The sequence below is a fragment of the Otolemur garnettii genome, unplaced genomic scaffold (genome assembly GCF_000181295.1).
Source record: "Otolemur garnettii isolate 467f Iridium unplaced genomic scaffold, OtoGar3 scaffold00247, whole genome shotgun sequence".
NCBI lineage: Eukaryota > Metazoa > Chordata > Mammalia > Primates > Galagidae > Otolemur > Otolemur garnettii.
Window position 1 is genome coordinate 836,709 of NW_003852642.1, and position 65,621 is coordinate 902,329.

The 65,621-nt window shown below is 35.1% G+C and overlaps 7 protein-coding genes and 1 non-coding gene across 8 annotated transcripts; all 8 read left to right on the forward strand.

Annotated features, from left to right (window-relative positions):
- Positions 1-4,300: 4,300 nt before the first annotated feature.
- Positions 4,301-5,245, forward strand: LOC100941221 (olfactory receptor 5D13-like). Its single transcript, XM_003802447.1, has one exon. The coding sequence runs from the start codon at positions 4,301-4,303 to the stop codon at positions 5,243-5,245; it is 945 nt and encodes a 314-aa protein (XP_003802495.1).
- An 11,390-nt stretch (positions 5,246-16,635) lies between these two features.
- Positions 16,636-17,574, forward strand: LOC100947743 (olfactory receptor 5D18-like). The gene has a single exon (XM_003802391.1). The coding sequence runs from the start codon at positions 16,636-16,638 to the stop codon at positions 17,572-17,574; it is 939 nt and encodes a 312-aa protein (XP_003802439.1).
- A 7,020-nt stretch (positions 17,575-24,594) lies between these two features.
- Positions 24,595-25,533, forward strand: LOC100948068 (olfactory receptor 5D18-like). The gene has a single exon (XM_003802392.1). The coding sequence runs from the start codon at positions 24,595-24,597 to the stop codon at positions 25,531-25,533; it is 939 nt and encodes a 312-aa protein (XP_003802440.1).
- Positions 25,534-34,574: 9,041 nt separating this feature from the next.
- On the forward strand, positions 34,575-35,519 carry LOC100941532 (olfactory receptor 5D13-like). Its single transcript, XM_003802448.1, has one exon. It carries the CDS (start codon positions 34,575-34,577, stop codon positions 35,517-35,519), a length of 945 nt encoding a protein of 314 aa, XP_003802496.1.
- Positions 35,520-38,193: 2,674 nt separating this feature from the next.
- On the forward strand, positions 38,194-38,336 carry LOC111722407. The gene has a single exon (XR_002771219.1). It is a non-coding gene; the product is annotated as a U4 spliceosomal RNA (small nuclear RNA).
- A 3,499-nt stretch (positions 38,337-41,835) lies between these two features.
- LOC100948386 (olfactory receptor 5D14) lies at positions 41,836-42,780 on the forward strand. The gene has a single exon (XM_003802393.1). It carries the CDS (start codon positions 41,836-41,838, stop codon positions 42,778-42,780), a length of 945 nt encoding a protein of 314 aa, XP_003802441.1.
- An 8,404-nt stretch (positions 42,781-51,184) lies between these two features.
- LOC100948698 (olfactory receptor 5D18) lies at positions 51,185-52,141 on the forward strand. Its single transcript, XM_003802394.3, has one exon. It carries the CDS (start codon positions 51,185-51,187, stop codon positions 52,133-52,135), a length of 951 nt encoding a protein of 316 aa, XP_003802442.2. The 3' UTR covers positions 52,136-52,141.
- Positions 52,142-57,467: 5,326 nt separating this feature from the next.
- On the forward strand, positions 57,468-58,415 carry LOC100941841 (olfactory receptor 5L1-like). Its single transcript, XM_003802449.1, has one exon. The coding sequence runs from the start codon at positions 57,468-57,470 to the stop codon at positions 58,413-58,415; it is 948 nt and encodes a 315-aa protein (XP_003802497.1).
- Positions 58,416-65,621: the final 7,206 nt, after the last annotated feature.

A 65,621-nucleotide genomic window follows, 5' to 3' on the forward strand; every position in this document is an offset into this window, starting at 1 on the left:
ACAAATGTCAAAACATACCATGCTCATGGCTGGGAAGAATCAACATTGTTAAAATGTCCATACTACCCAAAGCAATATATAATTTTAATGCAATCCCTTTTAAAGCTCCACTGTTATATTTTAAAGATCTTGAAAAAATAATACTCCATTTTATATGGAATCAGAAAAAACCTTGAATAGCTAAGACATTACTCAGGAATAAAAACAAAGAAGGAAGAATCATGCTACCAGACCTCAGACAAAAATATATTTCATGGCTTAATTGTATTAATAGAAGCATGGAAGTGTGGCCTGGGAATATTTGAGGAAAGCTAAAATATTTTCAAAGACTGTGAATCAGTGATTTCAAAGGCAGTGATCATTATTTTATGTTAAATTATAAAGCCAGAGTATACTTTCTATTTATACACTGCAAGACACAATATACATGCTATCTACACACAAAAACTACAATGAACATTAGTAACAGTTAGGTATTAATTATTTCATTTTCACTGATTTCTAATTTTCTTTGTGTTTTACTGTAGTTACCATTATTTTCTAAGTGATTTAATATATTTTCTGGGACCCACATGTCAAAATAAATTACTAAAATAAACTTAAATAGGCATTATCTCCAGTAATTTAGAGAAATTACGTTCCACATTAAATCTAATTTCTTAGTTTGTGTTCTAAAAATAACCAATATGGTAATGTTCTCTTGGGTCTGAATCCCCCAAGGTGATGGAGGTATACATACACCCTACGTTTCATTCCTAGAGGTTAGGATCTGCTTCCCAACTTTTGTCAGCTTTTCTCTTTCTTCTTCTCCTGCTTCCTGTCCTTGAGTTCCTCATCCTAGCAAGAAAGAAATATATTCTTGGAACATACATTGAAATTTATTGTGGACTATTGATCTATTTACAAACTTTAATATCAATGCCTAAATTTTAGTGGGAACTTTCTTCAAGATTACTAATAAATAAGACAGTAACTTCAGGTGAGTTGGTTTCAGATGGGTGCTGTATCTTATCTTGTATGATCTTTCTCTCATTTGGAAGACATTGATGTTCTGCCACCTAGGAAGTAGCAAACTCTCCATTAGACTAAAGGTAAAACCTACTGTATCTATCTTCCCACAAGTTCAATTTTGTTGAGCTCTGATCTTTGTCTTTCTCTGGGGTATCAACCTGATTTTTGTTTTCAAGGTGTACCAACCACGTGCCAGCATAGTATAGTCTCACTGAAAAAAGTTAAGAAATATTATAAAATCTGATAATCTCTCCAAGTCACATACAAAGAAAAGAGTAATAAGCATAATTTAATAGTGAACAGAATACAGTGTGACATTTTCCTTTTATCATAATAGTACCTATAACTGTACCTTGAATATGGAAGATGTAGCTGGAGTGAAAAAAGAAACACTGCTACCCTGTGACAGTGGTTTTCATCCAAGGATTTATGTATTGCAAATTTTGCCACAGTGTATAGGAAAAGGGGCTATTCCTTACAAAATATAATTAAAATAAAATAAGCCAAAAAAATAAATGAGCATGCATTGTTTATTATAAACTGAGAACTTTGGTGTGAATAAAGTAGGTTGAACACAGGGGAGTAGCTAGGGCTTTAGGGAAAACCAGGTACAGAAATTTACCTTCGCTAAATTAATCATAGAAAACAACTGAATTTTTCTAATCCAAGATTGGCATAAACCCCACAAAACTTGAGGGATGAAGAATCAGTGACCTCCCAGTGCAGGACAGGAGCACTGCAGGGAAGTTGGTTGTGTCTCTGTTCCCATTATCTACTGGGGTACTGACAGCAGTTTGGTAAATCTTCCTCAGACACAAACCTGGGATGAGAAACAGAGCAGCAGAAGGAATAAGATGATTATGAGACAGCACAGCAAAGGGGAAACAAAGTCCATTTACTGATTGGTAGTTCTCAGTGAATTTGGAGTCAGGGAGAGCCAAAGAGATCAGGAGAAAGAGCTGAAGTAAACTTTGACGTTTTCATCTTTACCCACATGTCTATCACTGCCCACTTTGGCCCTTGATGTGTTTGTAGATGTTTTATGATTTTTGTTGAAAAACAAATTAATTAGTCATATAACTAGAAGTTAAAAGGAGCGAGTATGGGTGGCCTACATTTCTTGCACTCCACAATTGTCAGACTCTGAGCTGAGTATGTTAGCATAATTTCTCTACATAATTCTTGTATACCTATGATATAAGTATTATCCTATCAGTATTATTCTCATCTTATTGATAAAGAATTGGGAGCTAAGAAAGTTTGAGTGATTCATAAAAATTTACATGGCAAGTAACAGAGGCTGAAATCGAAATTCCACCTATGTTTCTGCAGCCCGTGCTTTCTTCATTCTGCTGGTTCGTCATCAGCACTTTGTCTTCCCTTTCCTTTTAAAGGTAATGCATTTTTTTTTTTTGAATGTTGGAAAGATTATTTGATCTTTGAATTTGATAATAAATGTGTCAAGATGTATTTGCCTCAATTGGTCAGGCAAAAAATGGTTTCTTTGTTTATGTGATTCATATCCAAATACTTTTATTACCCTGACATGACGAAGATGTGGTAATTCAGGGTTTGACTTGTTTTGATAATAATTTTTAAATAAATAATTATATAGACGTGTGTTTATGTGCTGCTGTGAATTTTGAAAATTCAAAGTAATGTTTTCACATATAGTATATATTCGGTGACTTAAAACAGGATAATCATGGATGTAGGTTCACTCAAAATCTTCTTCAATACTCAGGGTGGCAATGTTCTCCCTGAAATGTTGAGGGTCATGGAATACCCACTGTTAATTACTACAATATTCTTCAACTTATTGTCAAGAAAAATAGAAGGATTAGGCAAAAGAACATGTTACTTTTCAATTCAGAGATATGATGTATATTTAATAATACAATATACTAGTGAAGTCTCTTGGTTAAAAAATAATAATAAAGGAAATGAGTAGCTAATTAAAATGGCATTAAGGTGAGTATGATAAGAGATTCAGTGAAACTAAGTGAGAAAACAGTTACGTTAGAAAAGAAAACACACTAGTAAAGGAATGTGTCAAAAGTATACCTTCATCGATTCATAAGGTGTTACATTATTTTAGAAAAAAAAGCACTATTGCGCTATGTGGATAGAATCAACAGAAAAGTTGCAAATACACAAGGCTATATTCTCTTTTATTTCCAAAAATATTTTTCAAACTCAAGAGTTCCTTGGATGACTCATGAAACCTGCCTTCCCTCTGATCCTCATCCTGAACATCCGGCATGCAGCTTTGGCAGTGTCACCTCCTCTAAAGTTTCAGCTCTTGGATCCTTTGTAATTTTAATGCTAAATTTATATTCATTTCTGCATTAAAAAGCGGAGACCTTCAGAATAATGGAAACTGAGAACATTTTCCAGAACACTGAAGAATTCTTTTCTTTTCTTTTTTTTATTATTATTATTTTTTTATTCAGTCATAGAATTATTTTCTATCAATTGCTAAGGAAACTACAGTGGTCCTCCCTTCTCTGCGGTTTTACTTCTTGTATTTTCATAGTGATCCATGGTCAACTGTGGTTGGAAGACATTAAGGGGGAATTTCTAGAAGTTAATAATTTCTAAGTTTTAAATTATGCATGACTGTGAGTAGTGTGATAGAATCTCCTGCCATCCTCACTATGAATGTAAAGCATCCCTTTATCCAGCTTCCCCAGTGTGTCTACACCATCTGCCCCTTGGTCACGTAGAAGCCATCTCCTTCATCGGATCAGGCTGAATCAGAGTGCCTGTGTTCAAGTGACCCTTAGTTTATTTACCAATGTTCCTAAAGTACAAAATAGTGATGTTAACATGCAATTTAAGTATTCTATTTTTTTATTAGTTATTTATTGTTAATCTCTCACTGTGCCTAATTTATAAAACTTTCTAATGAGAAAAAATGTAATATATGCAGAGTACATATTACTATCTGGGAATTTGAAACACAACCCCAGTGGATAAGGGGGGGTATGCTATCCTCCAACTTCTGTCACTCAAGATCAACTTCAAAACCCAGCCTATCTGTAATAATAGGTCTAACCCCAAACAAATTTCCTAACTTATATATGCCTTAGCTTGCATATTTAATTTATCTTGTTGCTTGATTATTTAAATGAATGTGCTTTAATATCTAATTTTAATATATGAGTAATAGATTTAGATTAATATATTTTAAGGTATGATATGTCTGGCATAGGGTAAGTATTGTGAAAATATATGAGACAATTATTGTTTTCATTATCATTATTTCAGATTTTCTTCAAAAGCAATCATGTTCTTAGCAGAAGGAAATCAGAGTTCTGGAGCCACCTTCATCCTCTTGGGCTTCTCAGAATACACAGACCTCCAGGTGCCCCTGTTCCTGGTGTTCCTGACCATCTACATAGTCACTGTGCTGGGGAACCTGGGTATGATCATGATCATCAGGGTTAATCCCAAACTCCACACCCCCATGTACTATTTTCTCAGCCACCTGTCCTTTGTTGACTTCTGTTATTCCAGCACAGTGACACCCAAACTGCTGGAAAACTTGGTTGTGGAAGACAGGACCATCTCCTTCATGGGATGCATCATGCAGTTCTCCTTTGCTTCCATATTTGTGGTGGCGGAAACCTTCATGTTGGCTGTGATGGCCTATGACCGGTTTGTGGCAGTTTGTAACCCTCTGCTCTACACAGTGGTCATGTCCCCAAAGCTCTGTGCATCCTTAGTGGCAGGGCCCTACACGTGGGGAATAATCTGTTCCCTCATACTCACCTGTTTTCTCTTGACATTATCCTTCTGTGGCTCTAACATCATCAATAACTTCCTCTGTGAGCACTCTGTCATCGTCTCTGTCTCCTGCTCTGACCCTTCCATCAGCCAAGTACTATGTTTTGTCATTGCCATGTTTGATGAGGTCAGTAGCCTGGGAATCATCCTCACAACTTACATTCTCATCTTTGTCACTATCCTGAGAATGCCTTCTGCTGGTGGGCGCCAAAAAGTTTTCTCCACCTGTGCCTCCCACTTGACTGCCATCACCATTTTCCATGGGACTGTCCTGTTCCTTTACTGTGTCCCAAATTCTAAGAACTCCTGGCTCATTGTCAAAGTGGGTTCTGTGTTTTATACAGTCATCATCCCCATGCTGAATCCTTTGATTTACAGCCTGAGGAACCAAGATGTGAAACAGAGTGTCAGGAAGTTGATAAATTATGCAATGGAATCTTGTTGAGCACTCATATACCCCAAAGGAATCACATTTATTATGTTGAGGTGTGTTCGGTGGTTCAGTATAGAGGCTGATTCAAATTAGTGGTCAATTCATCAGTCAAAATTTTTAATATGTTGTTACAAACCATTTATTTGATTGTCTGATTTTTTTTCACTACAGTGTTTAGAAAATTAACTTTGACATTATATGTTGTAACACAAATGTTAAAAGTGGGATGAATACTGTCTCTGAAATGATTTTTGACTACCCAGAACCACAGAAGTGACCTTTTTTGAAAATAAAATCTTTGTAGATGTAATTGAATGAAGATTAAGATGAGATAATAGTGGATTAAGGTGAGCCCTAAATCCAGTGAGCATACCTTTACATGAGACAGTAAGTACAGACACAGATATTCAGGGAGAAGACAGCTCTTGTGAGTATGGGAAAAAAAAAATGGCCATTTGTTGACACAAACTGGAAGCAAGGAAGCATTCTCATCTAGTTCCTTCTGAGGTAGCATAGTCTTTCCAGAAACTTGATGTCAAATTCTGATCTCAAGAACTGTAAGAAATGAAAGACATTCATTAGAATCCACCAGATTGTAGTAATTTTTGTTATAGCCCTAAGAAAGTTATGTGACAAGAAAATGTCAGATGATAAAACCTTAATCTCTCAATTTGCATGTGTATTTTGGCAGGGCAAGTTATTTTTATTTTTATTAAGTCATAAACACATAGATCGTGTGTACATTTATGCCTTTATGGGGTACAATGTGCTTATTTTATATACAATTAGGAATTCTTACATAAAACTGTTTATATAGCCTTCACCTTATTTGCTTAATTATTATATTAAGACACTTATACTCTATATTTAATAGTTTTGACTTGTACCATTGCAATACGAACCATAGGAATCATCCCACCATTTCTCCTCCTTCCATCAAATCTTCCCCCTCTCATCCACCTTCTCTTCCCTCCATAATCTTGGGCTATAGTTGTGGCTTATCTTTCTTGTGAAAGTGTGAGTGATTATAAATTGGTTTCATAAAAATACTGAGTACATTGGATACTTTTTCTTCCATTCTTAAGGTACTTTACTGAGAAGAATATGTTCCAGTTCCATCCATGTAAACATAAAAAAGGTAAAGTCTCCATCTTTTTTAAGGCTGCATAATAGTCCATGGTGTACATATACCACAATTTATTAATCCATTCATGGGTTGATGGAAACTTGGGCTTCTTCCATAACTTGGCAATTATGAATTGAGCTGCAATGAACAATCTGGTGCAAATACCATTGTTGTAAAGTGATTTTTTGGTCTTCTGGATATACACCTAGTAGAGGAATTGTTGGGTCATTTTTAAAAAAACATTCTTCTATTTAATTTTAGCAATGAGAATGTCAGAGTTGCTGAAGAAAGGTAAAAAGCCATAGTTGTCTGGGAGTGTACATTAGAACAAGTAATGGCAGGCTGTCTCTAAGAGCCTAACAAGTTCTTTATTCCTTTCTCTACAGCAAACTTCTATATTTTTGTGCTAGTCTAGGAAGTGATGTTAACATGACTCTGAATATCAAGTAAAAATCGTGATTTCATGTGATATTCCTGAAAGATTACGTAGAGAGCAAAAAGTAAAAATATTTATCTCATAATCTTAATTAATCTCACAAATCTCAGAAATTGATGTGTCAAACTTGATTTTCTAAATTGTATTTCCTAACACCATGGAGAATGACATATTTCAGAAACAGTTTGTAAAATTCTTATTTCTCTTTTTAAGGTTTATAATTAGTTGATTTCACTTTTTACTTGTATGTAATGATCCCCCCCCTCCCTTTCAGGAGGCTTAGTTGTAACTCTTTTGATTCAAATATTTTCTAAATTGATTATTCATGTGCTTGGCTTAAACCAGTGAATGAGTCAGGGAAAAAAACCAGAATGTTTCTCTATTTATATCTTGCACATTATGATTTTGTCGTACAAGCACATGCACTGTGTAGGCACCTCATATTGGTGCTTTGCACCACCTCTGATTAAATATTAATTATTTTCCCAGAGTTATCATGGTCATGTCAAATAAAGCTTAACTTTACATTATAAAGTTTTATTACTACACCTTGTCTTATATATATGAATAGAGAGACAATTATACAGTGTAAAAGAAACATGCATTGCATTCTTATTTTTTCTTAGTTGTAAACCAGCATCACAAATAACTTTACCATAATTCAGCAATATACTGTACCACACATTTTTCAGATAATGTGACTCAAAGTTTGTTCACCTTGGAAAATGAAATGAAAATTTACAATTATAATACGACCAGGAACAGTGTGTCTGTGTATGTGTGTGTGTGTATTGTTATGTCGTGCTAGTAAGGATGCAAAATATAGACTGTCTCTATCTACAGATTTATAAAAAATTAAACATTATCAAATATTATCATTCAGAATGAATTTAGTACATGCTATCTGGTGCATTGGCTTATATAGAGACAAAGGATGAGTTCTCTGATTTTTGGTTCATTAACAAATGAGGAAAACAGGTGGTAAGGGACAGCACAGAAAAAAAATTACAAAAATGTTTATTCATTTATTTTTAACTGCCCAAAGTGTCTTACTACATCATTTGCATTTCCATCTGATTAAAGATAATAAAAATCAATGATTTTCAAAACTTGGTATCTATGCAAATCAATTATTCAATGTGGGAAGTAAAGTTACTGAGAGTATGATGTTATCCAAACATGGAAAAGGCTCTTCTGATTTGTTGATGCATATGACAATGATTGTTTTGCCCTTAAAGTTATTTGAACTGTGTGTCCTTGAAGTACTTTGTCCTCATTTGGAGATAGAAGTCGATGTGGTTTGTGATAAATAGAGGAAGGATTCTACTCTGACCCTTCGATCTCTGGGTTGTGTGAATTCTATGAATAGAAGTCCTTGGACTCAGACCAGTCAGCTCATGTTGGAAGGACAGTGAACAAAGACAATTAAATGTATTGTGTGGATGCAATACCTGCAGAGGTTCAAAGAGCCAGTCTAGAAATGACTAACAGGACCCATGTAACACTGGAACTTCTGTCTGTTTGACTCTGATCTAGTTTCCTTCCCTTTATTACTTTTGAGGCTAATAGTTTGAGGGGAGGTAGATATTAATTTTGTCCTCCAGAAAGGACAACAACTAAATGAATTTTGATATATTTGAGTTGCATGTGAATATTGCTACTGAAAAGATAGTATGCCTGAGATTTTTAAGTCTTAGTATTATTACAAGTTTTATTTAGATTAGATCATACAGAATAAATATAAATAAACATTTAATCAGCAAACACCAAGGAACCAAATTCAAAATTTCTGACTTACATTTACATGAATTAATGGCTAAACAAACACAAATATTGGCTGAAAAAATACACTAAAAATTAAGGCAAAATCTATTTGGATGGTAAATCCTAAAGAATTTTAAATAAATTGTAAGATTATTGTTAAAACGGTATCATGTTAGAACAAATAGTTATACAGGAAAAATGTAAAATTAGTTTTCTAACGAATTTCACCCACCCAAAGAAAATTCCAAAAGCAAGTTTAAAATTTAGATTACTAGGATACACAAAACTTCTTTGCAGAAACAACAGGAATCAAAATGACAAGTGATAATCTGGGAAAAGTCTCTACTTATATCACATATAGTAAAGGAGAAAATGAAAATTCTACCGAAAAAGAAACTAGAATCAATCTCTATAACAGGATGTTATTTAACATACACAGAAGTGTTATTCAACCTGACTCATAATAATAGAAACACAAATGAAAACATCTCTGAGTTATCATTTCTCACTCGCCAGAATGGCAGAAATCTAAAAGTTCATTACCTATTTTGTGAATGAAACCATAAGCAAAAAGGCATTTTTATACATTTGGAGCAGGAATGTAACTTGTTGCAATACCTGTAGGAGGATATTTCAAATACTAGTGAAATTACATACGGATGTATTATCCTTCAAAGTACCCATAGTTCTAGATATATAAAGATAGAGAGGCAAAGAGTATAAATACTTTATTTAATATCATTATTAATAATAGCACCAAACATGATAAAATTCAATATAAAAGTAGTTGGATGAACTGCAGTCACAATGAAGACGAATATGAATTCAAAAAAAGAAAGGGGAAGGTTCTTGTAGAATGCGATGGTGTGACCCCAAAATATCTTCTACGTAAGGAAGACCAGATTTTATAAAGACTTATATAATATTTACTGCATGACAAAATGTGTGAACAAAGAAAGATTAAAACAAAAAGTAATAAAGAAAGATATGGAATAAAATCTACTAAAATACATAATATTGATAAATATTTAAGTATTATTGAAAGCTAGTTTGTCAGTATATAGGACAAAAAGTAATAGCTCTGAAGGAAGAAAACATAAATAAAACCTTTGCATCTTTTTGATCCTAAAACAAATACTACTAAAAGTTATAACATAGTAGCCATGAACATTCTTATTCCCCAAATTTTCTTTAAAAGGAAACCTTTTTTTGCCCTAATAAAACTCCTTGGCTAAACGGCTGATGTGAAGTCTAACGTAGAAAATCTGCAAGATGAGTGTTTGGCAGTTTTATTTTCCAGAAAGTAAGAATGCTATCAACAGCCAGGTCAAATCATCTCAAGGAAATGCAGAAAGAAATTTGAAATGGCTGATACTGACTATGGTCAATTTCAATTTTAACATAAAAATGAAAATTGACTAGAACTGATTTAAAGGTATTCTATATGTTTAAGTTTAGAAGCTAAGAAGAAAAAATAGTTAATCTTCAGTTATTATTAAGGTTTACTAGGGAACCAACTCACTACTCTGAAAATTGGTAATTAAAGAAAACAAATACATGTTCTATTTTCTTTCATAAATTGTATTTCATTGTGATGTTGATTTGCATTTCTCTAATGATTAGAGACATTGAGCAATTTTTTTCATGAGTGAAAAAAACATTTATTGAAAACATTTCTGTTCTTCTTTTACCCACCTTTGAAAGGGGTTGTTTGGCTGTTTCTTGCTGATCTGCTTGAAATCTTCATAGATTCTGGTTTTCAGGCCTTTATCAGATGCTCAGCATGTGGATATTCTCTACCCTCTGGGGGAAAATTTGTTCTTTGGATTTTGTTCTCATCTGTTCTTTGGATTATGTCCTTAGCTATGCAGAGGCTTTTAATTTGATCAGATCCTGTTTATTTATCTTTGTCTTTGCTGTGGTTGCTTTTGGAATTGTATTCGTGAATGTTTTTTGCCTAGGCTGTTACATATAAGAGTTTTCCCAACATTTTGTTCTAGGATTCTTATAGTTTCCTGCTGTAGGTTTAAGTCTTTTATCCACTGTGGATCAATTTTTGAGAGTGGTGAGGGGTGAGGCTGCTGCTCCAGTCTTTTACACATGGGTGTCCAGTTTTCCCAGCACCACCAATCAAATGGGGATTATTTAACCCAGTGTGTGTGTTTCATTCTGTTTTGTCAAAAAACAGATGGGAATATGAGGATGATTTCATTTCTGGGTTCTCTGTGCCACTACTCTGCTGTTTTGGCTACTAGAGCCTTGTAGTATAGCTTGAAAGTCTGGTAAAGTGATGCATCCTGCTTTGTTCTTACTATATAGAACAAGTTTGTACTGGCTAGCCTTAAACACCCACATCCAAAAGACAGAAAGATCAGAAAGCAATGATCTAATGAATCATCTCAATGAAGTGGAAAAGGAAAGAAAACCAATCCCAAACCCATCAGAAAACAAGGAAATAACTAAGATCAGAGCGGAGCTTCATTTTGTTCTAATTGAAGTTTTTGTTCTAAATGAAGTTTAGAACAAAATCACCATCCAGAAGAAAGTGGACAAATTCTTGGAAACACACAACCTCCCAAGGCTCAATCAGGAAGAAATAGAACTGCTGAACAGACCAGAATCAATCACCAAAATTGAAGCAGCTATAAAAACTCTTTGAAACTGAAAAAAAGTCCCTGACCAGACTGTTTTACACCCTCATTTTAATAAACCTACAATGATAAACTTGCACCTATGCTGCAGGAATTATTCTATAACATTAAGAAGGAAGAAAACCTCTCCTATCCATTTTATGAATCCAATATCACTTGATACCAAAGTCAGGAAAGCACATAACTAAAAAAGAAAACTGCAGACCAACATCCCTTATTTAGGGATGAAAAACTCCAGGTGAAAGAACTCTAAGTAAAATTTAAGAAAACTGAATTCAGTAGCACATCAAAAGAATAATTCAACATAACCAAGTAGGTTTCATCCTGGAGATAGGTACAAGGATAATTCAACATATACAAATCCATAAATGTAATTCACCACATAAATGGATGCAAAAGCAAAGACCATATGATCCTTTCAATTGCCACAGCAAAAGCATTTGATAAAAATCATCACCCTTTCATGATAAGAGCACTCAATACAAATGGTATAGATAGGAAATTCCTCAAAATTATAAAAGCTATATATGACTGGCCTCCGGCCACTATCATATTTAATGGGGAAAAATTAAAATCATTCCCCACTTAAGACTAGAACCAGAAAATGTTGCCCACTTTCACTGCTTTGATTCAACACCGTAATGGAAGTTCTCACCAGAGCAATCAGGCGAGAAAAGGAAATCAAGGCGGTCACAGTGGGGAAAGAAGAGATAAAACCATAGCTCTTTGTTGACAACAGGATCTTATTTTTGGACAACCGTAAAACAACCGACAACCAAAACAAAAATGTTTCAACTGAGAGGTAGCCTTTAAATAAATTCAGCAACGTCTCAGGTTACAAAATATTGATTTTGTACAATCAATCAGTAGCATTCATATACACCAACAACATCAAGCAGAGAATCAAATCAAAGATGCAATAACTTTCAGAATAGCAACAAAGACAATAAAGTACCTTGGAATATACTTAACAAAAGAGGTGAAAGACCTCTATAGGGAAAACTATAACACACTGAGGAAAGAACTTACATAGGATGTGGACACCTGGAAAAACAAACAATGCTCATGGATGGGTAGAACCAACATTTTTATTTATTTATTTTATCATTATTCCTTTTATTTTTTTTATTAAATCTTAGCTTTGTACATAAATGCAATTATGGGTACAATGTGATGGTTTTATATGCCATTGGATTTATTTTCATCAAACTAGTTAACATAGCCTTCACCGCATTTTCTTAGCTATTGTGTTAACACATTTATATTCTATACTTAGTAAATTTAACATGTACTCTTGTGAAATGCACTGTAGTTGTATTATTATTATTTTTGAGACAGAGTCTCTTTTTTTTTAATTAGAACTTCAGTAGAGTGCTGTAGCATCATAGCTCATAGCAACCTCATACTCTGGGGCTCAAGTGATTTTCTTGCCTCAGTCTCCCAAGTAGCTGGGACTACAGGTGCCCAACAAAATGTGGGGATCTCATTCTTGCTCAGGTTGATCTCACACTCCTGAGCTCAAACAATCCTTCCTCTTCAACCTCTCAGTGTGCTAGGATTATAGGCATAAGCCACCATGCTGGCCTAGAATCAACATTTTTAAAATGGCCATACTACCCAACGTGATTTACAGATTCAATGCACTCAATTCCCATTAAAATATCAAGGCCATTATTTTCTTTTGTTGTTTTGTATCATTTTGAATGCCTATTTTGAAATTTTTATTTTGATTGACAAATGACGATTTTAAATAGTCATTTTTTGCCAAAAAGTCCAGATTTTTCTTTTGTGAAATATCTTCTCTCTGCACTCTAATTTATCATAGTTTTATTAGCTTTGGATTTATTCCCAGTTACATCTTTCAGTAAATAATTATAGTATATTTTCTTTGTTCTAGTTATTTATCTAACTAGCTTGGAACATGTCAGTGATCAAAACAATGAAAAAATACCTGCTTTCCCTAGAAATTTTATTCTATCACGAGGGAAAAAATTATATACAATACATGGAAAAAATAAAGGTTCAAAATATGTTTTAAGCATATTAAATCCTTTGAAGTTGGGTAGTAGGATAACTCATGCAGTGCAAATATGTGCTTAATGAAGGTTTCACTGGATCTGAGCAAAAACAAAGAAAAATAATAACAAACAGATGAAATACTACTAGAAAAGGCCATAAGGAATGAGGAGTGTACTCTTTTGTTGCTGTTTAATTAAGAACGAGGAGCTAAACATAGTTGGAAGAGTCAGCAGGTAAAAGGAATCATAAATAGCACAGAGATTTAACAAAGCCTACATCATTTACCAAGTTTAATGCTAACCTTGTTGCTTTAACTCTCAATGAATCATGATTATTTAAAAACTCGATTTTCATACTTTACCAGTCTGGCCAGAGTCTGTGATATGGAGGGAGGAAGTGATACCCAGAAAATTATTATCTCTATCATTCAATCTTTATTTGAAAATGATACATCTTATAATTACGTTACATGTTATTATTTATAGGAAGTTATAGGAGTAATCATTAGACTAAATAAGGTAACCTTAAAACATATATTTTCAAGGTGACTTTTACATGTAACTGTTTTATGTGAAAGGCCCCTAATGATGAGATTTTTTTCTCTAGATTTTATAGTATTTTAGAATTACATCAGAAAAACGCAATTATTTTTAATTGCTTAAGACCTCAGGAGAATGGGGCAATAGACAGTCTCTAGAGTCCACGTCTTCCAGGTTGTAACTACAGATAAAAGGAAGCAGGTATCGCTGCCAAGTTGGAGAGGTCCTACCTTTGCCATAAGCAGGTTAGTTTTAAGATTCTAAAGACAGACTGATATTAATTTCAATCTAGACAACAACTTGGGTAAAGGAAAACTTACCGTTTAGAACAAAACAGTTCTTAAAAATTATATGTGAAGATGCAAGGAACAGGAAGTGTCCTCTTTCTGTAAAGCTTTGTCCTGGAGAGCTAGGCTCAGCTAAACTCCCTCAGAACAGCTCCATGGAAAACTGGTACCTGGAGTAGAAAATAGAAAAGTTCTGAGAATTTGGAAATTTTATTGCTTTTCTTTTATGGATTTTTGGAGGAATAGTCAAGGTGGAAAGGATAAGAATTTAAATGAAATAAACTTAGTTTGAATAGACTCTCTAGTGAATAAAAATTAATGGGACCAGTTTTAATTACAATTATAAATAAGAAAGATACATGACCCCTAAAAACAAAACTAATACCCAAATTTAGAGAAAAAGAAGCAATGAGGAAGAAAATTTCAACTATCACATTTTCCGGATTCAAAGACATGGAAATATTTGTCTGTGATTTTATAGTAGCGTTTAGGACACAAGAACCATCACATTACATGTAGCAATAGTTTAAACTAAATTTTTAAGCGTCTTAGATAAATGAAATGTGCCATAAAAGTATGATTATTAGAATATATGGCTTTGTAATGGATTGTTTGTGATAGCGTCTTTAAGACTCACATTCTTGAATATAGGAACTTAGAGCCATTATGTTTGTCAAACTTGCATGGGGTCTTACAAGTTTATTCATGGGGAATCCAAAACTATTTCCATGTGAACAAATTTAATCTTATCTGAATTGACAGCAAAAGAGATTCCTTGTATGGTAGTACCTGAGAGGTTTGGGGTCTGATTTGGGAAATACAATAATTATTTTTTACTGACTGTTTTCTCATGAAATGTCTCCATAATTCAGTATTACCTTAAGTATTTAATATTTGTCTTTCACAGGTAACATATGAACAGAATCTCACACACACACACACACACACACACACATATATATATATATATATAGAGAGAGAGAGAGAGAAGGGGGCGAGGGAGAGAGAAGAGAGAGAAGAAAGAAAGAGAAGTTTTTAATCATAGTTTTTACAGTAATTAGTTATTTTAGGGTGGGAAAATTCCCCTAAATCATGTTCAATCTTGATGTCTCTTTCTTGTGTATATCTGTGACATGTAACTGTCAATGTCTCATAGCTTTGGACTCCCCAGTTTGACCACTCATTGAAAGCATAATTATTAATAAAGTAAACATGTTAGTATCTAGATGTAGAACATGGATCAAGTTTTAGTGTAGTTAAGTGGATAAATGCCTATGATCATGAGGATCAGAGCTCTAGTCACAGAAGCATACATTGGTCATTATCTGTGTGGCACTCAGAAAGTCAAGTTTCTTTCTGCTTCTGTTTCATTATCTCTAGAACAAAGAAATAAACTAGATTATCTTTGTAATCTGGTCTACTTTTATTTACTTCTCAGGTAATAAGAATGATTAATAATTAAAATTCTCAGAATTGGGGACAATACTTTCTGTGAAAAATAGTCACAATGTATTTTGATATCTGATTTACTGGGTCAGTCAAACAAAAAGTAGGTTAAAATGCTCCATGGAATTTACAATGAAGGCACAAACATTGAGAGTTGATTTTTAAACGTGTGTGAACATATGAAGTATAAATCACTTTGCTTAGAATTTTTTGCTTTTTATTTGCTGATTATAGGGCTGACATAATCAGTCATCATGTTATGTGGGACTTATTTCTATGAACTTATAATGTTCAAGGAGAGCTCGAATTACCATGTGAAGATGTGATTTAAAGTAACCATAAATGCTTTACCGTTATTCTTCTCATAAATTTTAAAAATTGCACCTGATAAACTAGTCTTTGACTGAACAATTGTATCTATTGTATCTATTAAATATATATATATATTATATATTCAATATATTTTTTATTTATATATATATGCATATATATTATTATTATTGGGAATTCATTGAGGGTTCAAATAAGCAGGTTACATTGATTGCCTTTGTTAGGTAAAGTTCCTCTTATAGTTGTGTCCCGCTCCCAAAAGCTATATTACACACTATGACCCCCACTCTCTTCCCTCCTTCCCTGTCTCTGATCTCCCCTACCCCACCATGTACTACATCATTAATTGTCCTCATATCAGAATTGAATACATAGGTTTCTTGCTTCTCCATTTTTGTGATGCTTTACTAAGAATAACGTGTTCAATTTCTATCCAGGTTGATACAAATGACGCAAAGTCTCCTTTTTTATGCTGAATAGTACATACTTTTAAAAATTATCTTGATGCTGGGCCATGCCTGTGGCTGGCTCAAAGGAGTAGGGCACCGGCCCCATGTGCCAGAGGGGGTGGGTTCAAACCTGGCCCCGGCCCCAAACTGCAAAAGAAAAAAAAAAAATTATCATGATGCTTTAAAGTCTTACATATTTAGAATATATTAGGTAATAAGCTCATAGATTCAGAGAGAGAGATTTTGCCTCATCCTCCAAGCTTGATAAAGATAGTCAACTATGGTTCCTATTTCCTCACTTCCTTTAATTTTGTTTTTAAATTTCAGGATTTTTAGGTTCTGATAAACAAAAGTCATGTCACTGACAGATAGAAATGAAAGTACGGCTACATTTACACTCTTGGGATTCTCAGATTACCCGAAACTGCAAATTCCACTCTTCTTGATGTTTCTTGCCATCTACAGTGTCACTGTGGTAGGAAATCTTGGGATGATTGTGATCATCAAAATTAACCCCAAACTGCACACCCCCATGTACTTTTTCCTCAGCCACCTCTCCTTTGTGGATTTCTGCTATTCCTCCATCATTGCTCCCAAAACCCTGGTGAACCTAATTGTAGAAGACAGAACTATTACTTTTTTAGGATGTATAGTTCAATTTTTTTTCTTTTGTACCTTTGTGGTAACTGAAACCTTTTTACTAGCTGTGATGGCCTATGATCGCTTTGTGGCCATTTGCAATCCTCTGCTCTACACGGTGGCCATGTCCCAGAAACTCTGTGCCTTGCTGGTGCTTGGTACATACACATGGGGAGTAGTGTGTTCCTTGATGCACACATGCTCTACTTTAACATTATCTTTTCGAGGTTTCAATATAATCAATCACTTCTTCTGTGAGTTATCCTCTCTGATTTCCCTCTCTCATTCTGGTTCTTATCTCACTCAGTTGCTTCTTTTGATTTTTGCCACTTTTAATGTAGTCAGCACATTGCTCATCATTCTCATGTCATATGTGTTCATCGGTGTCACCATCCTCAAGATGAGTTCAGCCAGTGGGCGCCGTAAAGCGTTCTCCACCTGTGCCTCCCACCTGACCGCCATCACCATCTTCCACGGCACCCTTCTCTTCCTCTATAGCATGCCAAACTCCAAAAACTCCATGCACACTGTCAAAGTGGCCTCCGTGTTTTACACAGTGGTGATTCCCATGTTGAACCCTCTGATCTACAGTTTGAGAAATAAAGATGTCAAGGATACAATTAGCAAGATAATGGATACAAAAATCTTTTCTTAAGAATATTATTTTAGTGGGATATTCCCTTGACATTTGAATAAAATGTGTCATTATGTATTTTAAAGATACTTGTTAATTAATTGAAGTTTGTGTTGAACAGTAAGCAAAATGAAAATATAATTTGGTTTAAAGAGAGTATGGTTGGCTCTATCCCTTACTTTCTAGAAAAGATATACAATCTCCTGTGAATTTCAGAACACATTGAGTACGACTCTTAGTGGTGGATCACTCGGTTCATGTGTTGATGCAGAATGCAGCTAGCCACAAGAATGAATGTGAATTGCAAAATATACAATCTCTCTAAGCTTTAGCATTCACCTGTCAAACTGGCATGGCATAAATCTGTTCATACTCTACAAAGAGGAAAATATCATATACGTATCATGTGCAGCAATTTTTGTAACTTAGAAAATATTACTTCATTCATCTTTCATATAAGTTATTAGAGTAGACTAGGCTTTTAATAAAAGTGTGAATTTTTCTTATAAAAACAAAAGCAGTTATGGTAAGACATTGTAACTTGGTCCTAAGCATGCAAAATCCAATGTTTATAATAGAGAAATAAAGAAATGACCATTGGGGCAGTGCCTATGGCTCAAAGGAGTAGGGCACCAGCCCCATATACCGCAGGTGGTGGGTTCAAACCCAACCCTGGCCAAAAAAAAAAAAAAAAAAAAGTGACCATTGAACAAGGCAGAAATAATAACATTGAAGGTTTGAGAGAAGAAAATGTTCAAATCTCTTTAGGCTTATAGGAAGCATGTGTTCATAAAGTAGGTGTTGTTTGAACTCTGTCTACATAAAGAGAATGGGCAGAGATTTAGAATATACGTTCTAGTAAGAAAAGAGTTTTCTTTCGAAGAAAGAGTATGTAGAAAATGAATTCCTTGCCTAAGCTATTACATATAAGAGTTTTTAATTTTCACCTAGGTTTCTTATAGTTTCCTGTTTTAGGTTTAAGTCCATCATGATTTAATTTTTGAGAGTGGTGAGAGGGGAGGATCATGTTTCAGTCTTTTACATGTGGCTATCCACTTTTCCCAGGCACCATTAATTGAACAGGGAACTTTTTCCCCAGTGTATGTTTTTACATGTTTTATCAAAATCAGATAGGAATATAAGTATGATTTCAACATGGTCTCTGTTTGTACACATAGGTGTATGTCTGTTTTTGTGCTAGTACTATTCCTGGAATTTTTTTCTTTAGTAGATCTTTGGTCTTGAGGATTCAAAGAATGAACCCATGGACCATAGATCTGTGGTAAGACAGAATTTATAAGCCAGAAAGGAATACAAGAGTGAAAATCACCAGAGTTTCTGACAGAGGGAAAGACCTGAATTAGAAGACTCCACGTGGGTTCTTTGTCTTTGGGTATATATAGTCTAACAAATGAGTGGATGTAGTCCCTTCCACTTGGGGCAAAATGTCAAGGTATTCCCTTCATGAAATTTCCCAGGCCTTGGAAACTTACATGAAATTTCTTAGGCCTAGAAGATGGGGGGTCTTCTTCAGTCCTGAATGGGGAAACCCTGTATCAGTACCATTCAGTTCTGGCTGTTGTAGCTTTGTAGTATAGTTTGACATCTGGTAAAGTGATGTTTCCTGCTTCTTTCTTATTACTTAAGTTTTCATTTGCTAGCCTTAAATACCACATGCAAACAACAAAAAGATCAAAAATCAACAGTTTAATAAATCATCTCAAGGAAGTAGAAAGACATGAGCAAATCCATCAGAAAAAAAAAGAAATAACAATGATCAGAGCAGAACTAAATGAAATTGAGAACAAAGTAATTATCCAAAAGAATAATAAATGAAAAAGTTGGTTCTTCAAAAAGATCAACAAAATTGACAAGCCTTTTGCTAGATTAACTAGAAACACTAACGAAATTAATAAGCTCAATTAAAAATGAAAAAGGAGAAGTCATAATTGATATTATGAAAATATATGTACAAAACATTTAAGAATGCTATAAAAATGGCCATGCCATAAACTCAGAAATGTGTAGAAAATTGATAGAATCCTGGAAACATACAATCTCCCAAGACTCAATCAGGAAAAAATAGAACTCATGAACAGACCAGTATCAAACACTCAAACTGAAGCAGCAATAAAAATTCTTCCAACTGAATATGTCCTGAATGAGAGGATTTTATACCCTAATTTTACTAAATCTACAACAAGGACCTAAATCTCCAACTTGGACCTGTATTATAGAAATTATTCCAGAATATTGAGAATAATATTGAGAAGAAAGGAATCCTCCATAACTTCTGTTATGATGCTCATATGACCTTGATACCAAAGCCAGAAAAGGACACAACAAAAAAGATAAACCTACAATATCCATTATGAATATAGGCACAAAAATTCTAAACAAAATTTTAGAATACTGAATTCAACACTACATCAAAAAAGAAATCATTGTGACCAAGTGTGTTTCATCCCAGAAATGCAAAGATGGTTCAATATAATCAACTCTAAGAATGTAATTCACCACAGAAAGGCATGCAAAAATGAAGATCACATGATCCTCTCAATTGTCACAAAAAAAGCATTTGACAAAATTCAGTACCATTCATGATAACAACACTCAACAATATCAGTATAAATGGAATATTCCTCAAAATTTTAAAGGTTATATATGACAAATCTACAGCCAACATCATAGTGAATTAGGAATAACTGAAAGCATTTCCACTTATAACTAGAACCAGAAAAGGTTCCCCACTTTCACCACTTTTATTCAACATGGTGCTGGAATGTCTCACCAGAGCAATAAAGCAAGAGAAGGAAATCAGAATGGTCCAAATGAGGAAAGAAGAGATCAAATTATTTCTCTTTGCTGATGAAACTGATACAGGACAAGTGGCGTCCCAGCCAGCTCAGTGGGGGTGGGGAGGGTTAGGGGGGTGGACTGGCTGCCTCCGCCTTGGCAGTGTTGATTTGGTGGCAATAAGCACAGGAACCGGCAGCCTGGAGGGTAGACAGGAAGGTCCCCGCAGGAGGCTTCACTAGCAGGAGGGGCCAGACAACTGCTGGGGAGACACCAGCTCCTTAGGTTTCTTTCCCCTTGTGCTTGCAGCTGACCAGGGAGTACCCATTTCCTAGGCAGGGAGTGAAAGGGATTATAGCTATTCATTCACAAACCAGACATGACCCAGACACAACCCAGACATGCTGTCCCAGACCACTAAATGTAACTACAGAGGGCCCCATTTGATTATACCCCTAGCCCAGAGTCAGACAGACAGACAGATAGAGATAGAGAGTGAGAGCTTTTCTCTTCTGACTTGGGTATTCTCTCCCTGCCAGGAGCTTTGGTGTTTTTGTATTCTTTTCTGTAAATAAATCCTGTCTTACCATTGATCTATGGTCTGCAAATTCATTCTTTGAATCATTGGGACCAAGAACCTACTGAAGATTAAATTCCATTATCAAAATGATCTTATATATAGAAAACCCCAACAATTGAAAAAAAAAAGATTCCTGAAATTAATAAATTCAGCAATGTCTCAGGTTACAAAATCAATGTACATAGATCAGTAGGTCTTTCATATAGGTCAACAATAATCAAGATGAGAATCAAATCAAAAGGCCCTTAACCTTACACAGTAGAAACAAACATTATTAAATGCCTAGGAATATATTAAATAAAGGTGACAAAAGTCCTCTATGGAGAAAATTATGAAACACTGAGGACAAAAGTTGAAGAGTTTGTAAACATATGGAAAAATATACAATGCTCATGGATTGGTAGAATCAACATTGTAAAATGTCTGTACCACCCAAGTGATTCACAGATTCGATGTGATTCCTATTAAAACAGGAATGTCATTTTTGATCTATTTTTGAATGCCTATTATTAAGTTTTTATTTTGAACGACAAGTGACAATTTTAAATAGTCATTTTTTGTAAAAAAAAAAAAAAATCCAGAGTTTTCTTTCGAAATTATCTTCTCTCTGCACTATAATTTATTATAGTTCTAATAGGTTTGAGTTTATTCCCAGTTTTATCTTGCAATAGATAATTATAGTTCCCTTACTATGTGCTCATTTCCTTTGTGTTCATTGGAACAGATCAGTGAACAAAACAATTAAAAAATCCTGCTTTCCTGGAATAATACATAATTTATAAAACATGCAAAAATAAGGATTTAAAAATGTTTTTAGCATATTAAATACTTTAAAGTTGGGTAGTAGGGTAACCTCTACAGTATAAGAGTGTGCTTATAAAGGTTTCACTTTAAAGCTGAATCTGAGAAAAAACTTAAGTTAATAATAGTAGTTAATAGTAAGAAGGCAATGTCCTAGGAGAAAATGCTGTAAGCAGTGAGGCTTGTCTTTTTTTTCTCTTTTCTTTCTTTCTTATAAAAAGGGAGAGAGCAGGGGAAACGAATGATAAATAGCAGAGATATTAAACAAAGCCTATCATTTCCCCAATTGAACATTTAGTTCGCAAATATTTTGCTTTAACTCTCAGTGGAACATGATGAACTGAAAACTTGACCTTCACATTTTATCAGGATGGCCAGAGCGTGTGATATGGAGGAAGAGGGTAAAGCCCAGCTAATAATCATTACTCAATCATTATTTGAAAATGATTCATTTTATAATTGCAGTATGTGTTATAATTGTAGGAGTGATTACAGGGCAGGAGAAGGTAATCTTAAAATGTAAATATTGAAGGTGACTTTTAAATATAAAAGTGGTTTTATATGAAATGCTCCTAATGCTGCTATGTGCTTTTTTTTTCCTCCAGGTTTCTGTTATATAAGCATTACATCAGATGAATGGAACTAATGTAAACTGCTTAAGAAGACCTCAAGAGAATGAGACGATAGAAAAGTCTCAAGGGTTCATATCTCCAACACTATAACTACAGATAAAAGAATGGTATCAATTCTAAGTTGGACACATACTACCGCTGCCATCAACAGGTTTGTTTTAAGATTCTAAAAATAGATCAATATTTATTTGAACTTAGACAACAACTTGGGCGAAAGAAAACTTACTCTTTAGAATAAACAGTTCTTCAAAATTATATGCAAGGAATGTTAAGTGCAATCTTTCTGGAAAGCTTTTTCCTGGAGGGAATGATTCTGCTAAATTCTTGAACCACAGTCCTTTGGAAATCTGGTACCTAGAGAGGGGAACAGAAGAGCTCTGAGAATTTTGGAAATTTGTATTACTTTTATTTATTTATTTATTTTAATTTTTGGAGGAATAGTCAAGGCAGAATGGCCAGTATTCAAGTGAAATAAACAGAGTTCAAACAGACTGTCTAGTGAATAAAAATAAAAATGACTAGTTTTATTAAGACAAAAACCAGGAAATATATGTGACCCCCTAAGAGTAAAATTAACAACAAAAGTGAGAGAAAATAGCAACTAAAAGGATACAGATTTCAATCAAGTATCGTATTTCCTGTACTCAAAGATACAGAGATATTTGTCTGTAATTCACTAGCCGCATTTGGGAAATAAGAGACAACACATTATATGTTAACATTAGTTTAAAATACATTTTTGAGTTTCTTAGATAAATGAAATGTGGCATGAAAATTTGAAAATTAGAAAGTATGGCTCTGTAATGGATTGTTTTTTGAAATTGTCCTTAAGGATGAAATTCTTGAGTATAGGACCTGGGACTGATTGAGTGTCCCAAAGGTGCATGGGATCGGACAACTTCAGTGGCAGGACATCTGAAACCTGTTTCCTGAGTTACATGAATAGAGTTAATCTTATCTTAAATGACAGCAAAAGAGATCCCATGTAAGGTACTAAATCAGAATTGTTAGGCCTGAAATAGGAAATAATAAATAAAATAATAATTATTTTATTACTAACAGTTTTCTCATGAAATGACTTCAGAGTTTAGTACTATTTCAAATTTTTAATCCTTCTCTTTCACAGGTAATATATGAATAGAGTGACTATACAACGTGCCTTGAAGAGAGATTGAGAGGTAGAAATACACACAGAGAGACAGAGAGACATTGGAAAGGGAAGTTTCTAAGTCAGAGTTTATAGAATAATTAGTTATGTTGGTTTGAGAAAATTTCCCTAAATCCTGTTATATATCTATGGCATGCAGCTATCACTACCTCATAGGTTTAGACTCTCTAGTTTGGTCACAGACTGAAAGTATAATTATTAATAAAAGAACAATGTGGGCATGTAAACATAGACATGATCGTACTATTTAGGTGCTGATAAGTGAATATGCATGCCTAAGAGCAGGAGGATCAGAACTCTTGTCACAGATGTGTACATTGGTCTTTATCTGCATGGCACTGGGAAATTTATGGTACCCTAGCCTCTGTTTTGTTATCTTTAGAACAAAGAAGCTAGAATACCTTTATAATTTGTCCTAATATTATCTATTTCTCAAGTAATAATCAGAGTCATAACATTCTCTGAGTTAAGGAGAATCCTTTCAGAGAAAAATTATCATGACATATTTTGATATACGATTTACTGGGTCAGACAGATAAAAATAGGTAAAATTGCTCTATGGAATTAACTGGGAAGGCACAAATATTAAGTATTAACACTAAATGTGTGTGGACCTAGGAAATAAAAATCACTTTGTTTAGAAATTTTGGGGTTTTGTTTCTGACTACAGGGCTAACATAATCGGTCACCACGTTATGTTAGACTGATCTTCGTGAATTTGCAATGTTCAAAGAGATCTCAAAATCATCTGTGAAGATTCGATTTAAAGTAAATATAAGTGCCTTACTCTTACTTTCTTTGAACCATAAATATTAAAAGCTATACCTGAGAAAATAGAGTTTAACTTATTAATTGTATTTTTATCAAGAAAATATTTTTAAAATGATGATTTAACATTTCATATATTTGGTATATTTTGGATAATAAAACCTATATCTGAAAGAGATATTTTGCCTCATCTTCAAACTTGGTAAGGGCAGGCAACCAAAGCTCCTATTTCCTCACTACCCTTAATTTTTTTTTATTTTCTTTTTAGTTCAAGGAGATTCTGTTAAACAAAAGCCATGTTACTGTCATGTAAAAATAAAAGTGAAGCTACATTTACACTCTTGGGATTCTCAGATTACCCGAAACTGCAAATCCCACTCTTCTTGATTTTTCTGGCTGTCTACAGTGTCACTGTGGTCGGGAATCTTGGAATGATTGTGATCATAAAAGTTAACCCCAAACTGCACACCCCCATGTACTTTTTCCTCAGCCACCTCTCCTTTGTGGATTTCTGCTACTCCTCCATCATTGCTCCCAAGACACTGGTGAACCTGATTGTAGAAGACAGAACTATTTCTTTTATAGGATGCATGGTCCAATTCTTTCTCTTTTGTACCTTCGTGGTAACAGAGTCCTTTGTACTAGCTGTGATGGCCTATGATCGCTTTGTGGCCATTTGCAATCCTCTGCTCTACACGGTGGCCATGTCCCAGAAACTCTGCACCTTGCTGGTGCTTGGATCATATGCCTGGGGAGTAGCCTGTTCCATGATATTGACATGCTCTGCTTCAAAGTTGTCTTTTCAGGGTTTCAACACAATCAATCACTTCTGTGAGTTGTCCTCCCTGATATCCCTCTCTTGTTCTGATACTTACATCAACCAGCTGTTGCTTTTCATTTTTGCCACTTTTAATGTAGTCAGCACACTGCTCATCATTCTCATGTCATATGGGTTCATCGTTGTCACCATCCTCAAGATGAGTTCAGCCAGTGGGCGCCGCAAAGCCTTCTCCACCTGTGCCTCCCACCTGACTGCCATCACCATCTTCCATGGCACCATCCTGTTCCTCTACTGTGTGCCCAACTCCAAAAACTCCAGGCACACAGTCAAAGTGGCCTCCGTGTTTTACACAGTGGTGATCCCCATGTTGAACCCCCTGATTTATAGTCTGAGAAATAAGGATGTCAAGGATACAGTCAGCAAGATAATGGACCCTAAAGTCTTTTCTTATTGAGAATGTTATATTTAGCAAAAATTTCCCTTGATGTATAAACAAAATGTGTCAATACAGATTAATATTAGAGATATCTTTAAAATAAATAGTTTATAATGTACAATGGAATTAAAATATCTTTTGGTTTAAGAGACTAAAAATGGTCTATTTCATCTGTAAAATTGTCATAGCTTAAGTCAGTTAATACTCTATGAGGATTAAGAAATAATTTACTTATTATGTATGGAATCTGTGTAACTTAGAATCTATTAATTCCATTCTTCTTTCTTATAAGTTACCTGGCATAGACAAGGCTTTTAATAAAAGTATGAATTTCTATTATAAAAAAGACAAAAGCAGCTATGAGAAGACATAGCTCTTGGCACTAAACATGCAAAATCCAATATTCATAATGGAGGAATGAGGAAGTGACCATTACGTATTTCCCAAAATAATAGATAACACTGAAGGTTTCAGAGATAGAAAAGTTCAAATCCATTTAGTTATATAGGAATGATATCCTCATAAGTATTTTTTGAACTTGGCCTACAAAAGAAGAATAGGCAGAGTTTTAGGATACACATTTCAGTAAGAAAGGAGCCTTACTCAGGAGAAAAAGGCACAAATAAAATCAAATGGGTAAACATGTAATAATGAGTCAAAGATTATAGATATTTTTTGAGCTAATAGGGTATAACATGTGAGTGTTAATTGACACGAAAAAATTCAACTAAGACATGATGTGTATCCTGAATATATTTTCAAAGGAGCTCCAGTCTGTAAGTGTGAGAAAAGATGAGACTCTTCACCAAAGGCCTAGAAATGACAGATCAGATCATAGAAAATCTCTTGCCAGACTAGGAATGATGAGGAGTGCCTGCCCAGCCAGTAGTTCATGCTACTATTTTGCCTCCAAGGACATCACAACATGATGAGTCCTTTATGTACTCTTTATTTTCAGAGCTTGGAAATAATCTCTGAACCTTTCTCAACAGAATTCCCACCCTGCATTAAAAAAAGAAAGCGGGGAGCACTCTAAAGTATTGAAGGCTAATTCCCTAGGTCAATTTATTCAAAATAAAATGAAGATCAGATAATCACTAACATCAAGACCTATTTAACTTGGCTAATTAAAAATGGAAGCTCTGTCTTACCTTAACAATTCACTTTTGCTTGAATACTTTGTATGCCGTTCTCCTCTCTGCTCAATAAAATCAGATGAGATTTCAAGCATGTTATCAAAATAGTGGAAGAAATAAAGTTCTTGTTTTGTTAAGGAAGAAAAAACTAACCTAGGAACAAGTATATAATCTTAACAGAGTTATGAGGAATTCTCATATTATTAAGAATTTATGGTCATTACTTAAGTGTTCATTTCATAAATATAACTTGGTGTGGCATCAAATAATTATTGTATGCAGAAAAATAGCCAGAAAAAAATTGTTTTAAATATTGGATACTTGATGAGGAATTGCTTTTCTTCCTTGAGTTTTGTTGCTCTGAGCAACAAAAAAAATGATAACCTATGCTACTTAAATAAATTCTGATTCTCTTTGAAATTATAATTTATATTACCATTAAATTGAAATTGAAATTCCACACTATTTTAAAATTTAAATACTTGTCATGTGAACAAGCACAAACCAGTGCGTATGATAATGAGGAAAAAAATGCCCAAATCCCCATTGCTTGGGCTGCCACCTAGCAAGCTACCAGCCTTGAGTGTGAAGTCCTCTTGGATGATCTGACCTGTCAGCTGATATTGCACACACCAGCAAGCCAAGCCAAGATCAGCCATGCCAGGATCAAATCAACAGAACTATGATGATCACTGCAGTAGGGTCACAAGTGACTGTTGGGTCTAAGCAACAAATTTTGGTGTGCTTTTGCTCACTTTCTCAAATTCTAATACCTGGATATTGTATCTTGCTCTAGGTTTGGAAAGTTCTCTGTTGTTATTTCTTTGCATAAACTTCCTACCCCTATCTCTCTTTTTACTTCCTCAGTAAGGCCAATTACTCGGAAATTTGCTATTTTCCAGATGTTGTAGGCATGCTTTTTTCTCATTTTTCCTTTTTTTCCCTTTTGGCTATAGTTTTTTCAAATAGCCTCACAAAGTCTATCCTCTGCTGAGTCAGTTCTGCTATTGGGAAACTCTGCTGTGTTTTTGATTTATTCATTTGAAATCCTAAGCTCTGCATTTTCTGCTTGGGTTTCTGTTTGTTTGTTTTTTATTATGTTGATTTTTTTTAAATTTCTCATATACTTCTTAATTCCTTCTTTGTGTTTCCTTGATGTTCTTAGAACTTCTTTAGGACAGTTATTTTGAATTTTTTTGTGTCTGAAAGTTCTATCTCCATCACGTCTGCATTGGTCGTTGGTACTTCATTTAGTTCATTTGGTGACATCAGTCTTCCTGGATGTCCTTGATGTTTGTGAATATACATTGATATCCGGATATTGAAGAGTTAGGTATTTATTCTAACCTTCACAGTCCAGGCTTATTTGAACTCATTCTTCTTGAGAAGGCATTCTGTGTACTCAAAGAGAATTAAGCATCCTAGTCAAAGTCCCTGACCACTATAGCTGTATCAGCACTGGGTTTTCCCCAATCCCAGGGATGCTCTGACTCTTGCAGACTCCCTGTGGTACCATGTGGGGAGCTGATATGTGGTTCCTCTGAAGTTGCTTAGTTGTGTAGGTTGTTCGTGAATTAGGTGTTCACGCAAATGGAGATTTCCACTCAGCTGTATTTTTCTGCCCTGTAGGTTTTCAAAACCTGGGAACATTACCTCAAAGTCTTCCCCAAATCACATTGTATAATGATTGTGCCCATCTGTTATAATTCCTCATGGATACAACTTATTTAAAACAATACAGTTTGTTTCAAATTTAAAATTATTGATTTCATTAAAGCTTGTTAATACAATATTTGTAATATGGTATTATGTTATGTGACTTAAATACATTTCACCAAAGCTTAGGGCTTCATATTGACATTATTTAATTTACAGATAATGATCTTGAGATTAATTCAAATCAAATATTTAAATGTAAAACAACTTTTAAAATAACATTTTTCATCTTTCTAAGTCTGAGATACTTATATGAGCAGATCTGCCTTCTGTGAATGGGTTGTCTCGATTACAGGAGGCATCCCTGCCAATAAAGTTCTTGATAGATGCTCTTTTAGCCTTCTTGTCATAGTTCTACTCTGTTTTCTGTTGTTTCTCATCTTTTGCCAGCTTTGGGTTTGGTTTCTTTTTCTTTTTCTTATTCCCTGAGTCCTGGCATTATGTTGCTAACTTGTGATTTATCTTTTTCATTTAGGCATTTAATGCTAGGTACATCCCTCTTATTACTGCTTTACTGCATACCAGAGATTTTGTTAGCTTGTGTTACTATTGTCATTCAATTTAAATTACTATTGACTGAAAGGTCATTCAGCAGCAGGTTGTTTACTTTCCATGTATTTGTGTAGTTTTGAGATTTTACACTGGAATTGATTTCTAGTTTTATCTGAATGTAGTCTGAGAAGATACACGGTATGGTTTTGATTTTTTTAAATAAATATTGTGCCCACTCTCAGTGGTGCTTGCCTGTAATTATATCACTCTGGGAGGTCTAGACAGAAGAATTTCTTGGAGCCAGAAGTTCAAGGCCACCCTGGGCAAGAGACAGACTCCATCTCTATAAAATATAGAAAAGTTATCTGTGTGTGATGTCATGTACCTCTTCTATTTCTAGCTACGTGGAGGCTGAGGTAGGAGGATTGCTTGAGTAAAGAGTTTGAGTTTACAGCGAGCTGTGATAATCCCACTCTACACCAGCCCAAGTAATAGAGTAAGACCCTGTCTTGAAATAAATTGCTGAGACTCATTTTGTAGATGAGCAGATGTTTTATTTTGGCAAAAGTTCCTTGCACTGATGAGAATAATGCATATTGTGCAGTTCTTGGCAGAATGTTCTGTAGACATGTTTGGTCACGATTTCTCTAGTTCTGTCACTGAGCACGGGGATTCTTCACTCTTATATTTATTTAATTTCTGAAGTCTAGTAGATCATCTTTGTCTTTTCTTTAATAGTCATTGGTTTAAAATCTGTATTATCTGCATTTTGGTTTCCATCATGTGGGACATTTTTCCCTACCCTCTTTTCCCTGAGTCTATGAGACTTTATATGAGTTAAAGGGAATTATTGGAGTCAGGAGATGTTTAAGTTATTCTTTTAATCCATTCTTCTAATTTATGTCTTTTAAGTGGGCCATTTAGACTATTCACACTCAATGTTGATAAGTGAGATGCTGTGTAGTCAACATGTGGATTTTTAATGATTGCCTTGTAATCTCTTCTGTGTCACTATTTTATAAGAGCTGTAATTTTTAATTGTGAGTATTTTTACACTGATGAGTATCAACCATTCTTTTTGGTGCTGGGAGTACTCTTCAATATTTCATTTAGGGCAGGTCTAATGGCACAAATTCTCTTATTGTTTACTTTTCTGGAAAATCCTATTTCTTCTTCATTTATAAAAATTAATTTTAGAGGATATAAATTGTTGGCTGACATTTATTTCTGTTTAAGAAGATAGAAGATTGGACCCCAATCCCTTCTAGCTTGTAAAGTTTGGGCTGAGAAGGTTATGGTTAGTCTAATGGATTTCCTTTGTAAGTTATTTGATATGTTCATCTCACAGTTTGTAGAATTTTCTTCTTCATTTTGACGTTCACCAGTCTGATCAGTATGTGCCTTGGTGATGTTTGCTTTGTTTATTTTATTTGTCTGTGTTATGATTTGTTTTTATTGAGTGGATATTGAATATTTTCAACATAATTTTTATTCATTTTATAAAATCAATATATGATTTATTCCTTTATTATTTTAACATTTCAATTTATAAATTTGTTATTTTAAGAAGACATAGATACAATGATATTTCATGACTTAATTGTACGAGCATAAGGTTGATCATTTTAAAAGAGAAATATAAATTGCTTTCAATGGGGGTGGCACCTGTGGCTCAAGGAGTAGGGCATTGCCCCATATACCAGAGGTTGTGGTTTTAAACCCAGCCCCAGCCAAAACTACAGCAAAAATAAATGAATAAATAAATTTCTTTCAATGAACTGAATCATGGTTCAAAAGATTATTTATACAAAATTTAAAAATCAAGAATTTACATTCTACTGTTTATGCGCCTCAAAACACGTACACAATATACATATAAAGACAGAAAAATAATACAATGGTTATCAACAGTTATCTGTTCATTGTTTCATTCTCACTGATTTTTTATTTCCTTTGTGTTATACTATAGTTAACATATTTTCTATGTGAATTTGTATAGTTTCTGTAATAAAAAAATTCTATAATAAATTAATGAAGTAAACTTGATGAGATATTGTCTCCTGTGATTAACAAGATATTACATTTTGCAAAAAAACGCCACCTGGGAAGACATTTAATCTATTTTCTGACTTTGTGATCTAACAGTAAATACTTCAGAAAACATTCTCTGTAGTTTAGTAAATGTTCTCTTGAGTCTAAATCCCCAAGGTTACAGAGGCATACATAATCCCTGCATTTTGTTCTGAGGAGTCAGAATCACTCACCAACCTTTTCTGCTCTTGCCTCTTTCCTTGAGTTTTGTTAGGTATTAGGAAAGAAATATATTCCTGAAACATTAATTGAAGTTTATTGTAGACTACTGCTTTATAAGCCAAATTTTTTATCTTAAGTAATGCCTAAGTTCTGACTCGGTACTTCCTTGGAGACTACTAACAAAAGCGAGTAGGATCTTTGGGTGAGTTGGTTTCAGAGGGGTGATGTATCTTCTGTTGTCTTTCTTTCATTTGGGGGACAGTGAAGTAGAAAACTCAATTCAGTTTGCCAGATCTACAAAGTCTGTCTTCCCAAAGGCTCAGTTTATTGGCTCTGATCTCTTCATCTTTCTCTGGGGTATCAATCCTGATTTTTGCTTCCAGGGTATCAACCATGTGCCTAGCATAGAACTGTCACACTGAAAAAAAAAAATTAAGGAATATCATGCATGTAAAATCTAAAACCTCTCAACATCTTATAGAAAAAAAAAGAATAATAAGCATAACATAATAGTGAACAGAATACATCATTACATTTTCACTTCCTGATAATAATGCCTATAGGTAAGCCAAGAGTGTAGAAGGTACTGATGGAGTAAGAAAAAAAAAGGAATGCTACTCTGGGATAGTGATTTTCATCTAATGCTTTATGTATCGAAAATTCTGCATCAGTGTGTTAGAAAAAAGAGGACATCCAGGTAACAGAGAATCTAAATCAAATAAGTCAAAAAAAAAAAAAAAGAAAATTATTATTCATTATTAAGTGAGACTACTGGTGTGAATATAGAAGGTCGATACAGTGGAGTAGCGATGATAAGGTTTTAAGTAAAACAAACACAGAAATGTTGATTTGATAATAAAATAATAGAGATTATACAAGAATAGAATAAAAAATAAAATAATAGAGATTATACAAGATTTCCATAATCCCCACAAAAATTGAGGTATGAATGATCTCACCGTGTGGGTAGGAGCACTCCAGGGAAGGCAGCTATGTCTCTACTCCCATAATCTACTGGAGTAGTGATAGCAGTTTGGTAAATCTTCCATAGACACAAACCTGAGATGAGAAACAGAGCACCAGAAAGGGTTGGATCATCGTGAGACAGCAAAGGAAAAATGGAGAAAATTTATTGAAGAGTAGATCTTACTGAATTAGAACCCTTAGCAGAGAGGACCAAAGGAGATACATAAAAATGTGCCAAATTAAACTTTGATATTTTCAGCTATGCTCACATGCCCACTGCTGCCCACGTTAGCCCTTGATCTGCTTTGTAGATATTTTATAATGACATAACAATTGCAAGATAAAATCAGCCATGGTATATGTATGAGTGAGAAAAAAAGTAAAAGAAAAAAAATTCTAAAAATTAAAAGCAGCGAGAATGGGCGCAGTCTACACTTGTCAGCCTCTGAGCAGTGTTCCTTAGCATCAGTTCTCGATGTAATTCTACATACCTATGACACATGTACCATCCTGTCAGAATTGTTTTCATCTGATTGATGAAGAAGCTGAGGCTCCAAAAATTTGAGAAACTGATGAAAGTTCACACAGCAAATGACAAAGCCTGAAATCAAAATTAAACCTATGTGTTCCAAAGCCCATGCTTTCTTCACTCTACCTGGCTGTCATGAGCTGTTTGTCTTTCCCTGACCTATAAGAAAGAAATGTGCTTTTCTTCTGAATGTCAGATATCATGTTTAGTTACAAGGGAGATAAAAGTTCCTTTTTACTTTGAAATGGTCAGACAAAAACAGTGTCTTTGTCTGAGGTACTCACACTCATAGTCTTTAATTAATATGCACAATTCAGAGCTCAAATTATTTTAAATTCATTATTAAATGATTAAAAAGACTTGTGGTTATGAGTTGCTTATGAATTTTAGATACTGATGCATTCTCAATATGACATTTCCAATATAGTATCGACTGTGCTACTTAGAACTAGATAATCTCATATATAGCTTTAATCAAACCCCTCTATAATACCTAGGTTGGCAAAGTTCTTGTCTCTAGAAAGTTTGGGGGTCACTGTGTAAGCACTGAAGATTTTTAACATATTCTCCAGCTTGCTCTAAAGAACAATGGAAGGCTTGGACAAAACATATTTTGTGTTACTTTCCAATGCAGATATTTGATGAATATTTAATAATAGAATATGTTTATAAAGTTACCAGATTAAAAAATAATAACGAGTTAAAAGACAATGAACAGATAATGAAAAAGGGGTCTAGATGACTATGTTAAGAGCATGAGTGAAACTAAGTGAGAAAAAACTTAAGAAAGAAAACAAAGAAGTAAAGAACCTGTCAAGATGTACCTTCCTCATCTTACCAGGTTGCTACCTTAGTTTGGAAAAGAAATCAGTAACAACAATAGAATCAATAAGAAAGATTGCAGACATCCAATACCGTATTTCCTTAAACATCCAAATATATTTTCAAAACTCACATATTCCCCTGATGCCTCATAGAAGCCGGCTGCCCAGGGAGGCTCAGACTGAGGAGACGAGTGTGACAGCGTCATCTCTTCTAATGCTTCACTTTTCCTAATTTCTCCTTTCTGTTTTAGTGGTAAATTTATATTCATTGCTGTATTAGAGGTATTAAAAAGCAGAGACAATTAGAACAATGGAACTGTGAAATAATGCTTCTAAAACACTGTAGAAGAATTTTCTATCCATCCTAAAGAAAATTACAATAGCAGCCCCATATTCATGGTTTCACTTCCTGCATTGCCATAGTTACCTATGGTCGACTACAAGTGAACAATACTAAATGGAAAATTCTAGTAGTAAACAATTCAGAAGTTTTAAATCATGCCACGTTGGGAATAGTGTGATAAAATCTCACAGTGTCCATCCTGCCTGGGACTTTAATCATCCCTTTGTCCAGCTTATCTAAGTCACTTAGTCACTTGGAGCCATCGTCTTTATCATAATGACCATCACTGTATCATATGCCTGTGATCAAGTGACCCTGATTTTAATTACTCATGGCCCTAAAGTATACAAACAGTGATGCTGATTTTGTATAATTATTCTATTTTATTATCTGTTATGAAGATAAATTATTAAGCTTTATCATAGGTATATACAAATAGGGAAAAAAATAGTACATACAGTAGTTGTTACTAACTGTGGTTCAGGCATCCCCTGGGAATCTGGAAACACATTCCTAGAGGGATGGAGGGACCACTATACTTCAAGTTCTGCTACTCAGGATCAACTTCAAAATCTAGTTGATCACTAACAAGCTGTCTAACCTCAAGCAAATTCCTTACCTCACATATGAATCAGCTTGTTTATATCCAGCTTGTTTTTATAATTCATTTATTATTTGGATATTTAAATTAATGTTTTAGTGTTTTGGTGCAATGTCTGAAATATGTTAAATATTATACAAATATGCTACTAGATAATTATTGCTTTTATTTTCATTATTTCAGATTTTCTTCGACCACAATGCAGTTAGCAGAAGGAAATCAGAGTTCTCCAGCCACCTTCATCCTCTTGGGCTTCTCAGAATACACAGATCTCCAGGTGCCCCTGTTCCTGGTGTTCCTGACCATCTACACTGTCACTGTGCTGGGGAACCTGGGCATGATCATGATCATCAGGGTCAACCCCAAACTCCACACCCCCATGTACTTTTTCCTCAGCCACTTGTCATTTATAGATTTATGTTATTCCACCACGGTGACACCCAAATTGCTAGAAAACTTGGTTGTGGAAGACAGGACCATCTCCTTCATGGGATGCATCATGCAGTTTTTCTTGGCTTGTGTATTTGCAGTGGCAGAAACCTTCATGTTGGCCGTGATGGCCTATGACCGGTTTGTGGCAGTTTGTAACCCTCTGCTCTACACAGTGGTCATGTCCCCAAAGCTCCGTGCATCCTTAGTGGCGGGACCCTACACATGGGGAATAGTCTGTTCCCTCACACTCACCTATTTTCTCTTGACATTATCCTTCTGTGGCTCTAACATCATCAATAACTTCCTCTGTGAGCACTCTGTCATCGCCTCTGTCTCCTGCTCTGACCCCTCCATCAGCCAAGTACTATGTTTTGTCATTGCCATGTTTGATGAGGTGAGCAGCCTGGGAATCATCCTCACTACTTATATTATCATCTTTGTCACTATCCTGAGAATGCCTTCTGCTGGTGGGCGCCAGAAAGCTTTCTCCACCTGTGCCTCCCACTTGACTGCCATCACCATTTTCCATGGGACAGTCCTGTTCCTTTATTGTGTACCCAACTCTAAGAACTCATGGCTCATAGTCAAGGTGGGTTCTGTGTTTTATACAGTCATCATCCCCATGCTGAATCCTTTGATCTACAGTCTCAGGAACAAAGATGTGAAAGAGAGTGTCAGGAAGTTGATGAATCACCCAACACAATTATGTTGAGCACTTATATCCCCCAAAGGAATCAGATTTATTATATTCAGATATGTTTAATGTTTCTAGTAGAGAGGATGAGTCAAATTATTTAGTTCATTCACCAGAGTTTCAAGTGTATTGCAAAGAAAAAAAATTATTTGATTGTTTATTTTTTTCTTCACTTCAATGTTCAGAAAAAGTGTGAACCAGATGTGAAGTAATACAAATGTTACAAAGTGAGATGAGTATCATTTCTTAAACTGTTTGTGTCCTCCCTAAAGTTTAGAAGTAACTATTTGGAAATAAAATCTTTGCAGATGAAATTGAGTAAGGATGAAGATGAGATCCTAGGGCATCCCTGGACCTAAATCCAATGAGTGTGTCCTTAGATGAGACAGTCAATGAGGACACAGAGGTACAGAGCAGGGAAGACGTTATGAACACAGAAGCCACTCAGCAGTTTGTTGACAAGATCCAGGGGGCAAATAAGTATGCTCCCCGTGTCTTATCACCTTATATTGGTTTCAGATTCAGGTTTCAAGAATTATGAGAAAAGAAATTTCTCTTGTTTAAAGCCACTGGATAGCTGATATTTTTATGGTAAACCTAGGGAACATAAGTAACAAGAAAATATCAGACTATTAAACCTTAACCTCTCAATTTATATATTGTTATAACAAATCATTTTTTAAAAATATCTTTCAACTTAATTTTAGCAATGAAAATTTCAGAGTTACAGGGGAAATCTCAAAAGCCATAGCTGAGTAGTGGTGAATTTGGAAGAACAAGTCACAACAGACTGGGGTACCATCTGTAAGGGCCTAACAAGTTCTTTGTTCCTTTTTCCCCAAGATCCTTCTATATGTTTCTTATACTACAGAAAGAGATTTTAAACTTGACACCATATATCAAATGTAAATGTTGATGTGATGTATCTTCCTGAAAGAGTAGATAGGGGTAGAAAAACAAACAAACAAAGAAATCACAATGAATCTGAGCATTCTCAGAAAGTGACATGTCAAAGTCCATTGCCTATTCATTAACACGGTGGAGACTGGTATATTTCATTTCAGAAACAGTTTGTATAATTGTTTTGCTTTTTAAAATCAATAATTACTTGATTGCACTTTTATCCCTGCATACAACGATTTTTTCCCCATCATTCATGGTTGTGATTATATTGATTCAGTTACCCTCTAAATTGATTATTCAAGTGTTGGACTTGGAGTTAGAAAAAGGAATATGGATGTTACCTGTGTTTAGTGCTTCTTTATCATGGTTTGTTCATACAACCCCAGGACATGTACAGTGTGGGCACCTGATGTGGTTACCTTCCATCGCCTTACTGATTAAATAGTTAGTAATGGTTTTCCCAGAGTTACCACATGCATGTCAAATAAATCTTAACTTCATGTTACACTATAAAGGTATCCAGTGTCTTGTCTTATATATGTGAGAGCGTAAGCAATTATTGAACACAGAAGGAAACTGACTTTGTATTCAAATCTTTCTTAGTTGTCAACCAGAGATCACAAATACCTTTACCATAATTCTGACCAATTTCCAACGTACATGTTTTTCAGATAATATGACTCAAAGTTTGTTATGTACATATATATATATATTTTTTTTTTCTTCTGGTGGGGATAAGACTCAATTGGTGTAGAGTCATTAGAGATGCTTTAAAACGAACTTGTTATTTCTACCACCTACACTAATTTCAAGATTTTAATAATTACATAACATCATAACAAGTAAAATATTTAAAAATTCTAAATTAGTAATATCATGTTTTCTTGATCCTTGTGCAGTACTTCATATATATATTCTGCCTGTTAAATAATTTATTTGCATTATTTAAAACATTGCAGACAAAATCTTTCAAGAGTAAGCCATATGGAAGCTAGTAGGACAGGGGAGCTTTACACAGTTGTGTCTCAGAGCTGAGCTCCATCCACTAGCACTGTGTTACACCTGCACATGTGATCTCTTCTCTGATGCCCTGTTCTCATTGTAGGTCCCATACAGTTCATATTTTTAAGTATTTTTTATTTTTTTAATTTAGAGATCTTTTCCTTTTCAGTTTAATGGAGATTTTACAAAATCTGAGAAGCTTCTTTAATATCATAGTTACTATTTCAGACAATGTTTGATCCCTTTGGATAACCTGGTCTCAGAAACTCAAACATGTAGGCTTCTGGTATAAATAATTAATAATATATCTGCACTGAACACTGGTTCATATGTATGAGAGAACCCTGTTCGCAGCTGGCTTAAGTTTCAGAATACTGGTGGCTCATTCCCCATATTTCTGATACAATTGTTTTTGACATAGGCCAAAATGTCAAAACAAGGGATAATTTTAGTTTATGGGAAAGAGTGAAATAATAATTTGCTGCTCACATTCCTGAAGTATAGCATCTCACTTTTACTTTTTAGGTTTCAAGAAAAATTATACATGACTCAGGAGAAAAGTGATGTGAGGTCTTAGATATGCAGTAAAACTACCTGTGGAAATATGTCCCTAAGCAACAGATTATTGTTTTCTATATTAAAGTCTCCACACATTAATGAATTGAACAGGAATCCTAGTAAGAGTTGGCTTCTCTTAATATTATAAAGGAGAGTTTCTTCAAAATATTACAGTAAGGTGAATTCTGAAGACACAGAAAACAAAATAAATATTGCTACCCTAAAGTTAAGCTTTACACATTGGCAGTATCATAGCCAATGAGGTTTATCTGAGATGCGATTATTGCTAATTAAAGTTATAGCACCTGCCATCAACATGTTGAAAAGGGAAGCATGAAAATGAGAGAAAAATTGTGTAACACATTTCATTGACAAAAGATCAACATCTACAACATAGAAATACCTGTAAAAAGTTAAGGAGAGAAAGACAGTAAAAAGAATAGTGGTAAATATGAAGCGAATAATTTTGTCTGTGTGTATCATACAAATAATATTTTCAATATATACTGTGACATGAAAAATTTTGGCAAATCACCGCTCTGGACAAACTCAAGTACATTCTCCCCAAAAGAAATGTACAATAATTTTCAGTTACATGTTGACAGTAATGACAAAATTAAAGAAAGACAATGGCCTAATTGACATAAAAAGTGTTAAAATGTGTTACAGACATACAATCTCATTCTGTTAAGACAGAAAACAATTATTACTTGTTCCATTATACAAGATTGCATGGGACATAGAGTGGTTTAAAATGGCTTGTTTGGGGCTATATTTGTTTCTAACTCACACACATTCAGAACACACAGCACACCTCGGACAAAATATTTTTATGAATATATAACCACATCAATGGACATCTGGGGTATGAAAATGCTTTTTTGTTCATCAAAATTTTTGGAAATTATATCTGTGTTTTCCATACACACACATATATACCATTTATGTAGGATGAAGTTGAGAATTGAATTGGATTTACATAGTTTTTGCATTTTGATTTTCACATATTTCTCATATACATACTTATATATGCTTTATATATTTATATATATACATAAATATGTGCACACACGCACACACATCTATTTGGTTGCCAAGCATAACTGATGCATCTGGAATCAGCCACATGCTCAAATCACAGCATGTGGATGTGACTTTACAGGAAATACGAATATTGCAACTAATTTTGTAAACAGATTAATCCACTGAAATTGTAAGCTAGACTATATTGTAGTTGTTTTTGCTGAAGAAGAAAGATCTTGTGGTCTAGATTTGAGGGTAAAAATAATTTGTCATTTCCTACCATCCTGTGGGTTGACTCAGCACTTCCTCTGCTGATCTCACTTGGGTTCACTCATGTGCCTTGGGGCTGGCTGTTGGCTGTCGTGTAGATATTGTCCCAAGCAGTCTCTGATCCAATAGCAGGTTACACTGGCTTTCTTATGTGGTGATCTCAGAGCAATGTTTAATGAGAAAGAAGAAGCCATAAGGCATTTTGGAGCTTCAAATTAGAATGTTCACAACACCACTGCCACATTTTCTTGACCAAGCAAGTCACAATTCCAACATAATGAATCCTTCATTGTGTTCTCTAGTGAAAGCCCAACTCTCCTGATGGAGGAGACCTCTATCTTCCTACAGCTCACAGTTTCATATATGGGAAGTAAAGATTTAGCTAATGGCTCATTAAGAGTAATAGGTAGAATAGTCATTCCTGTTTAAACTTTGGACCCACAAATTCTGTCTCATAATTTATTAGAGACACAATAATGTATATTATTAGTTGCAGACTTAAGTATACTCATATGACACATTCAGGATGACTTTACTCCACCCATCTAAGGAATTGCTACAGAGCTTCTGCCATAACTAAGTTTCAACAGATGCTCCCTAGGTTGCAAGGACACTTTCTGAATCTCTAAATACAAGAAGAATTTTTGTTCATTGCTATCTTTCTGGGCCACCTCAGAGCAGAACTATAATGCTGCCCTGGCACTTACCCACCATTGCATCGTGCCAGCATTTCACAGTGTATTGTGAGAACCATCAGAAAATCAGGTTTATGTTTGTTCTTTATTCAAGGTGTCTTAATGAATGCCCTGTGAGGTGTGAGTTTAGGTTTCGAAGATGGAAGCGGTATAGCAAGGGCATAAACCATGATTGTACCATTGGCTCATACAATTAACGTGTGTCTCCTGGAATAAGAGTTCTGCCGACTGCCTTCCTACCTAATTGTATAGATTAGTAGGATAGGCAACACTCCATTTATGATGGAAATATAGATATCATGGTACTTTTCAATTATTCTGTCTCTACCAGAGTTCATTAAAAAGTCAGAAGCTGTTTCTCAAAAGGAGAAGACTTGTCCACAGAGGAAGTGATGGCTTTGCTTTAAAATCCTAAGGGCCTATCTGTAATTCATTGTAAGGAACTGTTCAAAGTTCTGAAAAACTCCTGTCTTTCATAAAGACTTCGAGGACAATCATAAGTGCGGAGTCACATGGCCCAAATAGCACAGTAGTTTGCTAGGTAGGCTGGCCTTATTATATCATTATTCTTGCTTGAGGACCTACTCTAAATTGATCACTTTTGGTGTCATCTCGTAAATACACTGGAGTATTGTCTACATCAGTATCTACTGCCTACAGAGTCCAAAAGGGTCCACTAAATTTTGGAGCAGATGAGGCAATATTTTAGTTTCTGTTTTAAATTTCAGAGGACATTTTAATTGGTGATAGCTAATTTCATCCTGCAATTTTACTATGTAATTTCAAGGAAATTCCAGTCATTAAACATGGTACAATAAACATGGCATTCGCTTAATTACCTGTTTTGATGCTTATGAGGAATGAGTTGCTAGTGATTCTCCGGAGTTTGAGTCCCCAGGGCTACAGAGTCAGATGTAAGTGCCTTGGTGTCCTGAGGCATACACAGCCTACTGAGAAACAGGAGGGTGGCAGCCTGTTTCTCTGTAGCAGGTAAGTTTATTCAAGGTCCAATGAAACTATAATAATAATATCTTCCTGACATTATAACTGGGGGTCTGTGATTTTTCTTTTTATGCTAAGTCCCTATAAATGTTAATTAATTCTGTGCCCAAGAATATTAAAGAAAAAAGTTAATGCTCATGGAAATATTTGGCTTCAGGTCTATTAATAACAATAATTTTCCAAAGATTAGAAAAAATTTCCTACCTGAAAATGGATGGTTACTCACATTCCATCTATATGTACTTTAAACTAGTGTATAAACTTTTACAAGAATGGAAAGTAGACGGTCTTCAGAAAACGCTTAGCTGATAAATGCTGTGACCCTTAGGAGTTATCTATGCGATGCCAGGGCTATGGCAGGTGGTAACCCTTATGCTATAAACCATAATAAAGTGTGCACTCCACTCAGAGATTAAACCTCCTAAACCCCTCAGAAAATGAGGATATTCAACAAAAGATGTAGCCTTTCTGGAATAAATATTGTAAAGTGAATTGCAATAAATTTTTCTAGATATCTTTATTATTTTATTTTGTTATTGGAATAGAAACATATTGTTTTAAATATTTTAATTGATTTGTGTCTATGAGAAAAATACATTAGCACTGCCTGTTGTTCTTGGAGGCAAATACCTGATATTTCTTCAGAGAATATTCACTAGTTTATGTACAGACATTTACCACCATTAGTAACTAGCTAATGTGTGGAACAACCATTAGTAACTAGCTAATGTGTGGATGGGCATACATTCAATTTAAATACTTTTATGGACACTTAAATTGTAATGAAAATGCAAAGATGTGCCAGAAACGCAGCTCAGTTTGGTATAAATCTTCTCTTTGTTAGGGCAATCTCATCAACCACACTCGTGTTAAAAGTTATTATGGAGATGGTTACAAGAAATCTGAGTGTGGAGACAACCTTTGACCTCTTGGGGTTCACAGATTACCCAGAGCTTCAGATCCCTCTCTTCCTCGTGTTTCTGATCATGTACATTATCACCGTGGTGGGAAACCTGGGGATGATAGTAATCATCAAGGTCAATCCGAAATTTCACACTCCCATGTACTTTTTTCTAAGTCACCTCTCTTTGGTTGATTTTTGCTACTCTTCCATCGTCACTCCCAAGCTGCTTGAGAACTTGGTCATGGCAGACAAGAGCATCTTCTACTTCAGCTGCATGTTGCAGTACTTCCTGTCCTGCACCGCCGTGGTCACAGAGTCCTTCCTGCTGGCAGCGATGGCCTATGACCGCTTCGTGGCCATCTGTAACCCTCTGCTTTATACAGTGGTCATGTCACAGAGGCTCTGTGCCCTGCTGGTGGCTGGGTCCTACCTCTGGGGTATGTTTGGCCCTTTGGTGCTCCTCTGCTATGCTCTCCATTTAAAGTTTTCAGGACATAATGTCATCAACCACTTTTTCTGTGAATATACCGCTCTCATCGCTGTCTCCAGCTCTGATATACGCATCCCACACCTGCTGCTTTTTGGCTTTGCCACCTTCAATGAGGTGAGTACACTACTGATCATCCTTACTTCCTACGTTTTTATTTTTGTGACCGTACTGAAAATCCGTTCTGCTAGCGGGCGCCGCAAAGCCTTCTCCACCTGTGCCTCCCACCTGACGGCCATCACCATCTTCCACGGGACCATCCTCTCCCTCTACTGTGTGCCCAACTCCAAGAACTCTCGGCAAACAGTCAAAGTGGCCTCTGTGTTTTACACAGTTGTCAACCCCATGCTGAACCCTCTGATCTACAGCCTGAGGAATAAAGATGTGAAGGATGCCTTCCGGAAATTAATAGACACAAAAGTCTCATTTTACTGAACCAATCACAAAAGACGTTTTCTATAGGAATGAACAACCCGAACAGAGCCTAAAATGTTTCTAAAAGTTATAGCTTATATTTGTATAAGATTTTGATAGATGAGTCTGATGCACAGACTGGTAAGTTCAAACCACTTGAAGAAGGCGATGTTTAATTCAGAGATAAATTCCACAGGATTCTGAACCATAAAACATCTATTCTTGAAATTTTCTTTAAAAAATACTGAAATGCATAATAGGTTATTCAATGTGGGGAAGAGAGAGAGAGCGAGAGGAGATATTATCACACCATAGAAAAGGGTTTTCTGATTTTTTGATGCATATGACAATGAATTTTTTACCTTCAGATTTATCTGTGTTCTGTGTCATTGAAGCATTGTGTCCTTGCTGGGAGATGTGCTTTGTGATAAAAGAGGAAACAGTACTTTTCCAACATCTTAGTTCTCTGGGTTCTGTGAAGTCTATGAATAGAAAGCTTTGTACTAAAAACAGTCAGCTCATATTGAAACTACAGAGGACAAGGACAGTTATACGTATGTGTAGATGATGCTACAGAGGTTCAAAGAGCTACTCTACAAATGGCTGAAATGACTGATGTAAAATGCGAACTGTAGTCTGTTGACTCCAAGTTTAGTTTCCTTTCTCTATGTTGCTTTTAAAGGGGAATAATATGAGGGACCACAGAAATTAATTTTGTCCTTCAGTAAGGACAATCACTAGAGTAGTTTCAATATTTCTAGGTGGTATGTGGATATTGTTAGTCACAAAAGAGTATGCCCAGGATTATTAGGTCTGGGAATTTTTACAAGTTCTTTTTCTTAGCCTGGATCATACAGAATGAATGCAAACAAACTTTTCATTAATAACGCTGGAGAAAAACATTCTAAAATTTCTGTTCTAGCATTTACATGAATGACTAAACAAACACCAAATATCTGGTAAAATATACAGTAAAAAGTAAAGCAAGATTTCTTAGAATGGCTAACTCTGAAAAACTAAAAATAAATGACCATGTATCATTATTAGAACAATGTCATATTAGGACAAGTAGTCATTTAAGAAAATTGTATGACTTCCTTATTTTCCACACCAAACAAAATTCTAAAGACAAGTTTTAAATTTATGGGAAAAGACAAAACTTCTTGGCAAAAACAACAGAAATCAAAAAGAGAAATGATGAACTGAGAAAAGTCGTTACTTTTATTGCCTACTTATAGTAATAGAGAAAATGATAATCCCATAGAAAAATAGACAGAGGATTTGATTAGTCTTTATAAAAAGAGGCGAATGTTCTACAAATAAGGATTATTTAACATGACTCATTAATAACAGAAACATAAATGAAAACTGCCTTGAGTTATTATTTTTCACTTATGAGAGAGGTATAAATCTACAAACTTAATTACATATTTTGTGAGTACAGCTATATACAAACAGGCCGTTTTATAAAGGGTGGCTATAAAGTTTGTGTAAATTGCACATGAACTTTATGGTCACCCTGTGTAGCAGTAGGAATGTAACAGGTTGCACTACCTAGAGTAGGCTATTTGAAGTGCTAGTAATGTTGTATTGGTGTTTACTCTCCTTCAAGACATCTGTAATTCTGGAAATCTATATTGCAGATAGAATAACAAAGGCGTAAATAATACATTCAAAACCATTATTTATAGTGGCAACAAAATTGATACAATTCAATATAAAGGTGATTGAATAGATTACATGTCTCAATAAAGAATTTTCAACTGCAGTAAGGAAAGAGAAAGATTTGTGTATATGCTATTATGTGTCCCCAGAACACAGTCAAAGTGAATAAAGACATGATTTTAAAAAGATACATCTATGACTTACAGTATGACACAAAGTGTGACAGAAGAGGGAAAAATTAAAACAAAAACTAATAAAAGTAGGAAGAGATGGAAGAAAATGTACTGAAGCAGATAATATTAAAAATATTTAGATGTTATTGAAAGCAAGTTTGTCAATATAGAAATAAAAAGTTATAGCTCTACAGTAATGAAAGGTAAATAAAACTTTTCATCTACTTGAATTTGAATTAGAAATTATGTTTATGATAAGTTTTTATTAAAATATATACCACTAAAGTTATAACATAGTAGCCATGAATATTCCTATCCCCATGTTTTCTCTAAAAAGAAACCATTTTTTTCTCTCCAACCAAAACAGGGGCTCCTTGGAGAAATGGCTCATTTGAAATCTAGGGTAGAAAACACATAAGATGAGCCTCGGGTAGTTTCAGGTTCCAGAAAGAAAGAATGCTATCAACATCTGCATCCAAAAGACACATAGAAAGCATTTTGAAATGACTGCCCCTGAATTACAGTTACAAAATTTTAACATGAAAATGAATATTACTGCAATTGATGTGAAGGTCTCCTATATGTTTAACTCTAGATACTAAAAAAGAAACATTAATAAATCGTCTGTTGCTATTTAAGCATAGTAGGGAACCAACTCATTACCCTGAATATTGGTAAGTGAAGGAAACCACATTCTATCTGCTTTTCTTTTACAAATTGTGTCTCAGGGTCACCTAACAGTTAATGAGAAGTTCAGAATAAATAAAACCATGAGCAAACATGGAATTAGAAAATCACAATTTTAGAATTCCTAATTGTAATAAGGAGGCTGATGGTTTCAATGGGAATTCACATCATTAGATAAAACATTGGTGAGTAATTTTAAAATGAAATAATCAAAGCTGACATTATCTGAATCTACAGATCAAAATGAACATCCCTAGAAGCTGGACGACCAGTTAGCATGTGCCGGCAAATGTGCACTGGTAATTGGCAGTGAGTAGAACCCTCACTGAAGAATTCCTGCCTATAAGAAACTAAAAGCAAACTAAAAGTTGAACTAATAAAGATTTGTAATCTGAAAATCAATCTAAAAGAATCAGTGCAGAAGTAAATTAAATGGCACCCCAATCAGTCTTAGAGAGAGCATACAGCATTATACACATGGCCCATTTTCCCCAAAAAACAATGTTCTCACTCAAATAATCATAATAAAGGAAACTTAGTTATAACCACAGTATTGTTTGATTCTTGATTCAAATTAACTGGAAAAAGATACGTTTGAAATAATTGGAGAGATTTAAACATAGTGTAATGAATGACAACAAGAATATACAATATTATTATTTCTGGTAGGTATAGTTTTGGCATGGGTATTCAATCAAATGTGTTTTTGGTTTTTTTTTTTTTTTTGGTTTTCTTTAGAATGGATATATTTTCTAAAAATAAACTATCAATGACTTAACTCTCTTAGCAAGTGGAATGACAGAAAACAATGATATCCTACAAATATGATAATGTTTTAAATGACCAAATTGTATAGGATAGAAAGTCAAGGACCATCTTTCTACTAAAGTCTGGACATTTTGGGAAGAAAAGCAGCCTATATAACCTTGTATTCCAGGCTAGACACAGGAATTCTTGGTTAAGAAATCCATTTGAGGCTCGGCGCCTATAGCTCAACTGGCTAAGGCGCCAGCCACGTACACCTAAGGTGGCGGGTTCGAATCCCCAGCCCGGACCCCCAAACAACAATGACAGCTGCAACCAAAAAATAGCCGGGCGTTGTGGCGGGCGCCTGTGGTCCCAGCTACTTGGGAGGCTGAGGCAGGAGACTCGCTTGAGCCCAGGAGTTGGAGGTTGCTGTGAGCTGTAATGCCATGGCACTCTGCCCAGGGGGACAGCTTGAGGCTCTGTCTCAAAAAAAAAAAAAAAAAAAAAAAAAGAAATCCATTTGAAACAGACCAAAAGTCAGTATTTCTAGCTCCTCCTATAGCTGTTTTGAGGCTTGTAGTAATTCTGATATGGTAAAATCGCCATAGTTGACCACTTTCCTACACTGACCACCTCCTTACATTGACCTAATTTTCATAGGCAGGCATGTACCATAAGTACATATTGGTACAATCAGCCTAATTCTTATGTTGACTAGTTTGGTACTATCTCTTGAATGGTCAATTTGAAGAAGTTCTACTGTATTTTCTTGCTATAATTCCCTTGAAAGTCTTCAAAAGACTTATTCCATTAATCTCAGCACATTGGGATCCACTAATATGGGAGGATCACTTGAGACCAAGACTTGGAGACCAGCCTGACCAACATACGGAGACACTGTCTCTACATAAAAAATAGAGAAATCAGGTAGGTGTCATGTCATGTGCCTGTAGTCCATGCTACTTGGGAGGCTGAGGCAGGATATTGCTTGATTTGGGGTGGCAGTGAGCTATGATGATGCCATTGAACTCTAGTGCAGGTAACAGAGCAAAACCCTGTCTCAAAAAAAAAAAAAAAATCTATTTAAAAGCATGTATCCAGATGTACTCAGACAGATTTCTTTCTCTCTTTAGTTTTCCACAATAACTAATGTCATTCTACACAGTACGTTATATTTTTGCATAGGGGTATAGAAAATGCAGAACATCACCACACACTGCAGAATTGTTGAGGTAAAAATGTAACCATCTGAAAATAAGTTGTATTTGTTCTTCCCTTTGTCTCAACCTCAATACTCTTACCCCAGTTATTTGCATAACCCACTCCCTCACTTCACAGTGCATCATGCTCACTCCTCAAGATGGCCTTGCCTGAACTCTCTACTTAAAATGACACTTGAAGTTATATATATAAAATTGTCAGTAAGTCCTTGGCAACTGTGTCTTAAAGAACATATAATTAAACCAGTTTCACCATAGGTTAACTGATATTTACAAAAGTCAAGTCAAGTATATTTCTTGTCACAAAAATATCATCAGACTTCTAAACAAAGACCAAAACACTTTGTTAAACATTGAAATGAATGTGGGCTATTCATATATTTAAGATAAGTTAATAAAAGTAAGTAATATAATTATTTACCCTTTTTATGTTGTGAACCAATGAGTGATGGCCATCATCATAGTTATGGGTTAAATCAATAAATAAATGTTTGCAAATTGGAAATTTGCAGGGGCACCTCCTACCATCACCACTCAGTTCAAATAATCACAAATCTGATGAACATGTAAAGTGCTTGCACACCATATGGTTTACTGTCCTGCACTCACATAATTATAATAGACTCAATGAATTTCTATTTTGTAATAAATTGTATTCATTCATTCATTCATTTTCCAACCCACCTATTCCCATTTAGAATCATGGACAGCTGAAGATGATCCCAACAGCTCAAGGCACAAGGCAGAAACCTTCCCCAGAATAGGAGACCTTCCATCAGAGGGTGTCCTCCTGCCCCACACACTCTCATCTCATCTCATGTACTTAACATGTATATCTTGAGACACTGAGAGAAATGGGAGTATGCAGAGAATAATCCATGTACACTTGGGAGAGCATGACAACTTCATACACAGTAGTAGCCCATGGCAGAAATCAATGTTTTTTTCTCATCAATATTCTACAAAATAACATTAAAGGAAACGACCTCATTCCTGGACCTGTTCATTTCTACTGTACTGAGTCAGACTACAGATTGAAAATCCCATATAACAGGCATTTGTTTGTTTGGTTTTGAATGAATGCCTATCTTTAAAATTGTATTTTAATTGACAAATGACAATTGTAAATAATCACTTTTTGTATAAACATCCAGATTTTTCTTATCACTGCTTGAGACAATGAAAAATTACTGCTTTCCTGGAACTTTTATTCTATCAGGGGCAAAGAAATAATATGCAATACACACACACAAAATAAAGATTTAAAAATATGTTCAAGCCATGATGAGTACTTTAAACAGTAAACTTGAGTAGTAGGGTAACCATAAATGTGTGCGGATGGAAAGTTTCCCTGAAAAACAAAATTGAGGAAAATCTTAAGAAAAAGAGTTCCAGACAGAGGAAACACTACCAGGAGAGGCTCTAAGATATGAGTGCACTTTTTAAACAAAACTTTTAAAGAAACAGAAAGAGATTAGGGTAGAGGAGATAGCACAGAAAAAGAATGATAAATAGCACCTAGATTAGACAGAAAGTAGATTATTTATCCAATTGAATGTTTACTTTGTAGATATTTCTGCTTTAACTCTGCATGAATTTTGATTTTGTGAATACCGGATCTTCACATTTCTTCAATTTGTCCAGAGTGTGTGTTATGGAAGAAGAGGGTTATGCCTGGCAAATAATCACCACACAATCAATATTTGTTAATGATAATTCTTATAAGTATATAAATTTTATAACTCTAGGGGGTTATAGGATTGATCACATAACTAGGAAAGGTAACTTGAAAATATTATTTTTAATATAAATCATTTTATATGAGAAGCCCCTAAGGCTGCTATGGTTCCCCCACCCTGCCAGTTTTCTAGTATGTAAGAATTACATCAGATAAATGTAATTAATTTTAACTGTTTATCACATTACCTCAAGAGAATGGAGCAATAGATGTCTCTAAGGTCCATGTCCCCAAGGTTGTAACTACAGATAAAAGAAAGCAGGTATCACTCCCAACCTGGAGAGGTCCTACCTTTGCCATCAGCAGGTTGGTTTTAAGATTGCAAAGACAGATTGCTATTAGTTTTGGTCTAGACAACAACTTGGGGGGAAGGAAATTTACTATTTAGGACAAAACAGCTCTCGAAAAACCTACGTGAATGAACAAGGATCAAGAATTGTCGTCTTTCTGTAAAGCTTAGTACTGGAGGGTCTGGCTCAGCTAAACTCCTCACCATAGACTCACGGAGAAGTGGTACCCGGAGTGGGGAATAGAAGAGTTCTGAGAACTTGGAGAATTTATATTGCTTTGCTTTTGCTAATATTTGAAGGAATGGCCAAATATTCAAGTAAAGTGAAATAAACAGATGGAACAGATTCTGTTTCACTCTGTAAAGTGAAAAAGGGGGGGGGCAGTTTTAATTAAGGTTATAAAACAGGAAACACATACGACCTCTAAGAGCAAAATTAACTACTAAATTGGGTAAAAAACAGACTTTAGGACAGGAGGTTTCAGCTATCACACTTTGTGGACTCACAGACATAGAAATTTTTTACTAGTAATTTAATAGCAGCATTTGGGGCACAAGATCTATTATATTATATGTAACGTTAGCTATTTTTTTAAAGCTTTGATGAATTAATTATGGTATTAAAATTGATAATTAGAATGTCTTGCTTTGTAATGGATTGTGATTTGAGGTGTGTTTAATTAATACTCATGTTCTTGAGTGTAGGATGGACAGACGTGTGTCTTATCTTGCAACTTTATTGGTGGGCCTTATGGGAACTGTTTCTTTCATCATGTGAAGAGAGATAACTGTAGAAACGACAGGAATCTCTTTTGGTAGGAATAGAGGTACTGAGCACTCGTATACAGTGATTATTTCTTATTACTCTTTTCTCATGAAATGTATGCCCAGTGCAGTACTACCTCAAGTTTTTAATCCTTCTCAATCACAGATATTATAAGGGCAGAATGAATGTCCTAGGTACTTTGAAGAGAGATGGGGGTGGGGAGACAGAAAGAGAGAGAACTGGGCAAGGGAAGTTTCTATGTCAGGATCCTTACAAAATCTAGTTATTGTTGGCTGAGAACATTTCTCTAAATCCTGTTTAATCTTATGTCTAATTTTGATGCTGCTTTCTCTGTGTCTGGCATTTCACTGTCATTGAACCATTTTTCTGAGATTTAGAGTTTCTAGTTTGGTCACTAATTGAAAACATAATTATTAATAAAGGAAATACATTAGTATCTAGATTGAGAAGATGGAGAAGATATATATAATCGGTTCTAATCTTATTATTTCTCAAGCAAGGATGAAAGATTAAAACTCTCTGAGTTGAGAAGAATGCTTTCTGATAAAAATAAACAAGATGTGTTTAGATAACTGACTTACTGGGTCAGATAGACAAAAACAAAGTGCTATATGGAATTCACAATGAAGGTGAGAATGCCAAGTATTGATACTGAATGTGTGAACACACGGTGGAAAAATTAATTGGTTTTGAAATTTTCATTTCTATTATTTTCCTGGCCTGACATAATCAGTCACTATGTTATGTGAGGCTTATCTTTATGAACTTACAATGTTCAGGGAGAGCTCAGCATGCTCTGTGAAGATTTGATTTAAAATAACCATAGATTCTTCACTCTCATTTTATTCTATTAATATTCTAAATATTAACTGAGAAATTAATATTTAGATGAATCATTGTTTTTATCAAGAAAATTTTTTTAAACATCAATTATGATGCTTTAAAATTTTCAATCTTGTGAATATCTTGGATAATTATGCCAGAATATCTTGGATACTGAAGAGATAATTTGCTTCATCCTCTAGGTTGAGTAAGAGTAGTCAATTAAGATTTCTATTTCCTCACTTTCCTAATATTTTTTTTTATTTGTTTCCAGTACTAATTTACAGATTTCTATACATGCATGCCATGCTACTATCAGGTAGAAATAAAAGTGCAACTACGTTTACACTCTTGGGATTCTCAGATTACCCAGAGCTGCAAATCCCACTCTTCTTGATTTTTTTGGCCATCTACAGTGTCACTGTGGTCGGGAATCTTGGGATGATTGTGATCATAAAAGTTAACCCCAAACTGCACACCCCCATGTACTTTTTCCTCAGCCACCTCTCCTTTGTGGATTTCTGCTACTCCTCCATCATTGCTCCCAAGACCCTGGTGAACCTGATTGTAGAAGACAGAACCATTTCTTTTTTAGGATGCATGGTCCAATTCTTTCTCTTTTGTACCTTCGTTGTAACGGAGTCCTTTCTACTAGCTGTGATGGCCTATGATCGCTTTGTGGCCATTTGCAATCCTCTGCTCTACATGGTGGCCATGTCCCAGAAACTCTGCGCCTTGCTAGTGCTTGGATCATACACCTGGGGAGTAGCATGTTCTTTGATACTGACATGCTCTGCTTTAAAGTTGTCTTTTCAGGGTTTCAACATAATCAATCACTTCTTCTGTGAGTTCTCCTCCCTGATGTCCCTCTCTTGCTCTGATACTTACATCAACCAGCTGTTGCTTTTCATTTTTGCCACTTTTAATGAAGTCAGCACACTGCTCATCATTCTCATGTCATATGCGTTCATCGTTGTCACCATCCTCAAGATGAGTTCAGCCAGTGGGCGCCGCAAAGCCTTCTCCACCTGTGCCTCCCACCTGACTGCCATCACCATCTTCCACGGCACCATCCTGTTCCTCTACTGTGTGCCCAACTCCAAAAACTCCAGGCACACAGTCAAAGTGGCCTCCGTGTTTTACACAGTGGTGATCCCCATGTTGAACCCCCTGATCTATAGCCTGAGAAATAAGGATGTCAAGGATACAGTCAGCAAGATAATGGACACTAAAGTCTTTTCTTATTGAACACGTTGTTTTAGAATATTCCCTTGACATGTAAATATAATGAGTCAATACAGATTAACTTTAAAGATATCTTTAAAATAAATACAATTTATGCTTTACAATGGAATGATGGAAATGATGTTAATTCCATTTACAATGGAATGTTTTACAATGTGATTTCAATGGAGTAAACTTGGCTCTATCTTCTATTTTCTGGAAAAGATCAATAATCTCTAATCTTTAGTATTTTATCCATAAAATTGGCATTTCATACCTTTTGAAATTAAGATATAATATACATATGATGTGGGGCACCTTGTACGTAACTTAGAAAACATTAATTAATATTGCTCTTTAATATAAAATACCTAAAGTAGACTAGGCTTTTAATAAATATATGAATTTCTCCTACAAAAGGACAAAAGTAGTTAAATATAAGACAATCTTTGCCTCAGGAATATAAACATCGATGTCGACAATAAAGCATTGAAGAAATGACCATTGTATAATGCTGAAAATAATAGCTAATATCACATGCTTGAAAGAAGGAAAAGTTCAAATCTACTTAATACATAAGCACAATGTCAAGGTGTTTTTTGAGCTAAGCCTACATTGAGAGAATGAGCAGAGTTTTAAGATACGCATTTCAGTAAGAAGGGAGTTTTATTCAGGAGAAAACATCATGAATAAAATCAAATAGATAAGAATATAATACTGGGTACAAAGATCAGAGATATATTATTGAGCTAACTGGGTGTAATATGTTTGTCTGGTTGTATTCTGTATACAAGTTAATTGACTTGAGATAAATTCAGTTAAGATACAGTGTTTAAGAATGTGTATTTGAAAGGGCTCCAGTGTGAAAGTGTGACAAAATAGAATTCACCAAAGGTCTAAAATTATAGGTCAGATCTTAGATAATCTTATGCCAAATTTGGGAGGATGAGTGCCTGCCCAACTGGGGGTTCATGTTACTGTTCTACCTACATAAATGGCACAAACATTATTAATTCTTTATGTACTTGTTTTATTTTTCAAGCGTGGAAAATTTTCTCTTCAAAATTCTTACCTGCCTTTAGAAAAAGTATTTAGAGTGGTATTACGTATTGAAAGATAACTGTCTACATTAATTTATTCAAAATAAAATAAAAAGTTAGAAAATCATTAGTATCGATGTCTATTCAACATGGAAGATTAAAAATGAAAGCTCTCTCTTGCAACTACCTTTGCTTTAATAACTTGTACGTCATTGTCCTCTCTACACACTATGTCCAGCTATCAGATATATCATTAATATAGTGGAATAAATACAATTGTTTTGTTAAAGGAGAAAAAACATGGGAAAATATTTTATATAGCCTTAATAAAGATATTTGGAATATTTATATTATATTGAATTTAGAATTATTATTAAAACGTTGATTTCATATATATTAATAAGGGATCAATTAAAAATTACTCTATATGGAAAAATAAAAAATCTTAAGAAACTGCATTTTAGTTATTGGATATCTGATGAGGAACACTTTTTCTCTTGACTTCTGTTTCTCTAAGTACTCAAAAATGTTTCTCTCATAACAACTGGTGCTTAAAATTTTTCTAATTTTTTTTAAAAAGGACATCGTATAATTACCAACTTGAATTTTAAATTCCACACTCCTTCGAAATCCTGAAAAGCTACCATCTGAATAAGCACAAAACATGCATCTCATAAGGAGAACAAAGATTCCACATCCCCACCTCACGAACTATCCAACTGTAGCATGACCATCTTAAGTGATCTCACTGGTCAACTGATATTAGACATAGAATCCAGTTAAACCAAGATTAGCCATTCCGGAATCAGATTAGCAGAACTACCAGAATGTTCCATGCTGTCATGTCATAAGTAATAAGCAGTTTGGGATTTTAACAAGTGGATTTGGAGTGTTTTATCTATGCAGTCTTTAGATTCACTCACTTTATCAAATTCTGGGAAGGTTACCACAAAGACTTCCCCAAATCTAATCCTATAATAATTAAGGATATCCACATAGAGGCTACTTAACACAAGAAAATATACTTTAAATTTAAAATTGTTAATATAATTAAAGCTTTTTAATATAATATTTTAAATGGTATTATCTTATATGCTGTAAAATATTTTACCAAAATTTTAGTACAGCTCATTTACATTATTCAATTTATGGATAGCTATTATGAAAATGATTCCAATCACATTTTTAAATTTAAACCAATTTTTTAAAAATTCCAGATTAATATGAGGATACAAGTGATTGGGTTACAATGTTTTCAGAATCATTTCCCACATCTGTGAATGGGCTGCCTAGAGGACATAAGACATTACTGCAAATATTGCTCTTTTTATAAATTTCAGAATGTGAAAGGTACACGTGATATATACTTTGTTTTTGTGCAGACTGAGTCAAAATTATACATGTAAGTGTGCCCTTCACCCAGATAGCAAGCACTGTAGTTGGGAAGTTACCCATCCCCTCCTGCCTCTCTCCCAGCTTGATTTTCATTGAGATTTACTTTTATATGTGCACCTAAGTGTTGATCAATCAGCTCTGATTTGGTATTGAGTACATGTTATTGTTTCTCTTGTGATGTTTCACTTAGAAAAAATGGCTTCCACTTTCCTTCAGATTTCTCCAAAGAATTACTAGATCACCATTTTTTATGGCTAAGTAGTACATCATAGAAAGCATATGCCACATTTCATTAACCCATTCATGTGCTAGTGGGCTATTTCCATGTCTATGTGATTGTTAGTTGCTGTGCTATAAACATTTGAGTGCAGGTGTCCATTTCCTAAAATGACCTTTTTTTCCTTTGGGCATATACCCAGAGGTGAGATTACTAGATCAAATGGTAGGTTTCCTTTAAGTTCTTTGATGTATCTTGATATAAGTTTCCAAGAGTTTGACTAATTTGCAGTACCACCAAAAACATATTACTCTCCACATCCATGCCAGCATCTCTTAATTTAAGACTTTTTAATATAAGTGATATTTATTGGAATTGGATGGTAACTATTGTTCATAGAAGGTATTTCACCTTTTCTTTCATAAGACTCTTCTCCTTGTAGAGGTATGCATTTTTCAACAATAATTTGATGATGTAGTATGAAAAAAATGAATAAGTATTAAACATTTTCATTAATAATATATATATCTGAGTATAGGTAGTATACTATGCATGTATATATCACATATATACTCATGCTATATAGGAATAGGTAAAGGATATATTGGCTAGAATACATGGCCAACTCCATGCTTTTCCATAAAAATAAATTTATATACATCTACAGAAAGCAAGTAGTCATATCATGAGTTTGAAATATCTTTTTTTTTTTTTTTTGGAGTTCTTTTTTTGTCCAGGGCTGGGTTTGAACTCACCACCTCTAGCATATGGAACCAGCGCCCTACTCCTTTGAGCCACACATGCCACTTGAGTTTGAAGTATCTTGATTAAAGAAAAATTCAAAGTTCACAGATAACAAAAATTAGAGTTGTCCTTATTTGTTAAATTTTGGACATTTGCTCTTGTTTTCCTCATCAGAGTAATTAATGAAGTTAGATGCAAATGTTTGTGAAGAGTTAGAGAAAAGAGGATGTGAGAATTAAAGGAGAAGAAGAAAGTCTCCTTATGTTTAGGGAATTGTCAGAAAGATCAATTCTAGGAAAACACACATAGAGAGTTGAGAAATTAGGAATGGATTACGTATAACTCATTACATCCATAGAATTCTTGAAGTGATGGGTTTCTGGAGAGGGACATAGATGGTGCTTTGAATACTAATAGTTCAGGTTGACACTGCTGTATATAGTCAGTAAAGAGCAGACCCGGGGGGAGATTCTTAAGACATTTCCACTTAATGACCTCTGGTGTTTAATAGGGAGTGTGCCACCCCAGAACCTCTCTGGAGCCATGTCCTTCCTCACAGTCATATGGGTGGAACAAACCAATCAGCAACATAAGGTCTCTGTCCGCCTGGGAGTCTGTGTATGACTTTGGGCAAGTTAGATCTGCTGAGCCTCAGTCCCCTCATTTGTGAAAGGGGATAGAAGTCCTGACCTTCTTATTTGTATACACATGAAATATGCTAATAGTTGTACTTAGACTAGTATCTTTCACAGAGGAAAAACTCAGTAAATGTGAGCAATTATTATCATTCCCAGTAAAAGAGGGCCATTGTCCTCAATCCTATTTGGTATGTGAGAAACCTCCCGTGTGGCTTCAGACCCTACATCCTTTAGGAAGGAATTTTTAAGTAAAAGGCAAAGTTTATAAAGCCTGTTTGTATCTTTCATAATGGCTACATGAGTATTGGCTCACAGAGGCAAAGCTTGGATGCTGTACACAGTGTTCTGTAATCCATGACGGACTCTGAATGTAACTGTGTTAGATGATAATAACATATGCCAGTTGGGAGACCCCCTTCCCCATACATATTCCATAGTGGTCAGTAATTCTTGAAGTCTCAAGACAGAGTTGTTGTTTTGATATCTGATTGATATTCCACAGAGATCAACGATTGTTTGGGGAGCTTATGGAACATGGCCCCAGAGAGTCACACACACAAATATAAAGCCCGTAACATTTTCCATGACAGTATATTCAGAAATAGGAGAAGAAGCAGCTGTCCAATAGTTTGGTTGGTGGCCCTTCACTTTGTATTTTGAGGAATGAAAATGGAAAATATTTTCTGGGAGAAAGAAGCTTCATGTATTTTTCTTACCAGGTAATTTTTTATAGTTCAATGTAGAAGAAGGAGAAATTATGAAGGAGGACAGTAGTATTAGACCATTAAAATGTCTGTGTCTTATTATACTCTTTATTAGAAATTATTTTAAGGACTGTCATGTTTAATAAAATCAATAAGCAAATTTTGTGGAGAAAATGTTAATGAAAATGTTCATGTAAATGTCCTAAAATACAACAAAAAATGTAAACACATGTTTTAACAATCTTAAGTAAGGATATCTCTAATTAATTTTGTGGATAACTTAGGGAAAGAATTTGAATTTCACAGATCAATAAGGCTAACTAAATAATGTGTTGACCTTTTTTTAATTATTTAATGCCAAGCTGCCAATTATAAAAAACTAATGAGAAGAATCACATTAATTCATATAAATGCTAGTGATTTTGTTTGGTGCATCTTTATGGTACAATTATACAACTTTTACTAAATTTCACAAAAACCACCATTCTTTGATGATAAAATTGAAAATCCATCTTTACTGGACATCTTTTAATAGGATATGCCCCAAACTAAATTTTGGACCAGGTATTGTAGAATGACTTTTACATCTTGCTTCTTCAATCCCAAATAACATGGAACATGGGCAAGGACAACTGCACCGCTGTGACAGAGTTCATTCTACTTGGACTGTCAGATGCCCCTGAACTGCGAGCTTTCCTCCTACTGATATTCCTCGTCATCTATGGAGTCACGGTTTTGGCCAACTTGGGTATGATGGCACTGATCCAAGTTAGCCCCCAGCTTCATACTCCCATGTACTTTTTCCTCAGCCACTTATCCTTTGTAGATTTCTGCTACTCCTCAATCATTGTGCCCAAGATGGTGGCTGATATCCTCAACAAAGACAAATCCATCTCTTTCCTGGGGTGCATGACACAATTCTTCTTGTTTTGCACATTTGGTGTGACTGAGGTCTTCCTGCTGGCCGTGATGGCCTACGACCGCTTTGTGGCCATCTGTAACCCTCTGCTGTACACGGTCACCATGTCTCACAGGCTCTGTGTGGAGCTGGTCTCCTGCTGCTACCTCTGTGGGACAGTGTGCTCTCTCATCCACTTGTGCTCAGCTCTGGAGATCCCGTCCTACACATCAAATGTGATCAACCACTTCTTCTGCGATCTGCCCCCTCTCCTGAGTCTTGCTTGCTCAGATATCACTGTGAATGAGGTGCTGCTGTTCACTGTGGCTGCCTTCAATGAGATTGGTACTATTGTGATCATCCTCACTTCCTACTTGTTTATCCTCATCACCATCCTGAGGATGCGCTCTGCAGAGGGGAGGCGCAAAGCATTTTCCACCTGTGCTTCCCACCTCATGGCCATCATGGTCTTCCATGGAACAATCCTCTCCATTTACTGCAGGCCCAGCCCTGGTGACAGTGGAGATGCTGACAAAGTGGCCACGGTGTTCTACACTGTAGTGATTCCCATGCTGAACCCCCTGATCTACAGCCTGAGGAATAAGGATGTTAAGGAAGCTCTCAGAAAAGTGGTGGGCTCCAAAATGCATTCCTGGAGATGTTATTAGCAGGATTTTGATTCCATGGTGAAGACCCCTGGTGAGGAGTGTTGCAGTGTAAGAATGGAGAAAAGAGTAAGAAACTTTGTACTTACGAGTGAGTCTTTTTTGATTCAATGACGTTTGGACCTTTAAATTTCAAAGAGCGTATTGAATATTTTCAAAGTTTGCATCAAAGCAACAACCCCATACATCAATGGGGAAGAGAGATGAACAGAATCTTCTCTAAAGCCAATAGGCAAATGGCTACTAACTATATGAAAAAACGCTCTTAATCGCTAATTATTAGAGAAATCTAAATTAAAACCACCCTGAGATATCATCTAACCCCAGTGAGAATGGCCTATATCACAAAATCTCAAAATTGTAGATGCTGGCGTGGATGTGGAGAGAAAGGAACACTCTTGCACTGCTGGTGGGACTGTAAACTAATACAATGTTTTTGGAAGGAAGTATGGAGAAACTTTAAAGAACTCAACTTAGACCTCCCATTTGATCCTGCAATCCCACTATTGGGCATCTATCCAGAAGAAAAAAAACTTTTACAATAAAGACACTTGTACTAGGCTGTTTATCACAGCCCAATTTACAATCGCTAAAATGTGGAAACAGCCTAAATGTCCTCCAACCCAGGAATGGATTGGTAAGCTGTGGTATATGTACACTATGGAGTATTATTCAGCCATCAAAATAAATGAAGATTTTACAGCATTTGTAATAACCTGGATGGAGGTGGAACACATTATTCTTAGTGAAGTATCACAGGAATGGAGAAGTAAGAATCCTATGTATTCAACTTTGATATGAAGACAATTAATGACAATTAATGACATGGTGGGGGAATGGGGGAAGGGAGATCAGACTGAGAAGGAGCGGAGGTGTGTGGTCAATATATATATATATATATAAATAATAATGTTTAATTCTCATACAAACTGGATTTAATTTTGATTAACGTATATTACTTAAATATCAATTTTTAATCCAACCTGTCAATATGTTGTTTATCATATTGCATCCTGATTCATCAGTGAAATATATCTGTAATTTCCCCTTTATAATAATATATTTTTCCTAATTTTAGTCTCAGGGGTATCCAGACTAAGTAGAACGATTTTGAAGTATTTCTTTTTCTACTGTCTACAAGACTTGGCGTGATCTGTTTTTTTTTTATAAATTATTTTTTACTTTTATTTATATATATTAGTTGTCTTTTTTTAGACTTTGGTAAAAACATAACAAGGAAAAAAAATTGTTTGCTATTTGTATTTTGTCTTGTGTACTCTGTAACAAACAAGTAGTAAATGATTATGTATTAAAAAAAAGAAAAGAAAATAGTTACTAATTCTCATATAAATTGTATTTAAATTTTAGCAAAGTACATTACTTAAACATTAATTTTTAATTCAACATGTTAATATGTTGTTTATCATATTGCATCCTCATTTATAAGTGAAATATATTTGTAATTTCCCTTTTACAATAATATATTTTCTCCAATTTTAATATCAGGTCTATCCAGATTAAGTAGAATGATTTTGAAGTATTTCTTTTTCTATTGCCTATAAGATTTGGTATGATCTATTTTTTTTGAAATTATCTTTTATTTATAAATATTAGTTGTCTATTTTTTTTGAGACTTTGGAAAAAACAAAATAAGAAGAAGTTAACTGATCAAAGTATTCTATAATAGACATACTTCTATCTGACAATGTGAATGTTACTTTCTTTGCATTATTACTATTATTGTTGCTTAATAATTCATTGCAGCAATCGTCTGATTTCTTTTCTGAATGTATTTATCTTCTTTCATTCTTTATGAGGTTTGTGTTCTCAGTCCTTATGTTAAACGTTATTATTGTCATTAAATTTAGCCTTTTAATTCTGTGAAGGTAAAAGTGGAAACCTAATAATATACACATGTATATGTAAGAAAAATAAATAAAAAATAAAAAAAAGTTTGCATCAACTCGTAACGTTATAAGATGTTATGGTTCATAGTATTATTAAAATGCATACTCAATCTGCTGTTATACTTCCATAATTCCATTATGGAAACTATAATTTCTTTCAATATGAAAGTTCTGTCACTTTATAATGCAGATCACACTATTGTCAAGCAGAGCGTATATAGAATGAGAATTCTATATATGCACATATCTTTTTCTTTTTTATGTGCATTATTTATTTGGTTAGTCTATTATTATTTTGTTGTTTTTGTTGCCATATTCAGGGTTGTTGGAACTTTGTACACTGTTACCAGATAAATTAATATAAATTATAGCTATTTCATGGATATCTCAGAAGAATTATGTTAAAGAAGCTGGAAGCATGTGGGGGGGCTTTAGAATATTCCCTAGATCTCTGTTCTAGTTCTTTACTGTGTGTGCACGCGTGCACACACACACACAAATATAAAAGTGTGCCCCAAAATGTATGTACCATTTTGGAAAGGAAAAAACCATTAAAACTAATAATCTACACTGATAACAAAAGATGAATACAAGTCATGTTGAGTACCTCTTATAATTGAAGTAGTCTAACTTGACTTGAATATTACAAATGTTATACAGTTTTTACCTTTCTTAATACATGTATACATTCTTTTGTACTCTCTGTATTCACATAACCATTCAGAAACCGTTATTATACAAAGCAGCATTTCTAAATGAAGAACTTTTTTCTCACTTTATCTTTTTTTTTTTTTAATTTACATGCTAACTCTTAAATATCCACGGTGGATGATATGCTTAGGGACACTCAAAAGTGAACTTTTTTTTTCTTCAGAATATTACTGGGGTACAATACATGGACTTCTAACTTTTGTCTATGTTCTTTAAATGTGTCTTTAGTTCTGCTAAAATGTCTTCTCTTTTACCCTCTACCAGGGATCTGAAGCACATCTCTTCAGTGGTCCCTGACTTACACACGGCCTTGACAGGACATTGCACTTCCCTTATGACACTGCATCATATGTGCTTAAATGAAGCTTCTTTTTGTGTATCTGTAGTAGTTCTTAAGAAATAATAAGCCTGAGTTCTTGAAAATTCATATTTTTTAAAGTTTTAAAGTAATGTAACTTCTTTAGTTCTTGGTATTCTCCATTTTAACATTGGGTAATACTACAAATGTTTCATTTTAATGAGATCAAATTTTCATAACTGTGTACTCACTGACATTCAGAAAGTACTCAGTGGGTACTCAAATGAAGTTTCTTTTTGTTTGTTTGGTTTTTTTTTTTTTTTTGGTCAGGGCTGGATTTGAATCCACCACCTCTGGCATAGGGGCTGACACCCTACTCCTTTGAGCCACAGGTGCATCCCTTAAATGAAGTTTTTTAGGCCTGGGTTACTTAACTTTTATTTCACTATACATGGAATAGGAAATTTTTTTATTGCTCTTATTAAATGGATGGTTGAGTAAATTCTGGAAAATTAATGGTAGATATATTGAAATTAAAGTGTGAATTTAGAGCTCTTCGAGGGCCTTCAAGAATCATGAATTGGCCACAATGTCATATATGTTCTGTCAGTCAGGGTTGTCTTGGGAAAACAAATGACCAGCAGGATTTACTATAAGGAATTTTAGCTATTAGGGGCCTGAAAGGGCAGAGGGCATTTTGTGTATAGGCAGTTCCAGAGTTACAGTTATCTGACTAACATGGAATCACACTTACAAATCAAGACGATTATAGGGAATAGGCCAACATACCTGTTTTGACATACATGCAAATTCAATTCAGAACAAATCTATAGAACTGACCTTGTTGGTAACCTGGGGGCTGTCTGCATTAACCAAAGGGTCATTAATTGCTCTAAGCAGCTGTTGCTCTTGATGCCAGAGGGCAGTGGGGAGGAGGATGGTCCGCAGTGCCTCAGAGCACAGAAGCTGTGCAGTGAGCAGTTCTAACCCTTAAGGAAGAGACAAAACTCACAGCGTGCCTGGGCCTCTGAGGCTGGGTTGGACTTTAGCAGTTTTCACCTCGGTGGCACACTCTGCAGGGACTTTGGACACCAAAGGGGACCATGCCAAACTATTGCTCCCACTTCTGAATAGGGTGCCATGTGAAGCTGGAAGAAGACACCAAGCATCTAAAGTGGCTGGAATCACATTAACAGCGGCTGAAAAATATAAGGGAAAAAGATTTCCTTCTTTACTCCTCTCCATTTTCTTCCCATCCTCTCTTTTTGTCTCTTCTCCCCACCCTCCTTTCCTCTATGGGTTAGAATCTAACAGGCTTCTAGAAAGGGCACCTGGCTAGAAGTCACTTTGCAAGCCACAGAAGCAGAAGCACAGCCCAAAGAACAGGAGAGAGGACACGACAGTGAGACCAGGGCCAAACAAACACAGCTTCTGTGGGAATTTGTTCGTGATGCCAGGGGTACTGGGAAGGATTTCTTTTACTTCCTCTCATCTCACCAGGAATGTATAAATGTTTCCATAGCTGAATTCTTTAACTCAATGTGAAGATTATCAGACTTATTTCTCAAAAGAACACATACAAATGGCCACATGTACATGAAAAAATGCTGAACATTATTAGTCATCAGAGAAATCAAAATTAAAACAATGGGATAGGATAGCATCCCAGGTACAATAACTTTTATCCAAAAGGCAATAATAAATGCTCATAGGATGTGGAGGAAGACTAACCCTGTACACTGCTACTGGGAATACAAATTAGTATTAAAACTATGGAAAAGAGTATGGCAGTTCCTCAGAAAACTAAAGATGGAACTATTGTATGACTCAGCAATCTCAGATATGGGTATGAATCCAAAGGAGGGGCATTTAGTATATTGAATAGATATCTGTACTCTCGTGTTTACTGCAGCATTATTTACAATAACCAAGGTTTGGGATTCACACAATCGTCTATCCGTGGATGAATGGATAAAGACATTGTGATACATATATACAAAGAAATACTCTGTAGCTACAAAAGGAGATGAAGTCCTACATTTCCCAACAACATGGATGGAAATGGAGAAAACTGTGTTAAGTGACATAAGATAAGCACAGAAAGGGAAATCTCCCAAGTTCTCATGCACATGTGGGAGCTAAACATCAAAAGCAATCAATATCACGGAGCCAGAGTGGAAAAATACTTACCAGAGGCTAGGAGGAGTATGAGGCAGAAGGGTAGACTGTGGATGGTTAATGAGAGGAAGAATATAGTGAGGTTGTTAGCTAGAATGAACAATATTTGACAGCACAACAAAGTGAGTATAATCAACAATAAGTTAGGAAGTACTTTACACTAATGAAAAGACTAGAACTGGAATGCTCCTAACACAAGGAAATGTTAAATGCCTGAGCTAATGGATACCCCAATTACCATGATTTGTTTAATTCACATTGTATGCCTGTATCAATATGTGCACTATAAAGATATACATCTATTAAGTACTCATAGTAGTTAAAAATAAAAATATTAAAAAAGAGTGTCTTCACAGACTAAATAGTGATTGAATGTGATATTTGAAAAAGGAACGAGAAGCATTTAAGGATATACATTCTAGTAAGAAAGGAGTTAAATTCAGCAGAAAACAGCATGAATGAAATCCAGGAGGCAAGAATGTAATATTGATCAAAGATCTAACAGATATTCTAATGACCTGTCATGTTACAACAGGTGTGTGTATGTGTTGTACTGTGCATAAAAGTAGCTGACATTAATGGGAGTTGAATAAGATGGGTCTGTGGTGAATGGTCTTTGAAGGGGCACGTTTATGTATGACAGTATGGTAAAGTAAGGTGGGCCTAAGAAATGACGGATCAGGGCTCGGCGCCTATAGCTCAACTGGCTAAGGCGCCAGCCACGTACACCTAAGGTGGCGGGTTCGAATCCCCAGCCCGGACCCGCCAAACAACAATGATGGCTGCAACCAAAAAATAGCCAGGCGTTGTGGCGGGCGCCTGTGGTCCCAGCTACTTGGGAGGCGGAGGCAAGAGACTCGCTTGAGCCCAGGAGTTGGAGGTTGCTGTGAGCTGTAATGCCACGGCACTCTACCCAGGGGGACAGCTTGAGGCTCTGTCTCAAAAAAAAAAAAAAAAAAAAAAAGAAATGACGGATCAGATCTTAGAAAATCGTATGCCAAACTGGGATGACGAGTGCCTGCCCAATTCTTATTCATGCTGTTATTCTGCCTACAAAGACGTCACAAACATAATCAATCCTTTATGCACTTTTTTTTTTGCCTGGAGAATAGAAATAATCTCTGAATCTTTCACAGAATTATCACCCAACTTTAAAAAAAAAATGTTTGGAGTAGTATGAAGTGCTGAAAGCTAACTACCTGATAAATTTATTAAAAATGAAATGGAAATCAGGGAATTATTAGCATGAAGATTTCTGCCTATTTTTATTATTTTGATGTTTTTGTTAAGTTTCTGATAGGCTTCTGAATTCCTTTTCTATGTGACTTGCAATCCACTGGCCTTCAGGACAGTTACACTGAATTCTTTGTGTGAAAGGACACCTGTGTTCATCATTCCAGGATCAGTCACTGTCAGTGAGGATGCTCTTGGTGCTATGAAGTCACTGACAGGTATTCATTGAAGGGTTAGGTATTTATTTTAATCTTCTCAGTCTAGGCTTATTTTAACCTGTCCATTTTAAGAAGGCTTTCCAGATAATCAAAGAGAATGAGTGTTCTAATCTAACTTTCTGATCATCACGACTGTACCAGCACTGGGTTTTCCCCAAGCTCAGTAACTCTATGAGTCTTCCAGGCTCCCTGTGGTCTTTCTGAAGGCATTTGCTTATGTGGATAGGTCTTGGGTCAGGGGTCCTCAAACTTTTTAAACAGGGGGCCAATTCACTGTCCCTCAGACCATTGGAGGGCCAGACTGTGGACCCCGGTACAAGTTGGCTGCTAAGCAGGACAGGCAGCAGTGGCAAAAACACCTGGCGGGCCAGATAAATGTCCTCAGCGGGCCGCTTGTGGCCCACGGGGCCTGGAGTTTGAGGATGCCTGGATTAGATGTTCCTGCACAGGGAAGATAGCTGGAGGTTTCTGTTTAGTGTCATGCTTTGGTCACCCACTTCTGAAATTCTGGGAAGGTTACCACAAAGGATTCCTCAAATCACATCCTGTAACATTAAAGATACCCGTATGTTCTTCTGAGCAAAGTATCACAAGAATGGAGGAAAAAGTATCCAATGTACACACCCCTATTATGAAACTAATTTAAACCTTTTTATATGAAAGC

What these genes read in the sequence shown, in the direction of transcription:
- LOC100941221 (XM_003802447.1), top strand. Translation starts at nt 4,301, where the DNA reads ATGTTCTTAGCAGAAGGAAATCAGAGTTCTGGAGCCACCTTCATCCTC.
- LOC100947743 (XM_003802391.1), top strand. Translation starts at nt 16,636, where the DNA reads ATGTCACTGACAGATAGAAATGAAAGTACGGCTACATTTACACTCTTG.
- LOC100948068 (XM_003802392.1), top strand. Translation starts at nt 24,595, where the DNA reads ATGTTACTGTCATGTAAAAATAAAAGTGAAGCTACATTTACACTCTTG.
- LOC100941532 (XM_003802448.1), top strand. Translation starts at nt 34,575, where the DNA reads ATGCAGTTAGCAGAAGGAAATCAGAGTTCTCCAGCCACCTTCATCCTC.
- LOC100948386 (XM_003802393.1), top strand. Translation starts at nt 41,836, where the DNA reads ATGGAGATGGTTACAAGAAATCTGAGTGTGGAGACAACCTTTGACCTC.
- LOC100948698 (XM_003802394.3), top strand. Translation starts at nt 51,185, where the DNA reads ATGCATGCCATGCTACTATCAGGTAGAAATAAAAGTGCAACTACGTTT.
- LOC100941841 (XM_003802449.1), top strand. Translation starts at nt 57,468, where the DNA reads ATGGGCAAGGACAACTGCACCGCTGTGACAGAGTTCATTCTACTTGGA.